The sequence below is a fragment of the Drosophila rhopaloa genome, unplaced genomic scaffold (genome assembly GCF_018152115.1).
Source record: "Drosophila rhopaloa isolate 14029-0021.01 unplaced genomic scaffold, ASM1815211v1 contig_2, whole genome shotgun sequence".
NCBI classification, from domain to species: Eukaryota; Metazoa; Arthropoda; class Insecta; order Diptera; family Drosophilidae; genus Drosophila; species Drosophila rhopaloa.
This window is the reverse complement of record NW_025335083.1, coordinates 24,075,226-24,147,314: the sequence shown is the minus strand read 5'-3', so window position 1 is coordinate 24,147,314 and position 72,089 is coordinate 24,075,226. Positions and strand designations below refer to the sequence as shown.

Here is a 72,089-nt window from a genome sequence, read left to right as displayed (position 1 = left end):
CAAAAGCCACTGTCAGACCGCAATCTCATTCATACGACCCCATACACCCATTCCATCCGACAATCCATCAAAATAGTCTACCCTATCGAAGACATCCCTAATGGCAGCAATTTCTAGTCGCAGACGTACGAGCAAACATTGTTTGCAAAATATCCAATTACATTTGCATTTTATTATGGTTTAAAGGGAGACAGAAGCCAGAAATAAGAATAGAGTAGGATATTTATCAATTTGATATATTCAACTAATAAATAAAATGTGGAATGCGATATCTACGATATGAGAGTATTTAACATTCTTTTTTTGTTACATAAATTAAACATAATCCTAAAAGCTTTTCGTATAATTCTTGAATATATTAAAATCGTTTCAGTAATAGTAAGATTCTGTAAATTTTAAATGGACCAAAAAAGGTGTTGTTTATTTTTATTTGTGTAGCTTTTCAATCGTTTTCATTTAGTGACTTTTGAACTTTACTTACATAAATATACAGAATAGCTTGAATCTTTCAGCCTGTTTGAATAACAAAGCCTTAATATTTAAATTAAAATAAACAATACATAAATATGTAATCAAGAAAAACTATTTACTATGAGAATATTTAAGTTGTATAGCCATTCACCCAAAAATAAAGACTGTTTATCTCCTGACTATCCCCGAATTGCTCAGTCATTTTCGCACTCTCTGGTAATGTTTATCCTGCGATTCCCCCTTAAAAGAGTTCATTAGAAAATACGTATTCCATGCATCCCTGCACGTTGGCAGCAGTGCCTTAATCTAGTCGGGAATATAAATTTAAAATTACATTACGTCTAGGCAGCGGGAATGGGTATTTGCTGGGCGTTTGGATGGGAATGGTGGCGATGCCATGACAGCACGACAAGCCGGCATCCTCCGCTGGAAATCAACGCCAAATGTGAGTTGCTTTTACAAGCGCCGCGGGTGTCCTGACAAGGAGTGGGTCCTCCATGCCCCCACATCCTCCCCAAATGGGAATCCGAAGCCCGCAACCCATACTCGGTGTGGCTGCTCGGGCGCCAAGTGCATTGGAATGTGTGGCAGCTGCAATTGTGCGGCAATAAATTATTGTGCAACACGCAGACATCACAAGAGGGGCCGAACACAACTCCGACCCCAGCCATCTGAACTGGGTGTGAGTGGCAGGCGGCGGCATGGTAATGAATGCTACGAAAATTTTTTAACAATTTTTTAACTTAAAAATTACGACAGCGCTGACAATTGCCATAAAAAGCGACGGCAAGCTGAGGACTGCAGAATGGCGGTGGAGTCTATCTGAATTTTGTGCTGACTCGACTGTGACTCTGAGTGCGGGAGTACGAGGCGAAAGTGTCTTCTTCATCTCCTCAAAAAAGGAACTCTTGAAATGGAAACACAGAATCGAGATGGGTGCGTGAGGAGCGTAAAAAGATTTATTTAACTGAGTTTCAGTAAGTTTCAACTTTGCAGCCCAGAAATGTATTACAAAGTGTATTTTTACATTTCACATTTTTTAAACAAACAAAGTCATTTAAAGCCATCCTTCTATATATCGAAAAAAATCGTATATAAAATGGAATTTATGGTTTTAAGGCCACACCATTTAATATCTAAAATTATTGAAAAAAAAATTTTATGAATTATTATCCGAATATAGCTTTATGAAAAAGGGTATTTAAACACCTAATATAGTGGCAAGAAATAAAAGCTACATATAAACATGAACATATTAATTTTATTCAAAATGTGTTTCGAAAATATATCTTTTTAAAGAAGGAAAATTACAAAATATAGAATATGTTTTTATTTATTTCTACATATTTATTATTTTTTTTCTACCCAAAAATCCCATTTTTTTCCATCTCCAGGACTGTGGACTCCTGATGTCTGACTGCTCCGTTGGCATTTTTGCTTTTGTAACACCCATTTGATGTACCTTGAAAATGCACGAGTGTGCTTGTGTGTGTGTGTCCCTGCGATAGTGTATGTGCCTGCGAGTGTGTGTGTGCTGCAATATTTTACTTTGCCAAATGGGGAGGTTAAGGCTCATTTGTCAAACGTCACGACTTGATGATGCAATTGTTGTTTGCGCCACGCATGTTGTCATTTAGTTTGCATGCAGATTTATGCCCCCGCCAAGTTATTTAAATATTCCTTTATTTTAAATTCGTTGTTCTTGTTGCCGCCCGTTAATGTTGTTGATCAGTCCATTTATGGCTTATTTATGCAAGCTTTAAAAACAAAAACTCTGTCGACTGTCAGTTGGCATTTTGATTGACAAAAGCTTTTTACCTGTTTCGGGCAACCGTATTCTGTTCTTAAGTAAACATATCGTATTACGACCCCAGCTCAAGATGCCTTCAATAGGGGTTAGTTTCCATAGAATAGCACTTAAAGATGTGGGTGGTAGTGGGTCGGGAAACCACCCCCGACAACCAATGACAATTTATGCGTTTTTAAAGAGTCCCATCCCTGTTTTCCTCCCCCTTTTCGTAACTTCCCTTACCAATTCTTGTTTATCTTGGCGTTTTTTCCAGTTAACGCTCGCTTGCATTTCGTGGGTGGACCTAAGAAAATATTATTCTTTAATTTCTGCGCTATTGCATTTTTCCTACCTTTGCTGTTTTTTGTCTCCCTTTTTCGATGCAGCCGACTCGCTGGCAGCCAAAAGGCATAAATTCACAATGGTAGACGAGCGGTCGAGGAGACGGATTTACCTTCTGAAAACTTCTGCCTCATCTTTCTGCTGAAAAACTTTGCAATTGGTTTCTACTCTTTTGCATCTCGTTGCTTTTCTCCCTCTCAATTTTTGCGGATCGCTTACAGAAATCGCTGCACAAGTTTGGGGCGCCACACAACTAACTTTGATGCATAAACTTCTGCTTTGCCAGCCGTGGAATGAATGGAATATTTTCGTTTCTTACTTCTTTGGCTTTTTCTGGCATCTCAAGCTGTTTAATTGTCAGGCAAATTTCGCTCGGTTCATTGAATTCAAAGTAAACTTTGTATGCGACTGTGGTGGCTGAAAAAAAGTGAAGAAGAAAACTTATCTAACTGAAAGAGATATTGCTAGAAACCCTTAAAACAACTTCCTTTGCGAGTGAAATAAAGCATAAGATTTCTTTTATGCATTAAAAAGTGTAACTTTATGAGAAATTCAAAGATCTATTAATATTGTTCATATTCGTTGCTATTAAAACAAATTTTAAACAGTAAACTATTTTTGTTTTTATGTATTTTCATTGCCTTCTTTAAGTTCATAAATATTCCTTTCACTAACAACAATGTTTTCTTGTTAAACCCTTCTTAAATAAGGCAATGCCCTCCTTAAAATGCATTATAATTACGCAGCCTTTTCTTAAAATCCTGTTGAAAATGCATTTCAGGACTACTTTGAAGATTGTCAGGACTAAGCCGCACTAAGCTCGATGCTGAAAGGGAACCCTCCCCAAGAATCCTTGTAGATGCGCGAATACGTGTAAATATTTTGCCAAGTCTGTTCGGATGGGGCATTAATCATATTAAACAGGAGGCAGGCGTCAGACGGCGGCGGGATTTTCTTTTGTTCCGCTTTGTGTGTGTGGATGTGTACTCGTCATACAGTGCGTATGATTATTACCACTATTATTAATATTATCATGTGCCCGGGCATGGGCTTGACTTGGCGCCTGGAGGTTGTTTTTGCGGAATACGAGCGAAAGCCTTGGGTTTGGGGCATCGTCATTGCAATTATTTACAAAATCAGAGCACGTTCTGGCTCTGCTTTTATGCGATTACGTGTATGTGTATGCGAGTGTTGTGTGTGCACTAAAATGCCTCGAGCCGAATCGCTTATTACGCCACAGAAAGAGATAGCAGCAGGAAGAAAGAGAGAGACGGGAAGAGACACAGTTGTTGACAGCCTCCTTTTCATACAGAAGGTAGGAAAAGCTCTTTGCGATCAGCTTGCAACATTTTTATATTTTTCTTAACTTAGTTTTTGGCATAAAAATACATTTTTATTTGTCTTGGGACTTTTATCGGTTAAAATAATCTTGCAATTTGTTAGATAACTTTATTGAAGTTGTACATGGTTTTGTAAAAAAAGGAAAGGTAGGAAAAATTTAATAAATGTAATTAAGTAATTAAGCTATAAGGCTTGACTTGAAATACCAATCAAAATTAATTGATACGGTGTAAATTAGGTATGTTGGTATGACCCATTAAAAGATATAACCCCACTTGCCAAAAAAAACTTTTTTTATTAAAGGCACACTTGACATTACGATTCATAAATGAAGTACAATAAAAAGTACCTACTTTATTACCGAGAATTTTGTTAAAATGTATTGTCACCCACAGGAAAACCTTTCAATTACTCAATGTAACTTTTTGGAAACAATTACGTCAAGTGTTGGAAATTTTCACCCAACAGACGAATGTACGTAATAAGCCACTTTCCTTAATGACAAGACATTTTCAGATCCTTAGCCGACAACTTTTTAATTTCCCAGTTTGCCCATCCGGCCACCATTAGCATATAGATATAGACAGTGGATCCGAGGCCCGGAGAGAGTGCAGTCATAAAGAAAAGTTTTGATGCCCCTTCCAGCGGCCTTTATTGCTAAGCCACGCATGCCCTTGTGCAATATCCATTTGTGCCCCAAACTCTTTTATGGGGTAAGGTATGGTATGGGATGGTCTGGTATGGGATGGGGGTGCTGTCTATAGGTCTCCATCTGGTCCCGTAACTTTTGCGGCAGTGGTTTTAATTTAAATTGACAACATCAAGCAGTTAAGTACTTGCAGCGACATTTTAATAGCTTGTAAGCCCCACGAGTACCGAAAACTTCCCCCTTAACCGAACGAAAGCTGAGCAAACCAAACCAAACCAGACCAAACCAAACACCTTCCCCAACGAGCACCCTCCTTTGTCCGGATGCCACGTCAAGCTAAAGAAAATAAATACAACGGACGCTTATTTACATATTCCCAAACGTAAATACGCGCCATTTTTATTTGCTCCACGTTATTTTTATACCCTTGCAGAGGGTATTATAATTTCAGTCAAAAGTTTGCAACGCAGTGAAGGAGACATTTCCGACCCTATAAAGTATATATATTCTTGATCAGCATCACCAGCAGAGTCGATCTAGCCATGTCCGTCTGTCCGTCCGTCTGTCCGTCTGTCCGTCTGTCCGTCTGTCCGTCCGTTTCTACGCAAACTAGTCCCTCAGTTTTAAAGCTATCTGCTTGAAACTTTCCCAAAAGTTGTCTTTCTATTGCAGGTAGTATATAAGTCGGAACGAGCCGGATCGGGCCACTATATCATATAGCTGCCATATAACTGAACGATCGGAAAAGCCATAACTTTGGTGTTTTTAAAGTTAGGAAGTTGGGATTTTCTATGGGTTTTATTTTTGGCTAATCAATCCGACCTACCAAATTTCATAAGGATCGGACGACTATATCCTATAGCCGCCATATAACTGATTGATCGGAAATGCCATAGCTTTGGTGTTTGTAAAGTTAGGAAGTTGGGATTTTCTATGGGTTTTATTTTTGGCCAATCAATCCGACCTACCAAATTTCATAAGGATCGGCCGACTATATCTTAAAGCTGCCATATAACTGAACGATTGGAAATGACATAACTTTGGTGTTTTTAAAGTTAGGAAGTTGGGACATTTTATGAGTATTAAGAATACATCATATGAATAATTTTGGACAATATAATTTATAAAATATTCTGCAAGGGTATATCAACTTCGGCTCCGCCCGAAGTTAGCTTTCCTTTCTTGTTATTTTTGTTCTTCGTTTTTTTAATGCATATTCGGGCACTCAGCGAGTCTTTGCTCGGTTTTTTTAATATACCCAGTAATGCGTATGGCTAAAGGGTATCGGAAAATGTAACAAATAATCATTAACCAAAAAATATTGAAACCGTTTTTTTACCTCATTCATAAGTTTATTTTTTATAAATATAAAAATATGTTAAATTATGCTATTAAAAAAAATATTTGTGCCTTCAGATCACCATATTTTAAAGATACTTTTAACCCACAAATTTAGCTTTGGGTTTTTAAATTCCTTAGTGACCCTAAAATTTCTTTTAGCCAATTTTCAAACAGTTCTATATGTACTTTTGGTGGGAACTTAATTTAAGAAATTTCAGGACAGTCCCAAGTTTATGAATCGAAAATCCCTGCTTAACTGCTTTACCATTTTAGAGGATATCCTCGCGTCGATTGACCTTGACTTTCTCCTGGCTTTTCATTTGATTTCATTCTTTTTTCTGGTCGTTTTTAAGAAAGAATTTGCATAAAGTGAAAACAAGCATTTTAATTTCACTCGACGTAGCAAAAATGAAATGTGCGACAGCATGTACATGTGCGGAGCGGTAGTAAACGCTGCCATTTACCGCTGGCAAACGCCACTCCTGCCGTTCGGCTCCCCAAAAATCCCCAGAGCGTTAAAAAGTTTTGCAAGTGCGGCGAACCCAGTGGAAAAAACGCAATGGAAGGTAAGTAAAGGGGCGACAGTCGTAATTGTTGAGAGGACCACCAGCCAAAGGGAAATCTACAATGGATGGGAGTGGGAAAAAAGCGCAATGCCAGCAGACAAAAACAAACCAATTTAAATTAGACGACCTCCCGCTGGGTGGATCTTTGCCGTTTTCTTTTCGGTTTGGGGAATAAAGTGTTGAAAACTTTGGGTATCAACTTTTGACATTTGCAGTGCACTAAATAGAAATTCTGGTCAGGATTAGGCAAAGTGTCCGAAAGCGACTGGAAGCAATGATAAATGTCTCTTCTGGTCTTCCCACTTTATAGCTCTGAATACACTTTGAAAATATTTAAGAAAAAAGTGTCAATTTAAAATAAGAAAAATAATGATCAAATAATTTTAAATTGAATTGTTTAATCAAGAAGTCAAATTTAATTCTTATATTATTTTTTTGGAACTTTATAGTAATGCTTTTTGAAAGTCTTATTAAATCTACATTCACAGAATTGGGAATTCTTTATCTAAACAAAACTATTGTAGTTCTTACTTTCTTGTTCTGTTATTTTGTTTCCCTTAAAATTAAAATATTCTTAAAATTAAGATTCACAAGTCTACTATTTTTCACAGTGCTGAGGTAAACATTTTCTGGACTGTCCTTGGTGTGGTTTGTGCCATTCTCACTCTCGATTTGGAGTGGCCTTTTGAAATGGGACACATGCCACGCTGGCAGTTTAATATAATTTAAACCTAAACACATACCAGGGCAGACACACACTTATACTAAATATATCAAGAGGTATTTCCCCTCGGCCAGTGAGTTGGGGTTTGTCAAGTAGCCGCCGCGTCTGCCATTTGACGCTCGGTCCCATAAATTACCAGACACTTGGCAGGGAACGTATACCGAAGGCATCTTCACATTTCTGGTTAGTCATTTGCCTGCCCCCCATACATCTACACACAAAAACAAAACTATTAAGTGGGCATAAAACTGGCTACGGTCTATGGGTATTTCCCCCCAGAAAGCTCAAGGACCTCTTCTCGATTTTGCCATTGGGCGGGGACATCTAATGTTTGTTGTTACTGTCGGGCAACCCTCGGACTAATGGAATATGCAAAAACATTCCTGTAGATATAAAACAGGCGAAGAGGCTTAATAAATCCCATAGATCCTACATTTGTGGAATGTTTGTGCTCATGGCCATGGGCGGATCATAAAACTAAACATTTCAGAGCCTAAGCTTCAGAAATTGAGTGTGGGCTGCACTTTATTGGAGGATTTATGTGATTAAACAAAGGAATAAGAATATATATGCATACTAACATTAGTAAATCATTTTTAATTTATGGAAAATAATATAAATATTTATGAACCAGCCAATCTTTTAAAATTATCATCATAACAGCAGTAACTTAATTTAAAATTCTTGTTTACACATTAGAATTTAGAATCTCTATTAACCATCACATTAATACCCTTTTTTTGGGTAATTAAAATTCAGCTCAAGCTGCAGCTGCATACGTAAATGACTATTTATTGAGCATTTATTGGAAACTAATTTGGAATTGATTTCAATAAATTTGCATTTAATTGGTCGAACTCGTGTTTTTTGTGGCACAATTCATTGCGCTAATTGACAAAACCGAGCGAAAACAAATGAGAAAGCGTGCAGCGGACGGATATTGCATGTGCAATGAGCCAAGTTCCTAATTGGATGAACTGCTCTTCCCTCTAAATTGGAATTTGAAAAACTTTGCCACCTTTTTGGCCAACTGGTTTCGTCCTTCTTCACAAAAGGCCAGACATTGTCAAGTGCAAAGTTTATTTCTTAGGCTGGCTGGGGGGAAAAAGACATCTCCAGGGACCTTCGAGTGGAGTCGTCCTGTCTCTCCTTGGAATCCTTGGAACTCTGCGATTCGGGGGTTGTGCATTTAGCTGCTCAAGTACCTGGGGGTAGCTCAAATGTCAAGGATGCGCCTTGCACGGGGGTTGGCCGGGTCTAAAAAGTCAATCACAATTCCCAGTGCAATCACAGCACGCGTATTAATATTTAAAGAGGTCATCGGAATTGGTTTCTCTGTCTTTGAGCCACTTATTGCCCGGTGAGTGTGCGGAGTTTGAGATAAGACGTAGCAATTTCTGTGGCCTGCAATATTTTCCACTTATTTGGCGATTTGTTGCAGTTAAGTGGCAGCAACCAACCCCCAGATGTTCCTATCTTGATGTATTTTATGTCTAGCAATTTTTCCTGCTCCATCCTCCTCTTATTTTTTATGATTTGTCTCAGTGTGGATTTCGCTTTCATTGTGTTCACGTTGTTGCATTTTTAATGCCAAGTCTCGGATTGATTTCGCATTTGCATTCGCTCGGATGCTCCACCTTTTATTTATGATTTTGCGCCAAGGATATGCATCTTGTGGATACAGGATGACAGGCAGTGTCTGCTCGCCGTCTGGTAAAACTTGCGTTTTGACTCTGGGGAAAAGCAAAGTGAAAACTTTCCCTTTTTTGTCACTGTCTATTCAGATCCCTCCGTCGCCCTGCGTTGAACTCGGCGGTATTTCAATTACGTCTCCCTCGCAATCAATCACACTCAAAGTTGGAAAAGCTCTTTTCCACATCCTGGCAGCCAGAGAGCGGAAAAACATTTTGCATTTCCCTCTCTGAGTTATGCTAAGTGATTTGCCCATTGATCATTTGTCTGAAGTATTGGACATTTAGATTTACTTTTGATTTGATTGCAATGTCCTTAAATGGTGTCGGTGAAATATAAATAGTATTAAACTTTGCAATAAAAAATGTAACAATTACTAATACTTTTTTTTATTGTCTGACAGAAGGCCGATGGACAAATAAAAAAAATGTTTAAAGTAGGTGCCTTATTCTAATGTTTGAATTTAATCGAATAAATAGATATTATATTTTTCATTAAATAATTTAAAACATTTTCAGTTCACCTTATGAACCTTGATATACTTTTTTTTTTATAAAGCATAATAGGGCAAGAGTAAATTGTTGTGAAAATACTTTCAACTTAATTATATTGTTGTCAAGTCAATATTTTTGAAAGTTTCCAGCCCTAAAACTGTTAATAAGAATTAAGAGACTTACAAATTAAATCTTAAGTACTGACCTTTTGCCCACAGTTTCTTGCCATGTTTACCAAACACTTTTTTGGGCCAACATAAATAATTCCCCATGGATTCCAGCACTTACCTCGTACAATTTTCTTATAATTTGTTATGCCAGTTGCTGGCCAAACTTTTAATTCAACAGCAAAACCCGAATGAATAAAATTATGCCAAGGCAAATGAATTAACACTTTTGGCTGTGCTATACATTCTTTGGCACCGATCCCCCCCCCAGCATCCGTTTGCCGCCCCTGTCACCGCTCAACTTTCTGATATAATTCCTGGCTGAAAAGTTTTCTGGCCAAGAGAAAAAGGGGAGAGGGAAAAGGGGAAAGAAGGAAGGACCCCGGCTCAACCGGAACTTCCGTGCACTGCTCAAGTTCTGGGCCGTCGCTTCGCCTTGCTTGAAAAGAATCTCTTCCGCCGCCCCCTTTGTGGGTGCTGGGGGCGTGGCGGAAAAATAAATTTGTATTGTTTTGTCTGGGGGCGAGAGGCGAGGCCAAAGAGCAAACAATGCGAGCTGTGAGAGCTCAAAAACCGCAGCCACTAAATGCATTACGTGAAGGGTTGGGGGTGGGAAAAGCGAGGGAAAAATCGGGGGAATAGCGGGGGAAAAAGCGGGTGAAAAGCTGGCTGCCTTCTCCCTTTGCGGCTACACTGTAGCGGCTTTTGTTTGCGGGAGAGTGCTGGCTTTGGCATTGTTTTCCTGCACGGATATCCTTAATGAGTGAAACTGGGCTACCGCTTCTTCTCCTGTCGAGCAACAGCAGCAGCTGCCACCCACATCATAATTACCCCGCCCAGTTGCCACCACCCACTGGACCAAGACACCCCCCTCCACCCAGCTGACAAACACACTCGAGGTCCCCAACACTCAAGAAACCGAAAACTGGGGGAATTGGACGAATTCCTGGCGGGGGGTTTTCGCTGCTTTTTCGTATCTCTGACCACATGAGCACATAAATCTTCGGGGACGCGGAAAACCACAGTGACTGGAGAGGTGTCGAGAAATGCGGAAACTGCTCCAAACTTTCCATGAAATATGGGTTGACAGCGGTATATCTGCTTATAAATGCATTTTAAATTAAACAAATGCGTGCTTAAGTGCTGTCATAAATCAGAAGTTTGAGAAGTATAGTTTTTAGACCCATTTTATTTCATTTAATTTTTGTAGAAGAAATAAAAATGAGACTGTTCATTAATTTTCAGACATAGGTAATATTTATTTAAAATTTTATAGTTCACAAAAACCAATACAAAATGAATAGTGTTTAAGAACTTTACTACTTTACTACTAAATTTATTTATTGTACAATGCAACTTTTTTGTAAATGAAAACAAATTAAACTTCTTTTAATAATTTATTAAGAAAACCAATTAATTTCGTACCACTTTATTATTAAAAATTAGTTTTTTTATAATTACAATCATTTTATTACATATATTTTGCTTTTCCCCTGTGTTTTCGCCCCACTGTATATCAGCCCCATCGTTATAGCCGTGTAATTATCACGATGATCACTTTTCAACATTACCCAAGCGAGGAAACTTTTATATTAAAAGTAAACTTATGACAAACGAGCAAAAGAAGGGCAGCTGTGGGGAAAAAAAATGGAATCCTGGACAGGACTCAGACAAACATCCGCACACACACGTCAGATGGGTGTGGGTGTGTGGGGGTGCCCATTGTCAAGTGTAATTTATCATTCAGTCAACGTCCTTCGATTGCAGTTTATCTTCGGAACTTACTTTACTGGGTCGTCAGTGTAATTTCTCAGTCCTCCCATTTCTTTTTCCCACCCATCAAGTTGCCTCTCTTTCGGTTTTCCTTTCAGACTGGCCACGATTCCCCCCAGTTTTCACCCTGCTTTCCCACGAGTAAAAGCAAAAGGAAAGTATATTAGGGGAACAACAAGGATATTCCCTCGGAGTTGTTATTGTCCTGGCTGTAGAATGAATGGCAAATCAGGAAAATCTGACCCCCAGGTTGTTAGTTTTCTTGCAAGGATTTTTAAAGCCAATGGGAGCAAAATAGCAATTAACATGGATTTTCAAACATCCACCTCATGTACCCCCTCTCCCCCCGTTCACCACAGTTCTCCTGGTAATAATCGGAAATAATTGAAGAAACGAAGGAAAGCAGGAGGAGCAGCAAAAACAGGATACTTATCGGAGGTCCAGGGGTAGGGATGACATCGCTTTGAAGGATGTTTGTATGTGCAATTTGTAGCGTTTTAATTGTTGTTTATCCGATCTAGAACAGATGGGGTACAAGATGGGGTTTCCCAGGGAGCAAACTGCACCACCGCAAGCCACTGAGCTAATTTTGATTGCGGTGCATCGGCAGGTGAACGACGATGTCGGTTCCTAATTAACTATGCCACTGATGTTTGGTTCGATTCAGCAAATTGGCCTCAAATGCGGGTTAGCAGGAAGTTTAAATGCTTAATGCCTTCGGGGAATACAAAGCCCAAGGCAGAAGTCATTAAAATCAAGTCAAAGGAGTGATAGTAAGGTAAAAGGCTGTTAAAGCCACTCTATTGACTTAAAATAGTAAGAAAATGTATTTAATTATAATATTTAATTTAATAGAAAGATAATAATAATAGCTTAATAAAGTGGAAATAATTAGGATAAGTTTAAAATATATAAAAAGGGTAACTTTAATTAAAAAGGGTAAAAATAAAAAGTGTCTAAATAATGTTTGAGTTTAATCATTTCTAAGCAGATGAAAACAATAAGATATTAGTTTTGTTTATTCAAAAGAAAAATATTACATAGGATTTGTTAAAATGAATGGCTAAAGTATAATATGAAATACCCACAAGTGCAATGGCATCCAACGGTTATTTATTTAAATTCAAAATTTACTCGTTACTTTCCCTGACTCCCATTTTCTCTCTATAAATATGTTCACCTTCCTCTCATATTTTTTGTAAGCAGTCAGAGAGCAAAGGAATTCCGGTTGTAACTCCGAAATATTTGTTTATTTGCCTAATGCGCAGACTCACCACTTTTGCCGGCAGGATTCAGCAACAAATGTTTATGCTCAGGTCTGATGATAAACAAACTTGACTGGGACCAGAAAATATAAGATTAGAAGACTGAACTTACCTAAAATAAGTCACCAAACAAATTATTATTAAATGAATTAGTTGTAAGGTTTTTAAAAATTTGTATTCATGATAAGAAATACAATTTGTTTAAAAACCAAAGGAAACTTATCTAAAATGAGCATTGAATTATTGAAAACATTTTTTATAATATTTATAAAATATATTAATAAAATATTATATTATTTTTCCAGCTTTACAATGTTAAGTAAATGCAAACTGATTATCCTTTTGATAATAAATTCTTATCACTAGCCCCGGCCAAGTTCCCTTACATCCTTTTACTGCCGCTCTTTCCTCGACTTTTCCCCGCGCTGAAACAGCTGATTTCCCTGCAGGAATTTACTCCGAAAAGTCCGCTTCGATTTCCCCATGCGAAGTACGAAAAACCCGAGCCGCAACGAAGTGCGGAACTCACCACCCAGCGAACATTGCTGTGGACTGTTCCCGGTCTCCGGTTTTAAGGAACCCTCATATCTACTTTGGCATCGCACGCCGTTCAGTTGAGTTTTGGTTACTGCCGCCAACGGTTTGCAAGAAGAAAGTGAGCGCGTGTCGAGATTCTTGTGGCGTTTTTTGGTGGGGCCAACTTCGTGGGCGATTGGCAGCAAACATAAACAAACGAAGTGCGACTTTCCTCGGAACCAGCTAATTGATATCACGGACATGGGCCGGCTAGACTTTGGCCACTTTTGGCCTGGCCCAAAGCAAGCGGAAGCATTCAAGCCGCAAAAAACATTGTGAGAACTCCAGGGGAAATGTAACGAATTGTGTGCGAAAAGAATTGTACAAGGAAGTAGAGCAAAAATCAAGCAACACGAATATATATATATATCTATATCCCAGTGGGAGTCGTGTGTGTGTGTCTGTGCCAGTGTGTGTGTTAGTCTGGGGCAGGGCAAATAAATGCTCGTGCTACGCTTTTTTAGCCAGTTTATCTTAAGGCGAAATACTGTAAAAAATTGTAAAATGGATTTACGTTTCGTATTCATCGTTTTCCTGCTCAAGTGGACCCATGCACAAGGTAAGCTCGACGGAAAAAAAATGAAATAAAACTCAAACTGAATAAAAAACCCATCCTGGTCATGGATTTCCTTCCTTCCTTTCTGGGTGTTTGCCTGGCATTCTCTGTTTGTGCAGCTGCCACAACCTCCGGGTTAAGTGGGCCACAACGGGGTGTAGTCGGGGGTGCAACTCAAGTGCAATTCAGCCGGCCTGCAATTGCAAATATTCCATAGAAAATTGCTCAACAGAGAGGAGTGCTCGCTCGTGAATGTATGACATTTGTATGGATGTGCGATCCCGTAATGAGTTGCATTTAACTCATCCAACTCACTTGGCCGAGATGTTTTGGGAGCCCGGCATATTTATGATGATTGCCGGCAGGTGTTGAATGGGTATAAAGCATCGAGCTGGCCCAAAGGAATCCCTGCGATGTCAGGCTCGAGTGCATCTGAATGCAGGTTTATCGATACGCCGGTTTGTCTGGAAATCTGCATTCTACAGACAGTCTCGTTCCAGATAGATAAGTAAATGGAGTTATTAGATTGGTTGTCTGTGACAAGTCAAGAATAAAGTACACTTAGCAAGGATAAGCCCACATGATTTACACAAAGAACTTCGAAATGTATTTTAGTTCAAAGAACATTAAAATTGTTTTGCAAAATAAAACAATCAAACATAGAATTTGTGATTCGACAATCTTGTTTCCCAATCACAATCAATTTGAAAGTATAAAACCGCTAGAAGAAAAGTTATAGATTCAGTTATAATTTTATTATTCATTATTTTTTCGTGTGATTTAAAAATATGTTCTTGCAAATTTTTGTGGTATTAATATTTTTGTACCCAGTTATATTTTATTTGTTGAAAAATATGTTATAGATAGAAGTAAACGATTCATACATACATTTTTAAATTGTTTTACCTCTGTCGATTTTTATTTTATTTGTTAATTAATGAGTGCTTGATTAATATATGACATTATTAATAAATAAAGTGGCTAAAATAAAAAAAATTTATTTCCAAAATGAAATGATTAAGATATACAAATGGTATACTTCATAGCTTCATTTCACATTCTGAAATATTTTCCCTGCTCATCCATCCTAAACGTAACTAAACTTTATTTGCCAGATTAGCGTATTTCCTGATTTGCATTTATTTGCCAAACTGCCTGATAACTTTTGAGGCACTTCCAGAATCGTTTCATCCGGCAAAACATACTTGTACGCAATGCATTGATTACTTCCTCCCCAAAAACTTTCGCCAACTATAATTCATAACTCTTGCTTATCTCACCATTAAGTTGTAGCCATCAAATGGGAATTCGTATGTGGAAAACTTTTATGCCAGACGCAAAACAATTTCCGCAGCTTCCACACCCAAAAGCAAATTAGTGGAAAATGTTTTTGGCAAGAAAAGGGAAAGGGAACGAGAACGGGGATTTCCCTCGGGCTGGCTAACTAACCGAAATGAGTACGAATTCGAGGCGTGGGCCTGAATTCAAGTGAGTACTCAGGGCCATGACTCAAGCGGACTGCTTTTGTTGCATAAAATATGCGCATTTAATAAGGGGCTTCCCACACTCCAACATGAACGGAATGAATATGTAAATGTTGGCCCACAAAAAAAGCAGTTCGGCACAGGCCACAAATGATACAAAAGATATTTCATATTTTCCGTAGGTATATGTGTGTACATTCCCATTTTGTTGCTGTTCAATTTGCGTTCTTTATGCTTGGCTCTCCTTTTTTGGTTAAGGGCATTTTTATTATGTAGTTCATGCATGTAAACGAATTCAATTGAATAATATCCTGTCATTTTGTTGTTACATCCTCTTCGGGCTACCCATTATCCCCCCACCCCCACCCCTCAATCACCCCACCAAACGACCGCGAAAACTCCCTCGTTTGGCATGTCAAAATTTTTATCAGCGCACAAAATCCGCCAATGCAGGATGAAGGATATGGAGGAGTAAATAAATAAATCCCGGCAACACGCGTGTTGCTGCTCCCGTGTATCTCTATCCCGCTCTGACAGGATCCTCCTTCCCGCTCCCTCCTTTTCATCGTCCCGAGCTCTGAAAAGTATGCAATAAATTTCAAGCAAAAAATATATTGGCATTTTAGTGGGTTGGGGTTGGCTGCTCCTCTGCGTGTGTGCGGTGTATCCAATAAAAGAAAATTAAATACTTTTGGGTAAAGATTTTTCTTTGACTAAATAAAATCGTACCTCTGTTGTCTGCAGGGGTTCCAGGTTTTTTTAAAGTACTCTTTTAGTAGCAAAAAGTATTAAAACTATACTACTTTCAGTGGTTTTAATAAGACGTCAATATAAAAAGTATAGCTAAGCAAATTTGAACATAAAAACTATATTAAGTGCAGGTTGCTTTTTCTAACTAAATTCTAAATTCACTTTAATTTTAATTAATAGGGTGAATCTTGAATTTAAATTACCAAAACTATATTATTGTTCTATTTATAGACTCTATAAATTCTAGGAATATTTTATCTTTACAAACTTTTTGCCATATCTGTTACATCCTTTAGCCCAATTTGTATGCCATTTCGCATAGCGGCTCCCAGTTGTTTTTCATACTTTCCGTTTCTCAACTTTCTTCAACTTTGCTTAATTTATAAATTATGCATTTTGTAGACTACGTTACCAGGCAATTATCATTTTCCTGGGAAATTGTTGGGCCGCTTGTTTTGGTCTCTCGCTCATTTTTGGACGGCCCCAAAGAAAGTAGGCTACGCAAAATTAATTTCTTCTGTATGTTTTTGCCTGTGTGTGTGTGTGTGTGTGTGCCGGCATGTGCGTGTGCTTATTTATTTGGCTGGGCTGGGATTCAAGAAAGGACTCAACTCGGTTGTCTTATATTCCTGGGCCTCGTGCCTGGCGGCGGCCAAAAGCAAAGGGCATAAATTTATTTGGCAAAAACACAGGAGCAGCCAGCCATGGGAGGAGTAGGAAAAAAGTTTTGCAGACCGGAATATTAATGAGTATTTAACCTAAATTGTTGCTGCCTTTGATAAGTGCCATGAAATATTCCCCATGTAGCAGCCGAATCTATTTCTGCCCTTTAACCCTGCGGCATCAATGGCAGACAGGAAAACTTGCCATTTCTCTGCGGAATGTGTGGGCCTTCCCTTGTTGCTCAGGCATTAAATTACTTTAGAAGTGTGGGGAAAAAAGGGTTAAATTATTTTAGATGCCAGAACGAACCCAAGCGGTTGCCTTTAAGACTTTTCTCCCAAATAACTCAAAGGACCTGCTACGAATTTTGCTCTTTTCCGACTTCGTTGTCGGCGCCAGGAGAATAGGTATTATTTGACCAGACTCGAGTTAATTGAAAAGGCGAAGGTATTTATTCCTAAAGGGAAAAGGACCAGGCCAGCAAGTAATAAAGTAATATGGAATTAATTTGGAGTCTATTAAATATAGAAATATTTTAGAAATTGACAGCCAGCTGGAAAATAGAAAATATTTACTTGGGAGCTTATGAAACACAGTGGTAATTGACTTGCAAAAATATGCGAGAGAAAAAAGAAATAAGGGTTTATAATAAAAGAGACAAGTATATTTAAAGGACAAAATCTACTTTTATTTCTAGCTTTATTTTAAATGGACTTATTATTATATTGAATACTTACACATTGTTTAAATTTTTTTTATTTGCTGATTAGAAATAATTGTAGAACTGAAACAAAACATTTCAAAAATATTTGGCTTAGCTTAAAGCCGCTAACTAATTGTCTGTTTATTTTAGTCAATTTCTACTGCTTTTACACACACAAATTCCAGGCAAAGCAATTACCAGTTTTCAGTTGTATTCACAACGCTGGTCCTGGCAAATTGTAATTTATCTTAGCCTTGGGCCAAAGGACAATTCAGGCAGATAGTCCTACAACAGACACACAGACACACGAGGGAAAATTTTAATTAATTTCTGCATCAATTGAACGGCTGTCATAATACAAATAAAAGAGATGCGCACCAAAACACACACGGATACTTGTTTATTTGTTTGCTGGGGCAAACGCACTAGGCAAACAATGGCCACAAAAGGACATGCAGGACATGCCATTCAAAGCAAACTGAGCACCACACTCATAATCGCCATATTTTGATTAAGTTAATTAAGCGATTTCTCGTCGATGTTTTGTGTATTTGGACCAATGCTAATCCTCTTCCACACACTAAATATCCCCATCCCAGCGATTACCCGCTGAGCTTCAAGTGTTTGCCATGTGAAAACATAATTCACTTCATTATTATCCGAACAGGGCCAACAACAATGGAACAGCGGGTAGCAAAAACTGCAACAACAGCCATGAAAATAACAACAGCTCGGAGCGGGGCAATTGAGCCTAATGAATTGCCATAGTAAACGTGGCTGAAACAGCTGCCAAGGCGCTACGAGGCCATCAAAACTTTAAAGTGCTCGAGCTAGCCATTAAAAATGGAAGAAGCGAAAAAATTAACACTGGCAAAAATACGGAAACAAAAACATCAACAAAAGGCAGGAGTGTTTTTCCATAATGAACCGAGGCGAAACTTTTACGCTCTCGGTGGAAAATGCAAAAGTTTGAAAAGCGTGTTGGGAAATTTGTTATTATACTGAGGCCACGAACATTATACCATCATTTGTTTGGTTTTTGAAACTACTGCATAGGTGTTGTATTCTTTTGAATACTGATATGCCATTCCAATAAACTTATATATAATATGAAAATTTAACATTTAATTTAAGCTATTTGATCCTTTTCCAACAAGATTCGATATTTTAAGCATTCACTAATTTTTTATAAGGCAAAGAACTTCCTTAACCCTTGTCAAAAGCCATGATATTCCACTGTATCCCTTTAAAAGTAGAGTGCCCGAGTATGACGACGTAAACAAGTGTTGAGCATATTTTTTACGACAAGTTTGATAATTTCCAGGACCTCTTTTCCCACCAATCTGCCAGTCTGCGGCGCCGTCGAGCAATCATAAAGCAAAAAAAAAGTGGGGAAAAATAAGAATGCCATGCGGTCAGTGATGATGTCCTGGTGGTCCTCCCACCGCCAACTCCTCGCTCGCATTTCTCGCGCATTTTTCAAATACTTACCCTTTGCCGGGGCAGTCGGAAAAAAAAGGGTCCGCGGACCTGCGGAGCAAGTGTCATTGACATTTTAATGTGCTAATGAAGATGACGACCCCAAAATGCGGAAGAAAAATGCTTAAGTTCATAATATAATCAAATTGTTATAAAAATAGTCGACAGGCTCCGTCGCCTCACTGTCGCAGCTTTATATTGTAATTTTCCCTTCTGCCCTCTTCACTTCGCTTCATTATCGTCATTGCATTGCTGGGTTTTTAGTTGATTTTTATTTTTTGTTTGCTTGTATATAAGCCAGCTGCTCAAGGACCTGCGGTGTTTATGGGTTGTTGCAATTTTATTTTTTTATTTTGTGGCTTTTTTCCTCAGCGCATTGTAGGTCCTTTAGTGCACTGGCAGTCAATTATGTCAAAGTTGTCAATTCATGAACGAAAATTGCAGGGCGTTAGCGTAAGCTGCTTTTGTAATTTTTTTTATTTATCAAAGTGCAGAAAATGTTAAATGTAGGTTATAATTTTAAGTGCAGCGAATGGAAGGGCGGAAAGGAAAAAAGATTGAGTGGTTGAGGCTGACAAACTGAAATTGAAGGGGGCGCAAAAGTTTTTGCCTTTAGTGCATTTAGTTTGGCTAAATAAACGGAACTGGAGTAATCAAGAATGAAATTTATAATTGAAGAACTCCATTTCCGCATAAGTTCATGAGTAATGGGATGAGTATTTAAAGAAATTAAAGGATAAATTTCACATAAAGTGCAAATAAATTAAGTACTTGTTAAAGTCCGGTTTATATATTTTATGGAATGGTAGGGTATTTAACTTAACTAACTGTTATAATTTCAGTTTATTTTATATTGGTCAAGTGCACTTTGGAGTACTTTCCTAAAAAACAAAAATTTGCACAGGTAATATAAGCCTTTATTTTTTAGTAGCAATAAAAATAACTCAAATATTTTTTATGTTTACTAAAAATTTGAGTTTTAAGCCTTTAAAAAGTATTATAACCTGGACATTAACAGCTTTTAAAGACACAGCTGCCACTTTCATCTGATTAAATATTCTCCCCCATTTTTACAACCCACTTCGAAATCTAGAGCTCCATTAAACTTTAACTTGAAAACTCTTATCAACCGTAATCCTTAAGCGGCTTCATCTTCGGGGCACTTAAATTTTAAATGCCATTCGTTAACCCTTTTTGCCGCCTTTTTATGACTTATAATTTTTGCCAACTCATTGCCTTTGCCTGGTTCGAGGAAAATCGCAGCCTGACTTTTTCGACTTCACCATTTGTTGCTCCGGAAATATCCGAGAAGTCTGCATAATTTATCAATGTCAAAGCTGGACCGATGATGAACGCTCGAAAATTGCCAGGACAGCAGATTGTAGCCAAGCCCATTTCATTGTCCTTTCTCGGCGAATCGATAAACTTACTTGTTGCCCAAGAAGAAGTCGCAGGGAGAGGCCATAAAATTTGAGCTTTTTAACAAGCAAATCGAATGAAAGGCCGACGACAGGGATATTGTTGATATGAGTGAACAAAAAATAAGCAAAGAAAAGAAAGAAATGAAATGAAAAGGACAAGCCTGCTGACCCGAGTCCAAGCTGCTTATCAATGGCCTAAGCTAAGCATTCCATTCCAGTCCCATCTTTTGTTGACTTACCTTTTGTATGGCCAGTCAGGACATTTTATATTTATTAAAAAAACAAGAAAGGAAAGCTAACTTCGGGCGGAGCCGAAGTTGAAATACCCTTGCAGAATATTCTGCAAATTATATTCTCCAAAATCATTCATAATGCATTCTTAATACTCATAAAAAATCCCAACTTCCTAACTTTAAAAACACCAAAGTTATATCATTTCCAATCGTTCAGTTATATGGCAGATATAGAATATAGTCGGCCGATCCTTATGAAATTTGATATGTCGGATTGATTAGGCAAAAATAAAACCCATAGAAAATCCCAACTTCCTAACTTAACAAACACCAAAGTTATGGCATTTCCGATCAATCAGTTATATGGCAGCTATAAGATATAGTCGGCCGATCCTTATGAAATTTGGTAGGTCGGATTAATTGGCCAAATATAAATCCCATAGAAAATCCCAACTTCCTAACTTTACAAACACCAAAGTTATGGCATTTCCGATCAATCAGTTATATGGCAGCTATAAGATATAGTCGGCCGATCCTTATGAAATTTGGTACGTCGGATTGATTGGCCAAATATAAAACCCATAGAAAGTCCCAACTTCCTAACTTAACAAACAGCAGAGTTATGGTATTTCCGATCAATCAGTTATATGGCAGCTATAGGATATAGTCGGCCGATCCCGGCCGTTCCGACTTATATACTGCGTGCAAAGGAAAGAAGGGTGTGTGCAAAGTTTCAATTCGATATCTTTAAAACTGAGAGACTAGTTCGCGTAGAAACAGACAGACGGACAGACAGACGGACAGACGGACAGACGGACAGACGGACAGACGGACAGACGGACATGGCTATATCAACTCAGGAGGTGATCCTGATCAAGAATATATATACTTTATAGGGTCGGAGATGTCTCCTTCACTGCGTTGCACACTTTTGACCAAAATTATAATACCCTCTGCAAGGGTATAATGAGGATGAAGCAGCAACAACAACTTTCGCTTCGTTTCTTGGGTTTTTTGGGTAATAGGCATCCGGTCATAAAAACATGAATTGTGGCTCTTAGCAGCAAATCCAATTGGGCATAAATCGGCTTTGTCGCCAGCACATGAGATGGATCCTTCCTGGTTTTGGTCCTGGTCCTCGTCTTCGTCCTCGTCCTGTCTCTGAAAATCCCATTCCACTCTTCCTTTTAGGTTCTCAGGTTCTGCTCGTTTTATGGCTTTGCTCGGCTCTCCATTGTAGGCTTTATTTTATGTGCATTTAAGCACAATGCGCTTATTGACTTAATGACAAATGTAGTTAGGCAACACAATGACTGACAATGCACTGCGAAAAATGGGAGCCTTAAAAGCTCAGTTGGCAAAGGTTATTTAAATGTAGGCATATCATACTTATATATATGCAATATACAAATAAAAATCTATCTAAAATCTATGCTTAATATTAGATATAATTATATGAATTCTAAAACAATAACCAGACAAGGTTTTAAAATTATATAAACAATTGTACTGATTGAAATACTAATTATTACCCATTCAGAAATTGATATTAATGTTTATTGAATTCCTTTTTTTTATATCATTTGTTATAAATAAATATATATATATATTACAAATTCTGACAGTGTTAAATCCCATTCCCAGTTCCTGTTTCCGATTCCCATTCCCGTTTCCCGCTGCCGTTAACGTTTCTCCTGCTGTTTGTGAGCCAAAGTGCTTGAGTTTCCTATTATAAGAGACTTAACTGAAATTGCATTGTGGCCTGCATCCTGCACTTGTCACCGCCAGCCCCGAGCTATTTTCCTCTTCATTCTCTGCTGCTTTTCTCAAGGATGTTGACAAATTTACAAACGCGAAAGTGAATTTTCTTTCAATTTTGTTGCAACGACAGGAGCCCAGAGCTGCTTATTCGGATCGCCCCTTCTCTGTCGCACTCTAAACTCCCTATTTTCCTTTTATCGCCTGCTTTTCCTGACAGGCAGGATGCGCGCCTAAGTAGTTTTTGTATAATTGCACTCGTCATTGTCGCCGTCGACATCCTTGTTGGGGATCCCTTTACCCCTGACTCTGTCTCTGTTCCTATCCTTCGCCCCCTCTCTTTCTCACCTGTCTTCCCCTCTCTTTCAGTGCTTGTCTTCCCCTCTCTTTCACCCCTTAGAAAAAGGTTACCCCGCGGCAGTGACAACAACAGCAATTAAGGAATGTTAACAAGCGCACTTTTCAACTTTGGCTCGGGGCTCTCTGTTGCACTTCAAAGGTGTGCCGCTCTCCGTCGGTGTGTGTTTTTGCTGGGTGTGTGTTTGTGGTTGTGTGCCACGCCCTTCAGCCTCTTTTTGCGGCGTTTTCGGGCCAAAGACTTTATCTGTGGTGTGTGTGTTTCGTTTTTGCGGCTGATTAATGGGGAATTCATTTAGTTTTGCACTTTAAAATATTTAAGATTTGATATAACTCAAATCTTTCAATTAAGACATAAAAATATTCAATAACTAACTTATTAAAGCAAAAAGTATTGAATGCTTTAATGAAATAATATTTACCCATAAAAGTACAATCTTAAAAGGGTTTTCAACAAATATATTTAGCAATTGTAAAAGGACATCTGCTTAAATATGGACAGCGAACTCCCAGAAATCGTTAAAAAACCCAATTCAAGGCATTCAACCTTGTCTTCTGAATTATTCATAAAGCCATACACTGTAACCCAGTTGCATTCTCAATCAGACAATGATTGACACATTGCCTTTGAGCACTTAGAAAACCCCCGCCAATTAAAAATCAATTTCAACAGGACATTCCTCTGCAAACAGCCTTTGGCCGTAATTTAACAAATCTGGAAATAATTGAAAGTTAGCAGCATAAATCCCCTAAAAACAACTAGCTGTCTGAAGCGAAACTATGGCATAGTTTTAAAAATTCCCCTGTTGACAATTAAGTTAAGCAGAAAACACAACAAGGACCCAAAGAACCCGAAACAAAGCCAGTCGCAGACACAACAGAAGCAAAACAAAAGCCAACTGAAATGCGTCAAAGGCACGCAACCCTAAAAACTGAAAAAGGATAAGGGAGTGGGTGGTTGGAGGTGGGTGGGTGTGGGTGGGTGACAGATATATCCACCCACCCATGAGAAAGGAGGAAAACTGGTTTCGGTTTCGGTTTCTGCTGGTTAGCAACCCTAATTTACTTTTAATAACTTCATAGGCAGAGCTCAAAACACAAGAAGGGTGCGAGGGGGGCGGAGGGAGCATTAAAAGTGTCCTTTTTCACATGGCCAGGACGAGGACGAATGCGTCGGCGTTAATTTCGATTTTGCTTAACGAGGGTTAAATGCCCGCCCCGCTCCAAACAGTTTAACGCAACTTGTCAGAGTTTGTCAGCAGCAACGGCAGCCAACTGGGCGTATGAGCGATATCGATAACGATAATTACACATGCAGACAAGCCCCTCCACCTTCCACTTTTTCTCTTTCCCAACGCATTCAGGTGAAAAATTCAATTTGCAACGTGCAGATAGGCCCGCCAGGCCGAACATGTCTAAGTGTGCGATTGGGTTTCGCATGGACTGGTATTTTCAGCCTTTTTTCTTCGTTTTTTTTTTATGGGTAAGAAACTTTATAGGGGAGGCATTCGGTTTTTGGAGGCTGGTGGCCTGGGGCGCATCAAGTGTGCGGCTGCATGACTGAGTGACTTTGCTGTCAGAACATGGATTTGTGATGCAAGAGATGTCCAAAAAGAAGAAATGGGAGTCAAGGCAATCGCAACCAAGAAGTAGACATATGACAAGCTAAAGTGTGTCCCCAATAATGATGACATCGTGTCACGATGAGTTCTTATTCAAATGTAATTTTTGTTTTAATTATGATATATACTTGAATGATTTAAAGAATAACAAGAAAGGAAAGCTAACTTCGGGCGGAGCCGAAGTTGATATACCCTTGCAGAATACTCTGTAAATTATATTCTCCAAAATTATTCATATGATGCATTCTTAATACTCATAAAAAATCCGAACTTCCTAACTTTACAAACACCAAAGTTATGGCATTTCCGATCAATCAGTTATATGGCAGCTATAGGATATAGTCGGCCGATCCTTATGAAATTTGGTAGGTCGGATTGATTGGCCAAATATAAAACCCATAGAAAATCCCAACTTCCTAACTTTACAAACACGAAAGTTATGGCATTTCCGATCAATCAGTTATATGGCAGCTATAGGATATAGTCGGCCGATCCCGGCCGTTCCGACTTATATACTGCGTGCAAAGGAAAGAAGGGTGTGTGCAAAGTTTCAATCCGATAGCTTTAAAACTGAGAGACTAGTTTGCGTAGAAACAGGCAGACGGACATGGCTATATCAACTCAGGAGGTGATCCTGATCAAGAATATATATACTTTATAGGGTCGGAGATGTCTCCTTCACTGCGTTGCACACTTTTGACCAAAATTATAATACCCTCTGCAAGGGTATAAAAACAGTGTATAATTATTATAAGTTCAACAAGAAAGGAAAGCTAACTTCGGGCGGAACCGAAGTTGAAATACCCTTGCAGAATATTCTGCAAATTATATTCTCCAAAATTATTCATATGATGCATTCTTAATACTCATAAAAAATCCCAACTTCCTAACTTTAAAAACACCAAAGTTATGGCATTTCCAATCGTCCAGTTATGTATATGGCAGCTATAGAATATAGTCGGCCGATCCTTATGAAATTTGGTAGGTCGGATTAATTGGCCAAATATAATACCCATAGAGAGTCCCAACTTCCTAACTTAACAAACAGCAGAGTTATGGCATTTCCGATCAATCAGTTATATGGCAGCTATAGGATATAGTCGGCCGATCCCGGCCGTTCCGACTTATATACTGCGTGCAAAGGAAAGAAGGGTGTGTGCAAAGTTTCAATTCGATATCTTTAAAACTGAGAGACTAGTTCGCGTAGAAACAGACAGACGGACAGACAGACGGACAGACAGACGGACAGACAGACGGACAGACGGACAGACGGACATGGCTATATCAACTCAGGAGGTGATCCTGATCAAGAATATATATACTTTATAGGGTCGGAGATGTCTCCTTCACTGCGTTGCACACTTTTGACCAAAATTATAATACCCTCTGCAAGGGTATAAAAAGTATGTGGAAGTTTTAAGTCTTGCAGGAGTAAGCTTAAATTTAAGGCAAAGGCTTTGTATTAAAGTTTTAAGTTTCCCCCAATATTAGTTTTCCAAATTATGCTAAATTATAAATAATTCTTCAATTTAGGATTGTTAAGCATATTGTTTCTACAATCTCTTCTCCAAAGCCCCAATACAAATGGCTTAATCCAATCAATTTCATCTCTATCCCTAAAATAACTCATTTAGTTTTGATTTTTTCTGCAACCTGTGTTAATTTAACTCTTTAAATCTTAAGCTTCAAGAGTACTACTCTAGTTTTCCTGTTTTATCTGAAAGAAAGGTGATGGTAATCGATTTAAGCACTCCCAATTCCCATCTCTAATCGCATTCACAGCTGCAGATTGTAAAAGAGAAGACGACCGAGAAATCGAAAAGACACGGCCCAAAATCGAAGGGGGAACGCAGAAGTTGAGTGACTGAAGCGGAACTGTGAACGCCAGAATCTGTGATTTGATGCCATGTTCTGGTGGTGGTGGTTGCGATGACGCCTTTGCCGGTTTTCCAGCTTCAGATTCTGTTTTAGCTCCATCTGTAGCTCCCAGTTCCATGTTCCCAGTTCCCAGCTCCTTTCCATTTCCATTTCCATCTTCATGGACCAGTCTAATGCCATTGCCATTGCCATTTCCATTGCCTGCTTTTGACAGTCGTTTTGCAAACATGTCGAAGCCATTAAGACAATCATGCGTTCTGCCAGCCCATCCCACCCAAATCCCCACATACTACATCAAGTGTTTTTTCGGAATGCTCCTTCTGCTCACACTTCCCATTCCAATTTTTCTGCAGATTTTTCCCTCCTCTTCCATACATTTTTTTTTGTGTGTGCTGGATCGTTTTGTGATGCATGTTTTGTTTTTGAAAAATGGCTGTCGCGTCACTTCTATTGTGTTTTTGAGTGTTTGTCCTTCATTCTCCTCATCTGCCTCTCGCTTTCGTCTGTTTGTCACAAAGATTTATGCGTTGCAATTTACACAGGAACAAAAAAAGAAAAGCGGAGAAAAAATATAGAAGTGCGGCAAAAATGTTTGCCCAACGCTTAGATTGAGTGGAAGTCCTTTTTGTGGGCACTGTGTAGGTGTTGAAACGGATTCCAATACTGAAGAAGCTTTTCTCCCCTCTCTCTCGCTCTTTTTTAGCTGTCTCTTTCAAGGACTTTACAAGTCTAGTGGGTGTGTTTTTTACCAAATCATTTTTTACGGGCTTGTACTTGTTCAGTATTTATTCATCAGGGTGTTAAATTACTAAAGTGGTTGGAAAATTCATTAAATTGCTCTGATCTTGATAAATTGATTTAAGAAAATAATATTTAAGGTTTGTCTTATTTCATTTAATATTATTAAATCCTGTCAAACAATCCTACACTTCAATAAGCAATACTAACTAAATAATACTAAATCAACTGCCATTTTTTAAATTTTAAATTAAAGATATTAAAATATGACCGTGACCCACAATTATGTTTCTTTCTTTTATTTATTAATATGGTTTCCTACCGCTATTAAGCCCGAAAATAATGTTGCCATGAATTTAATCAACTTTTGCAACCCACCGAAACCAATTCAAAATAATATTCCGGCGGCCTGAAAAACTTAATGACTTATGAGTGGGCATAAAACGGGACCGAAACTAAATTATGCCATATTTCACAGAGGACCATGTCCCACCCACGAATCACCCCCAAAAAGCAGACACCTAACCGAAAAACGAAAGCCCCCTTTTGAAAAATAAAACGCATTGCAGCATAAAAAGTTTGAGAGACCATAAAAAGCCGGGGACAAACTAATGAAAGGAGCCGAAAAAGGGGGTGGCCATCTCCCCAATCGTTATCACAACAAAAAACAAGGATAACGGAGGACAGGACGGGACAACGACTATAACGACAGATTGAACCCTTCGCTTTTAATGCAATTAAGTTTAATTGAAAATTTTCACTCCGAAATTATGAGGCGAACGTGTTGGAGGAAGGCAGAGAGCCCCGGCAATCAGGCAGATAGAAATTAACATGAACACACTGTTATGGTGGAGTGCTATGTCCTGGGTGCTTGGCACGTACTCGTCTTCGTCCTTTCGTCCTTTCGTCCTCTCGTCCTGACTGAAAGCAATCAAGCGTTCAAATCACTAGCCCCAAAAAGCCCAAGTTTTCTTTGATGCTGCGTGGAAATGATGAAAAGGGGGCGGTGGCTGGGGGGGGGCGTGGTTACCCGGCAGGACTTTATTACAAAACAAACAACCGAACAAAGTGAGACAGGAATATAGCCAAGCCCTGCCCCCTTCGGCATTTAACTTATCTTTTATCCTGATTGCTGTTGACGATGACAGGGATAATGATGATGATGGCGCCTGGCCATGGTGTCCTGTCCGTCCGCCGATTTCAGTTTCACCTGTCCTGCTTTCTCCGGATAGGATTTGTGTTTGAACAAGCGAATGGCGCTTGATTTTAATTAGCATTTGACACAGCAGCTTGACAGCTGGCAGATCCTTGACTCCTGCTCCTTTTTCCGCTGCCGTTGCTCCTGCTTAATGAGCCATCAGCCAACTGGAATCGCAAATGTCCCCGTGCGCAAATAAAACTATATGCTTGTGGCTCCCCTGGACCAAACAAAAAAGTAGCGATTTCCCCTCGTAACATTTTACGCTCAACAAAGTTTTTCGGGAGACGAAAAAAAGTAAGTTGCTGCAACAATTTTAACTTAAGCTAGGGTAAAGTTGAAAATACCCTAGCTGGTTGTGTTCGGAAAACACTTTGGGGAGTTGTAAACTTGTAAAGAATGAACAACTTTAATAAACAGAATTCTACATGCTTTCATTTAACATAATAGATTTAAAATTTAAAGTGTGTCTTTTTGTAATATTATAAATAAATTAATTTACCTGATTGAGTTAATTTCAGGAGTTTAATAAATCTGTTGCCCAAAGCTTATTGAGATCGCTTAACCTTCTTTTTTGGCTTAAAAGATATTCAGCACTTTCCCAAATCTCCCAACTGCATTTCAGCTTCAACTGAAGCTTGACAGTAAAGCCCGCACACTTTTACCAGATAGATCTAACTGGGAATTGTAACTGGGATAACTGACACTTTCATCCATCCACCCACACACACACACCCACACTCACAGGACATGGGAGCCCATCCAAGGATTTGTCACCGGATGCGCTGCGCCGGAAAATTCAATGTGAAAACTTTGCATTTGCCATGTGCGATGTACGATGTAGGATGTAGGATGTTCGAAAGTGTTTGAGTGGGAGTGGGAGTGTGTCTGCCTTTGCAGGTGCCATGGTGTCAGGTATGGCTGGCTGGAGACTAAGCTGCCGTTAAGGCTCCAACTGGAGCCAAAACCCGAGCCAAGTGCAGTTCCATCTACATGGATTCATACATATGTATGCCCGATATTGGACACATGCTTTTTCCAAAGGGAATCGGGGATTGGGGCCTACCGAAATGTGGAGCAATAGTTGGCAATGATTCTCTGTAGTCAAACTAACCCACATGTGGGAGCAGCAATAGATATGCAAACGGCACGGGATAAACATGGAAAAAAATTTTAAAATTTAGAATGCCGTGTTTTAAAACCATTTTCATTTCATAAAAAACATATTGCTTCTTAATTTTATGTTAGAATTTTCAGTCAGACAAACTCTTACATGATATTGAAAGGCAATGCTGAAACAATTGCTTTTCTTACCTTTCATGTTAACTTTCATTGACAGAGTAAAACTTGAAACCTTAACATGGGACTCTGAGTTTTTTCCCAGTGCATGTGTACATACCACAAGTATTTGCACAATTTTTGTGAGTCCCTCCGCTCTTTCCCCGTCAGCATTGTAATGCATTTACCAAGGGGCACCAAACTTTCTGCTCGGCTCTCAATGCAAATGTGTGAGCTCTCCCGTGTGCCCTGAATTATTTATACTCCTTGCACTCTATATGCACAAGTCGAAGTTGTCTAAGCATAAATAAAGTTGGAAATATACAAAACGGAAGAAAAAATACAAGTTATCCTGGGATGTCGAATGCATCATGACTCTTGAACATTTCACTGGTCAAATTCGGCAATGGGGGTGGTACGAACAATTAGAAGAAGTGTCACTTCACCACTCCCCCATCGAAATGTAGAAAAACAAACAATGGAAAAACAAAATAAAAAGAAGTGAGTCATGGCCAACAAACACCCTTGTCTGCGATGGAGAAGAGTAAAATGGTACAATTTATGGTTTGTTTCGGGTTGTTATAGCGCTGGGTGTGCGTCGTTATGATTCATAACTAAACAAGAACAACCAAAGAACTTCTCGACAACATCCCCGGAAACAATTTGCGGCACACGAACACGAGGCGTTTACAAAAGTTTAATTTTACTCACTTTTTTGTGGACGGTGGTTTTTTTGTTGGCAAAAGGGAAATGTTCGGAAAAAACTTGAACACTTTTTGTTGATTCATTGGAAATTTACATGTAAAATGTATGGTCAAAATGTTGAATTTTCAGAGCTAAAATGCAGTCATTATGTTGTGGAATATTCACTTTGGTTTTATTGAGTTGTGCAAATACAATTTAGGTTGTTGGAAATAGGTGACAAAATTTTTAACAATTTAAAAAATTATCAGGAAAAATTTATGTTATTTTAAAGATCAGGACTATTGTTTCTTATTTTAAGATAAGTCTTGCAGAGATTTTAAATTAAGTCCGAAGAACAATACTTTGCTACAAAAAAGTCTTACTTATATATAATGCTTTTCTGAGAAAATATTACGCATACAGAATGTTTATTCAGGAATGACACACAAAATTAAGGATGATGATGTCTTCCCATATTAAATATACATATATTCAGTCCAATTTGGAGAGCTCCTCCATCACTAAATGCCCCACTGACACCCATCCATTATTGTTGCTTTTGCTGCCTACAAGACACATTTTCTCAAGCAGCTGTTGCTGCGTCTACTGCTTTTCACGTAAATTATAGCAAAAATTTAATTATTGCATTGGCCGTTCTACTTTACTTTGGCTTCGAGGACGAAGGATGTGCTGGGGCAGAGCCCAACTAACATAGTTCCTTAGCCGGAGGCAGCAACAAAAACGATTACAACAAAAGTTGTATGTCGAAAAGTACGCTACTAAAACAATTAGCAAGTCTCAGAGCGGGGCTATAATTAAAACAACAATGGAAAGTTTTGGAGGGAGAGGGGGGACAGGGGGGATAAGGGAGTCGGGGGACTTCCTTCTTATATGGGGCTGCCTTTGATTGATGATGCAAAAGCAGCTAAAGCCACGGCTGCCCCTTGAAGTATGCAACACATAAGCAACTTGCAAAGGCGTTGAAGGAACCCGCACTTTTGGTGGGCAGCAGGGGGTGAGGTGGGGGTGTGTTGCAGGTCCTGAGGGCCTTTGTTTTGTTTTTGACCCGCCAGCGACGGCAACAAACTATGCAGTGCCACAAACAACAACAAAAGGAATCGGTGGCACAACTTGAGAAAGCAAAGAGAAGTTGCAATACTCTTAACTATAGCAATGAAACTATATATTTTAAGCTATTTAAATTGCCAGAAAAAAACCTTTTCGTTATTGATTCCGAGTTTTGATAAATAGAAGAACAAAAACATAATATTTAACATAAATAATGTACCAATTTAGTTATTGTATACTCAAGAAAATATAAAAAAATTCAAAATAAAGCTTCCACTTAAAAATTGTACAAGAACACTAATAGTTTTTCTTAACAGAAAATTTTCGTATTATAACGTATTCCTAAAAAAATGGTTTTAATAAAAATAAATATTTGTAAATATAATATTCCTTATGTTCTATTATTTTAAATTTAAAGTATGCTTGCTAATAGGTTACAGTTAATACATAAACTGATACAAGTCCCTGTTGTTAAAAGAATTCTACGCTTCAAATTGGGACCTAAAAATATATGATCTTAATTTTTTTTTGATCTCCCATAGTTTTCTGTAATATGAAAAATTACCCAAAATTTGCTATTACTCAGATCCTCCATTAAATGGCATTACCCATTTCAGTTGTAGATGCCCGAGAGGTAGCCAAGCAAATGTGTGTTATTATATACATACACATGCCGCAAGAACCCAACTCTATATTCCTCTGTCTGCTAAAAGGAAAAGAAAATGTTTAAGGAAATTGCAGCAAATATTTTGCTTGTTAAGTGAAACCCAGTTTGGCGAAACGTTTTCCCAGCAATTTCTTCAGGCATTTCGACAACGTCTTGGCTCTTGGTCCTTGGTCCTTGGAGCCCCCGGACTGGATTTTAGTTGCTTACTCCAGAAAACCATCGCCCTTTTCCACCAGCCAGCACTATTTGATGCATTTTGCATAAGCGCTGGGCAAATGCCTTTGCTGCTTTTATGCAAATTTCTTGCATTTTCCATGTCGTTACATTCTTCGTCGTGTTTTAGTTTCGCCCGTAAATGCATGTATGCACATATATGTTTATATGCGAGTGCAACTTTCCTTGGCATGCAATTAAAACTAAATTAGTAGGCCTCTGGGCCATCTGGTCGGTTGCAATCGCTGCTGTTGGCAAATTTGCTCTGTTTACTAATTGAATTATTCAGCTGCAAGTTGCCAAAGTTCGTTGCCTTTTTTTTTTTTTGGTTTTTTGGTTGGGTGAGGATGTTCTGAAACAAACTGGAAAATGAAGCGTAATCAAAACAAAGGTCCCCATCCTCCATCCTCTCGTTCGAACCCTTTTTTTAGGTGTTGAACATCACCGCAGGGCACAAACCGCACAAGCCAACTTTGGTCCTGTTCGTGGTCCTTTCGCCTGGTCAGCAAAGATATGCACAAACAGGAGTAGCACCGGCCAAAAAAAAAAATTATGTCCACGGTTGAGCAACTTTCCGTTGTGAACACGCCCTCTTTTTTTATTTCGGGCAAACCCACATGCGACATTTAACCCTCGAATTGTGCTCAGCGGACACATTGAATGCTTACACTTGGTCACGAGTTGGGCTCCCTTTGCTTTGGGATTTGTTGTAGAAAATATGCAATAAAAAAGCGGTTTGCTAGGTGGTTTAGTAATATTAATAAATTTCGTCAGCAAAATGGGGTAAAGGATTTGGGAAACTAAGACTTATGTTACTATGTTATGTTACAGAAAAGGCAATAAAATGTTGTCTCCCTTAATAAATGAATCTCGTTCTGACTTTGCTTTAATGTTTATAATTTATATCTTATTATATTCTCCATTCATAATTCTATATTAAATCATGGGGACAAATTGCTAAGAAGTATTTAAAAATCAAGGGGTATCAAAAAGGCATTATTTCCATCAACTTTCTTTCGAAAATGTCTTCCCCTTTCATTTAGGTTTTCTTTTTTTTTTTTTTTGTACTCCCCCACTTTTTGGTATTCGGTTTTTTGTTATCGTTGCATGTTGATTTTTCGACTGCCATAACTCCCATTCACATTCACATTCCCCTTCCAAGTCCACTCTGGAGTTTTATTTTCATTTTCGTTGTTGAAATAACATTGACATGCCGTCTTGCTGGTTGACCCCTGGCAACCCCCTCCAATTTCGCCACCCATGCGGGGGTGGAAAGTTCTCCGGGCAGGACATGCAACACGTCTGCGCCATCCCCCTCGAATATTTCCTCTGAACTCCGATCCGAAATTCGATTTCCAGCTTGCGACTTTGGTGCAACGTCTGTTCGTTTTGTTGTTTTTCGCTCTGGATGACATGCAACTTTTGCACCGAGCTGTTTGTTGCTGTCGTTGTCGTGTTGCAATCGACAACAAACTGGAAGAGCAACAAATGTTGCCTTCGCTGGCTTTTATTAAATAACGTTTCAATATTCCAGCATTTTCTGACATATCAATTTTCACGCGGCGTGGCCTGCATAGATATATAAAGTCATGCACTGAGGGAAAATCAGTAAGAGAAGTTAACCAAACAACTGCAATATAAGCAAGGCAATACTATTATTTTTAAATTTAGCATATTTAGCATACATATACCCATTTAATAGGATTGAACTTGGTTTACTTCTTTTTATTTCATAAATAAATTTATATCCTCTTTGCAAAATAATAGTTTATTATATTCTCAGTGCAAGGCAAATATATTTATAGATTTCAGCAGCGATATGAATAAAGTTTTGCATCTTGTGCCGTTTGCCTTCGCCCCCTCTCTCTGATGGCGTGTGTTTGTGGGTGACAGCAAATTGTTTAGATATGGCATGAAAATTGAAATTTATGTCTTTGCTATTGACAGATTGCTAGCAGCAAATACTCGAGAGTTTTTCTGCGGTTAGCAAATAAAGATTGTGCGATAGCGCAAGTGTTCCTGAATGCTCGATTGGTCGATGGGGTGTTAAGCATTGAAAACAAGTGGGAAATGGATTTTCGGTCGATTGTGGAAGGGTGGAAATGTCGTACGGAAAGAACCGATCAATTTGTAAAATTTAGATTGGAAAATGGCGTGGAAATAGTATTTTATTTGTGGATTAACTTAGATTTGAAAATGGGAGAGATAAAATCGTAGCAAAAGTCATGCACTAGCTGCTTTAGCAACTTAAACACTTTATTTATATTCTTTTTCTTTGGAATTTAAATTTTCAAATAAAGTTCTTAGCTGAAAGGCAAGGGAATAACAAAAGACTATGCTAATCCCTGGCTTATCTAACCTATGAACCCAACCCTTTTCTACCTTTTCCACCCAGTTAATTTCCCAACGTTTGCATTATGCAAAACAAAACAAAAAGGGTAGAAATGCACAGAGAAAAAAACTACTTAGCTGCTAAGCTGCCCGGGTCCTTTGCCGCATATGCAAATCTAAACAAATTAATTCCAAACTGAGTCCTTTGAGCGGGCAGCACTCCGCCCCCCAATTTTTCCCCCCATTTGCTGCAGTTCCTGCTGCAACTTCATTTGCAACGTCAACGGCAATGCGCATTAACATTGTTTTCATTTGCCAGCGAGCGTTTTTCTTTTTTAATTTTTTCGTTTCTTTTCGCATTTGAGCAAACCGCTGACGATGATGACGCAGCGGAAAACGGAAGGCCCCGCATCCACAGTTCTCCATTTCCCCCATCCCAATCTCATGCAATTTTTTTATATATTCCACAATTCTTTTTAACGCCATATCTCCCGTTTGCCCAACTCTTTGCCAGGTTCCCATCCGCCGCGAATAGTGGAGCATCCCATAGATACGACAGTGCCACGACACGAGCCAGCCACGCTTAATTGCAAAGCCGAGGGCAGTCCCACGCCCACCATCCAGTGGTACAAGGACGGGGTGCCCCTGAAGATCCTGCCGGGCTCCCATCGCATCACCCTGCCGGCTGGCGGATTGTTTTTCCTCAAGGTAAGCCAGGGAAGATGGAAAATTGAAAAGGTTAAGTAGAGCCGGGGGAAAGTGGAAATAGGGATACGCTCTTAATAATACGACTTTATTTTTTACAAATTTAAAAAAAATTATACATTTATAATACATTAACAAATTCAAGAATTTTATAAAAAATTGTTTAGTGCTTTCCCTATTTAAAAATGTTGCAATCATTGATATGTTTATTAATTAATTTTTATAAAATAAATTAAGAATGTTTCAAGGTTTCTTACAATAAATTAAGGATAGATTACCTTGAAAAATTAAGAATATTGCATATGTATAATAGTAGTTCAAGAAATATAAATTCTATGAAATTTAATCTAATCTATAAATTCTTATTTCTTAAAGACAATATTTATTTAGCTGTTCATATTAAGTAATTAATTTTAAAATCATTTAACCAATTAGCTGCAACTAGCTGCCGTATACAATTTTAGATTCGTTAAGTTAGTTTTGTCTTTAACATACTACTTCCCTTTAAAGCAATGTATCCCTTCCTAGCCAAATGGCCTGCGGTGTATTGGCATTATATTCCCCAACTTGCATTATCTCCAGCAGTTCGCCCTGTTGTTTTATTTGCATGCATAATTATTATTTCAGTTCCATGCTTTCATTCATTATGAAAGAGACAATGCGAGCGGAGTAAAAGGAGAAATGCTGAAAGTTGCTTAAAAAATATTCATTTTGCCACGCCATCTGTTGAGTGATGAACAAACTAATTGCTTTTATTTTCTTTTAAGTCTCCTTTTGCCCGCTCTGCTTTTTCAGTTCGTATCATTTGGGGGCGAGTTGCAAAAATATTTTTGCAGAAAAAATGTTCGGTGGGCAACAACTTCATTAACGCAAGGTAAACAAACATTAAGCGGGGGAAAGTGCGGAAAAAGTGGGAGAGATTGGGAGAAAGGCGGGAACGTGAAGAGAAAGCGGCAGACAGACAAATAAAGACGTAACGGAAGCCGGCAGAAACGAAGCCAGCAAAAGTCAGCTGCAGCCTGATGAGCTCTGATTGTTTCGGGGGAAGGGAGGGGGGAACACTGAAAGAAATACATTACATTAATTTATATTTTAATTAATTAATTTTATTGTTGTACACATTTTTGTTTATTATTCTACTTTGAATTTTAAGGTTAAAATATATATTTTTAGAAGTAAAAATAAATAAATGAACAAAATATTTTTAAAAACCATTAAAAATAGAATACAAATATTTAAGATTTTAGCTAACGAAATTACATTTCATTGATTCCAAAACTGTGCATTCTAAGAATATTATTTTATTAATTTTGTTCTTTAAGGGTGATGTAATTTTTAAAGATTTTTCTCTCAGTGCAGCAAGTATGAGTGAGTGCTATGAGTGACTCCATTGGACTCTTCGCTGAGCTGAGCAGAGCACTCAGCAAATTTACGACGCAAAAAGCCAACGGGAGCCGCGTTGATTATGCTGATGATGCAGTTGGAATCGCAGTCTCAATTGCGTGGGGTGGGGATTTGGTCTGGGTGGGGGATGCAGGATTCAGGATTCAGGACTCGGAATTCAGGATTCAGAATTCAGGATCAGGAGACCGGGGACTCGGGGGCACTCTGAGCTTGCCACTTTTCACACTCGATCTGGCTGGGTGTCTGGTCGCTTATGGCACTGTATTTGTACTTGCCGCATGCCACTGTATTTGTTTATCACTTAAGTGCAAAAAGGGATTTGAGCATTTTCCTTCTGCCGTTGCCACTGGCATTTCCAGACTCCAGCTTCCGCTGATGCCTGCGAAATGTCTCTATGCCATCTTTTTTGTGGCGCTCTTCTAACGACTTTTAAATTAATTAATTCCACGGGTGTCCTGGCCCCACATCCTGCCATCTAATGTGTCCTTTGCCTTCGCTACTCTGGGTTTTATGGCGTTAGTGGTAGATGCACATTTCTGGGGGATTTCTTTGGATTTTATTTAATGCCAAGGGTAAGCACAAAGGGACGGAAGCTCTTTTAAATTATTTAGTCATTTTTATTTATGGGTGTTAAGTTTTTATTTAAAAGATAGTTAAAGTTTCGGTATCGTAAATTACAAATAATGAAAAACTCATTGATATAATTTTTATTATTTTAGTTTTAAATAAAAATGTAAAAATGTAAAGCCTATTTTAAATTTCAACCTCCTAAGGCCTGTTTCCCGACAAAATTTAATAACTTTATGGCCGGCCCCTGACCTATCTTTTTTTATGTTATTTACAACTGTTCCCGCATGAAAAACTCTGGGAAAAGTTCCGCCAACTCAACGCACAAATATATTTCACATCATTTCATTGCTCCCCAGAGGCATAATTTAAATTCTAATTCCGGCAGCTTTTCCCACTCCGCCAAAGAGGACAATCCATCTTACTTATAAGTGCCAGACCACTTCGAAGGCAACTTCAACCAGACATTATTGCTATAAGGACGAGTCCAGTATGCAACACTATCAAATGTGCCGACCAAACATGGAGAGAGATGAAAACCAAATCCCTCTTTAATTTCGGGGGAGAAAATAAAGTTTTCCTTGGCTTTTTTTCGGGGGCCTTTAAGTGCTGAAGGGGAAACAGAGTGGAGAAAAACGTACAAGCGAATAGGGAATATGTAATAAAATACAAAAGCATGTACAATGTGTATATTTGTGAGTGTAGGAGTTTTGGGCCAAAAAAAAAAAGGGAGCGCCAATCTAGAAGCGAAGTGAAAAGTGACAAGGAGGAGCGAGCGATGGGAAGACAGACAATAATTTACGTAACTGCACGACAGGAAAATAAGAGGAAAAACTGAATCGAAGGCAAGTAGACGTAGGGCAACGCACACTCTTGCATTCGAAACAAATGTCTGCGTGTGTGTCCAAGTGGGTGTGTAGATGTGAGCAGCACTTTCCACACATCATCTGCTGGAAAGGTCCTTAAAGCTGAGTTCGCAATGAAGTCACTCTTTCGGTCACGAATACCGCAAAAGGAGTTTATAGAAAAACATACAACTTATAATCAATTGTTTTTTTGTTTACTATTAATACCTCACAGTATCAGTTTTCAAGGTATCCATAAATATATATTATTTTCTTCATGGATATAAGGCTGTAATTTGTAAATAAGTCCTTTTGTGCAAAGCTAACAAGCTAAACTAATGATCCTGATCAATTTTCTTCTGATTTTGAAAAAAAATAAATTAGTTACATTTTTTCATTTTTTTAAGGGGTTAGGTCAGGTTTTTTTCCGAAATATGACTAAAAATAAAAAAATTTTTTCGTGGAATGCACATTTATTGGGAATTTTATTACGAGTTCAGCGCGGTATGACATTCCGAATTTGCACTATTATTTACATAACTATGGCCAAAATACTGCGTTTTTTAAGGCAAAAATCAAGATAAAGATATTTTGGTTAAGAAACCATTTTGTAGATGTTTTTTTATTAACTTGGCGAAATGGCGTCCAAGAAATATAATTTAATTTAAATGATATCTAACATAACCCATATTTTCCATGCACCAAAATAAATTCAAATTCCTTTTAGGGCAAACCATCTCCAATGCCGTTATGTGCAGAGACATCCTTCTTTTCCACGTCCTTGACTAAAGTTTCTCGAGCTTTGTATTTGCTCTGTCTGACTCTCAAGTGCTTGCATGCAAGTCTCTGCTTATATACATCCATCTCCTTGTTTGCCACACCATTTCCAAAGCTCTGGTCCACCCCCAACGTTTATTTAAATGTCTGCCACATTTGGCCATAGTTTCGACCCCCTTTCCCCAGCTTTGAAATACTTATCCTTCGCCAGCAGGAACTTTAAAAAGGCAATCAACTGGCGGAGGGCGGACAAATAAATCAAAGCGCGACTTTGGATCCAGGCTGATTGCATTTTCGAGGTGTGCGGCCCGAGAACGTCTTAATTAAAAAGCAGTCGGGGCTCAAAAGTTAACGCCTGTTTTCCCTTCGTCCTTTTGGCTGAAAATAACTTTATGCACTTCGCTGTACAGTGAGCACATTTTAATGAGTTTACAAACGCTCGACACATTCGCGGCCCCATAAAAAAACTCTCTCTATATATGCACATAAATAAATAAATACAGGGCTTAAGCCGGGTTGAGTGGAGACTTGGGAGTGAGTGGTGCTGGGACCAACACTGCGTATGAGTTATGTTTTTATGAACGGGGCGACGATTTTCCCATCAAGTTTTTTTTCCATGGGCCTCAGGGCTGTTTATTAACTAGAGGTGTGAGTGAAAAATGCTTTTGAGCCTCGTTTAATGAATGAGCGGAAGAAGGTGGCGGGGGAAAAGGGGAAATCAGGGCTTAAGAAATCCCCCTGGATGATTGAATTAGTAAAAGGAGCAGAGCAGAGGTTAAAATGAGAGGAAGAAGACGGATTTTTAATGAGGAGATTAACAGGAAAGTGGGGGTTAAGCTTGCATGCTGCAAGACTTATTAAAAGGAATAAACAAGAAGAGTACTTTTTTGTCTATGATTTTTTAATGGAGTTTTGGTTGTTTAAAATAAGGAATGAGAAGATATGAATATTGTACCCAAATATTCCAATTTATTTTTACTTCTTGGGAAAAGTTTTAAAAATACGTTATGTTATTTTGATAATAGATGGGAATTTATTTTTACTTAACTCACATATCGTTACATTTTTAATAAAATATAAAAAGGATCACAGCCTGTTGCTTTTACACCTGTTCCACTTTCAATGATGAAAGGGAAAGTGTTCTAACCAAAACTCTGCCCATTTAAACCGGCCTGCAGATTTGCCTAATTCCATTTCGTTTCAGACTCGTTTTCAGGCTCAATTAAAACCATTTACACGTCGCATTTTACACGAGCTTTAAAATTTAAACCAAATTATAAAACACTCAAGAGTTAGAGGGGGAAAAGCACGCACAAAAAAGCGAGAATCAGAGGGTGCGGGTGAGACGGGGACAGACAGGCCATCTCCCTCTGGCACACGCAGCAGACAATTACGAAATGTTACAACATGAAAACGGGAATGGCTCCCAAATGAAATGTTTGAAAATTTATGGGTATTTTAAATTAAAACGGAAGCGTGTTTTCAGCGCGCTCCTTTAGCAGACTCGCATACCAACACAGAGACACCGTGGCAGTCACACAGATACAGCCAATATATTTTATAGCTTCCCCCTTGTCACCTCGGAAAAGCGATTCCCCACCATAAAGTTGCACGTAGCACACGGCAAATATTTTCCCCAGCTGCTTTTCCTGCTGCTGCTGTATTTTTTGCTCTTTGGTGTCAAATCAGTTTCAATGTTTGCACGCACAACAAAAACAACTGCAGAACGGGGGAAATAATAACAACAATAAAAATAAGCTACCAATTCGCAGCGAATCGCCTGGCTCAAGTCATTAAAGATATAAATAAATTTATGTGACTTTTGGCAATGTTTTCTCCGTTTTCCTCCGTTGTATTCCAAATGTTTTTGCTCATTTTTTGGCTCAGAAAGGCAGTTACCTGCTAAATCCAAATTAAATTTTCAGACACGAAAAGGTGCAGTAAAGGAGTACAGTGCGTTTCAAAAGTGATAGGCAAGTGGCAAATGATTGAAAGATTGAAGATTACTGAAGGCTTATATATTCTTGAAACTAAAATTCTTAACAATATTAAACAAATTTTAATTAGAAAACCTTATTCAACCTTAACTTTCTGAAACGCAGCTTATATTTTTCTTATTCTTCAGATTCATTGTGTGCTCAACGGTTGCCATTGCACTATGGGGTTTTTGACCTGTTTTTGTGGCATTAATTAATAACTCGGTCAGTTTTGGAGATATCGACATGAAACTTTACCAATCGTCATTATTTGTCCCTAGGCACATATAGTGTGAAAATCGTTTGGATCAGGAAACAATATCCTATAGCTCCCATAGGAACGATCGGTTAAAACTAAAAAAAAATTAATGAAATTTAAAGAGCTGAAATTTGTTGGTCCATGCCTATAAAAGATGATGATAATAAGTGCAACAAAAGCAAAAAGAAAAATTTCGTCAAACTCAAAACTCATCGGCAGCCACGGTACATATCGACTAACAATTCGCCAGTTTGTAGGCAAAATGATTCGAATTTGTCCAAATTGACGGGCAACTGACAGGACAAACATTTAAAAATGATCCTCATATTATAAATAATTTGTTCATCAAACATTGTATAGCCTTTTCTTGCTCAAGCCGGCCTTCCCGCTATTCCAAACAGCAACCAAGTCGGCGTTGGAGAAAGTGAGGTTATCTAAGAAAAATTCAAATTGCACCAATAGTGCGGAAAAGTGCACAATAAGACTAACATATTTTTGCTCAGAATTGACAAGGCTACAACATACACTTGGACGCATTGAAAACTAATGCAAACTTCTATTTCAAAACTCTTCCCAAAGTTGAAATTTGTTCCTCAAAATTCAGCTGAAGGTGCATTTATAAAGTGACAAAATATTAGTATAAACACGCATAATTTAAACAATTAATACATTTAACATATAGTACAAGCCTGTGAGATCAGTTTACATTTGTTTTTTCTTTTCAAATGGTGTTTTACACGAATAAATTAATTTCAAAGAACGCCTTGAAAAAATTGCAAACTTAGCGCTGGTACTTTCGCATGCAACAGCTGACTTTACAGCTGTTATGCTAACATATGCTGTTAAGTATTAACATTTTGAGTATGAGGCATAACAGTTTGATGTTCTGTTAATGCATTCCCATTTTTTTTTTTTTAATTAGAGCACTTTTAAAAAATGACTAAATGCCACATAAAGTGGTCAAAAACCCCATAGTGCATTGCAACGAATTTTGCTTTAATTTTATTTGATACTGCTGCCCCAACTCCCTCGAAAGGATAGTGAGCTCGGCTCTTGGGATGAAGCCTTAGGTCCTCTTCCTTCCTTGCAATTCATTTCAATTTTTAATAGGAATCCGCCCTGTGCCTGGCTAATGAGCTTAGCTTCGGCTTACCTTTCCCGGGACCACGTTGCGTATGCTGAATATTCAGCTCGCCAGTTGATGATAGAGCAAAATGGATGGAAATGGGTCAGTGGTAATGGTTAGATTGAGTTGGTTAAGTTTCCACAGACGGCTTATCAAAGTTGACAAAGCCGGGTAAAAGTAAAAGTTCAGGCGGAAAGTATGGTTTGACTTTAATCTGACCTGATTTGAAAGCGAAGAGATGAAAAAAAACTGTTGCCTAGTTTTCAGGTGAAGTTGGCCATTTTTAAATTTATAGAGGAGAAGCGAAAAAACTTAGCCATCGCACTGTTAAACATAATTTCATGTTAATTTACTTTATTATAAAGCTTTAAGAACTACTTATAACTTAAATTATTTATTTTACATAAGTATTTTTTGTTTTTGGAAAACTGACAATGATTAAAATTAATATCTTGACAACAAATCAGCAACACAAAACTCAAATGTATATTTCTGTATCTGAAAAGCACATGCTGTTATCACTTAAAGATAAAAACAACTGTTTTTTGTTTTTCAAATAAATTTGTTTATTTATTTCAAAGGGGAATAGGGATTCCTGGGATTTTATATCATAACTTCAAGACCTAATAATAACTTAAGCAATGATAAATTATATTTTCTTTTGCTAAGCTGACAAGACTTTAACACAGTTTCTGCATGATAAATCAGCAACTCAAAGGATATCATATTAAATGTATCTAGTCGTGTATCTGTGCAATACATGTTGCTGTTACTTTGTGCTACGTAATCTTGTAGCCTTTGAGCAGTTCTATCTGTTGTTTTTGTTTTTCTCCACTCGGTCGTTGTTCTGTTCGCCTTTCCCCAGTAACCCGCACATATGAAGTATGACAATCGAGAAGCCTGAGGCGCCTACACTTATTTGTCCTGTAAAGCGCACCCGCGGCTCAGGACTCACGACATGTGTGTATACAGCTGGCGAGGGAAGATTAAATGAAAGAATAATACAGCTGAAGAACCCTTTTGTCATCTTCACTTAGCGCAACACTTAATTTCACTTGGATGAGGCACAAGTTGTGTAAATTGTGCGAACTTTGTTGTTCTCATTTTCTCCTGCTGCAAGGAGCAGATAAATATGGCACACACACACACACACTAAGTTTGACATTTAATTTTAAGCGCATGTTGGGGAATTCTTTTGTGCTCCGAAAAACAAATAAACAAACAGTGTAGACAACAAACACAAAAGGGGAGGGGCCCCCCACATGTAGTAACTATAAAGTTGCTCGAGAGACATTTTATGATTTGAGCACTTGAAGGCAGCAGACGCGCAACAGACAACAGATTGCCGTCTGTTTTATGGCCTCCAAGAGCCAAGGGGTTCGAGGAAGCCCTTCCTTTAAAGAAGCGAAGAAGCAGGTCCTGAAGAGCCAGCAAATCATCGTCTTAGGGAGCTCTGGCTTCTGTATTTTCCAGCTCTTTCCCAGTTGCCATTTGTGAAATTACAAATGGGGATGGATTTCCCAAGAAAAGCGAATAGGAAATACCCTTTTATAAGAAAGATATAAAATACTAAACGGCATTGCTGATTTAATCTCATACCCTGGGCGATAGACCATTCAATCAATTGTGGTTATTATATAAACATATTTTTCAAGCTTGCAAATAAGAAGTTTCGGGCTAGATTTCTTTAAAAGAAGTTCAAAATAAGTTACAGAAAAAAAGTTCAACTTTAATATGTTAATTTATTCAAGTAAAGCGATTACTATAATCAATGTATTCCCATTCATACCCGAGATAAAATCGTTTCCATTTACTAATAAAACTTGCTCATTTCAATTAAAATTACTCACAGTTTGCCCCCGGCTCTCGTTCACTTCTCAAGACCCCAACCAAACAATATTCCCCCATCTTGTCTTCAGTACTTAACTCATTCTTATGCCACCATGCTTTTTTTCCTTACATCTTTTTGCAGGTTGTCAATTCACGTCGCGAAACAGATGCCGGCATCTATTGGTGTGAGGCGAAGAACGAACTGGGCGTGGCAAGGAGTCGAAATGCCACGTTGCAAGTGGCGGGTAAGTCAACTTCAATTCAGAGTCCCCCAATGTCCTTACACTGAAAGAAACAGAAGCGACTTGACTGACCCAATATTTAAAGCCAAAGTTAATACAGCAATAACAATTTTAAAGGACATAAATGTATATCATTTTATAGATAATTTTTAAGAGTCAATCACAGATCTTATATAATTTGAATATAGAGTTTCTTTTTTTTTTGTCACCAGTTTATTTAGAAATAAAAAATCTCAGCTGAATACTGAATTTAATTCCTGTGTATCCCTCCCATGAAGCGTGTGGTGTGCGTTTTTAATATTCTAAATTGATGTTGATTTTTGCTGCTGTTGGTGATGTTCTTGTTGTTGTTGGTTTGTGGGTGGGAGGGGTGAGGAAACGGGCGTACTAGCTTTGCCCTTTTTCCAGCCAGCAGTCCAAAACACCCGCCCACTTAACTAACTAGCTGTGGAGCTGCTGCGTTTACAAGTTTTACGCTCGAACGCACCCACTTGTCTTGCCAGAGGTCTCTTGCCATCTCTCTTCTTCCCTCTGTTGCCGTCTCTTTCGACACGCTCTATTGCTGCCTCCATTAACCCGTTTTCATATCAGCTTTTCCTTTTTTTTTGGCCATTTTTTTGCCAGCTATTTTTTGGTTTTTGAAGCCTTTTTAGCCACGTCTGATGGCCTAAAATGTCGAAAAGGGTAAAAATATTTGTGTGTGTGCTGGATTTATTGGGCCATATGCCTAAAAAAAACAGTGGTTAGCAGTTTTCGAGTTGGGACAGGTCTCAAATGAGTTTTGATGGCCTATGTCATGGGTTTATGCGTGGCCAAACAGAGGGTGGATTTAATTTAAGACAGGCTTAAACATTGTAACTTTAAAACTTATTTTTAAGTCGAAATTAATATTCGTAAAATATTCAAAAATTCTTCTTCAACTAGAAGAATTTATATGAAAAGGAACTAAAAATAAATCAAGCATACGACGTGTTGTACAAACATTTACTCAATTTAAAATTCGAAACGATGTTTAAAACTTTCACTCTCAGATTTTAAATACCTCCAAAAAGTTAAAAATATTTTTTATGTAGAGCTCCCCAACAGATGCTATTAAATATGGAATTCGAGGAGCAGGGGTCCAAGTAGATCTTATCCCGATGCCACCCATATTCCGAGACCGCCACTTTGTCTTTTGTTGGCTAATATTTCTTTTATTTGCCTCTGCCTTTTCATTCCTGTATGTCTGTCTGTTTGTCCGCCCGGCTGTCATGTCCTGGATCTCCTCCCACATGAAAATCGATATTGCTCAGTGTGGAGTTTATTTTGCCTTCATGTTAGATTTCTTTTTTTTGTTGTACATATTCCGTTCTGCTCCTTTTCGAGTCTTGTTTAGGGCCTCAGCCCGAGTTGGGTTTGCTTTTTGCGGTATATCCTTGGGGAATATTTTTCAATATTTGCATGTAAATCACGAAAAGCACGTCAAATTTGTTTGCTTGGTTAAAACGTCGTTATTGCGGCTTGCGGTGTGGGTGAAACGCGGGGGAACTTGGCGAAGGCAAAAGGCGTTCACATTGATTGGGTTAGGCAATAAAAGAGCGAACTGCCAAAGGAAAAGGGAGCAGGAACAGGACCTCGAATCGTAGGCGGGCCCACTTGTTCACGTGCTTTTTCTCCGCTTTTTCCTGTGGTCGGGAGTTTGTCAATAGTAAACATAAGTTGCACATTGTGGGCATATAAGTACATACATTTGATGTTGTCAGCGCAATTTCGCTTTGAGCGCTATCAACACACACGAATCCTTTGACCTTATATTAAAGGACTCCCTTTTCTTGCGAGGGGATGATAGGTGGGCGGTGGATAGGAGCCACATGCTAAAAGGCAGGAATTAGAAAATTGTAGGGAAATTATTTCCGCCATTTTCGCAATCATATCTATAATTTGGGATAGGCCTTACTTTGTTGGATTATGGTTATTACAAGCTGACAAAGCGGCAAATAATTGAAGGTCCTCGATATTTTCCTCCAGTTATATAATTATAAAAGTGGCTTTAACGTTTAGCAAAAATATGTGAAGACAAATTGTCCTTCTTGGATTGAATTGATATCTAATTTTAAGTATAGGGTTATTCCAGTTCGAAAATCATAAGATTAATATTTAATAAGATCATTTTAAGACTTGTGTTCCATTGAAAAACAATTAATTCAAATTAAAGACCGATAAAGCCTTAAATTACAGTATTAAATTTAGCGATGGCCAATTACGTAATTAAAAGTAATCACCGCACAACTTCCCCTTAGTGTTTCTCAATTATGCCAGAACAGTCTGTTCATTAGCTTAAATTGATCACGTCGCTGGCTTGAAGTAGTTCCCATTTCTGGCATCCTATCATAAATCTCGCCATAAACACGAAAACACACATAATACGGGCATGATAAATATAGATAAACGGTCATTTATTAACTCATTATCAGCAGCTGTCCGAATCCAGCCGCTGAAAGCGATTTGCACCTTCGGAGCGGAGACTTTTCCGCCTTTCCGCTCCGGCGAATCCGTGACCCTTGACCCCACAGGAGGAATAACGCAGCCCACAAGGACGAGGCCTACACAACTTTTGCCCAATGGCACTGAACCTGACACTGATTATGACTTTGATTAATTTATTGATGGTTGGCGTGTTTCCTGCTGTTTGTGCCTGGCTTTTCCTTTTTTTTTGTGCTGGATCGAGTTTGGCACAGGGTTCTATTAAAAGTTTGCCACGACTTTAATGGGGTTGAAGTTGGTTTGCCTTCACGGAATCCTCTGATTCACGCTGATTTATTACGCTTCAACTTTAAATTTAATAAAAGTCATGGTTTTAGCACATTTTTGCATAACCAAGACAGCAAAACTAAACCAAAGCAAAAACGAAATCTCAACCGAAAAAAAAGCTCCCTCAAAAAGTAAAAAAATTCGCTTATTCACTTTGTAGATTAAAAAAAAAAGGAAAGCGAAATTTAATTTACGTAAAAGCTGCTTTCGCTATGGATTTATTCGTTGAATATCCATGCTCACATATATATATATACTATATACTATATTTTTTCGTTGCACAAAAGGTAGCTTTTGAGGGCAAACGAGAAGGGCCGAAAAAAGTGGAGAAATTTACTTGGGTACGCTTTTCAAGCGCTTGAAAGTTGCTTGATTTATTACACCAGCGTTGAGCTGCCTTCCACTGCCATTTCTCCCCAGAACTTCTTTCTGTGATATGCACACAGGACAAATAGAGCTCTGAGGTGTGTGCAAATTACAGCATTCCCCTCTGACCATGCCCACAAAGGACGACAAGAGGCAGAACCAGCTGAATTATCCTGCTGCCCTACGCTTTTGTCGCTCCAAATCTGCGACTGCAAAAGCAAAATGTTGATAATACTCTGATTTACAATGCAAAAGGCGGATGATAAAATAGAGGGCTTTGGAATTGCGTTTTCAGAATAAATGCAGCCGGGCAGATTGGTGCAGAAAAAATGTCGAAAGTATGAGCAACAAAAACTGAAAGAGATTTTATAGTAAGAAATATTCTTTCAAGGCGCACTTTTACTACTCCTAAAGTGATTACTTTGGCATCTATGATGATGTTTAATGTAGACACATTGTTAGACATTCAACGTTCATAGTTGGTTATTGGATTTTTATAACTTAGATTAAAAGTAAGTACTTATTATTCTGATAATGTGATAAATACGAATTTATTATAAATTCAAATATTTTAATAATACATCTAATGACCTCAAATCCGATAAAGTTCTACAAGCGTATTTTCTGTGGATATAAATATGCAACAATGAGATTTTGAGCAGCTTTTTGGAGCGTGACAGGTGACTTAATAAATCAAATAAATTCAAAAATATTTGTTAGTATCCAATCAATATCGAACATAATTGAATTAGCCTGAAAGCTGCGTAGAAATCGTTGAACCTGATGGAATTTTTTACAAATTAGGAGGCCATCTTTCTCCTTTTCTCTGTGGCGTATAAAAATCACATTTATGCCATTTACCAAGAATTTATCTTTGCTGTCAGGCCGCAAACATTCGCTCACACGTGGAGAAAGTGGAATGGCCACAGGTCAGGACAAAGGAAAAAAGACAGAGACGTGGGGCATTTATCATGCAAGAACCCCCAGATAATTTATAACCACCAACAAATGGACAGGGGCCAGTCAGGCCACACACAAAACCCACACACAGACACACACTCTCCGTAATAATCATTTGCTCATCTTTCAACCGACTTTCTCCCCACTTTCCCCACTTTCTCCCATCTCCGCTTGCAGTTCTCCGCGATGAGTTTCGCCTAGAGCCGCAGAACACACGGATCGCCCAGGGCGATACCGCCCTCCTCGAGTGCGCCGCACCTCGGGGAATCCCCGAGCCCACAGTCACCTGGAAGAAGGGCGGACAGAAATTGGATTTGGAGGGCTCGAAGCGAGTACGCATCGTTGACGGCGGCAATTTGGCCATCCAGGATGCCCGGCAGACTGACGAGGGTCAATACCAGTGCATAGCCAAGAATCCCGTCGGGGTGCGCGAGTCCTCGCTGGCCACTCTCAAAGTGCACGGTAAGCTCTTAACCCATTCCAGGGCAGTGTGCTGTATTTGCCCCTTTTTAAAAAGTTAAAAATAAATATAGTTTTAATAGGAGCATTCAAAAATTGTTTCTCCCTTTAAATATTAAGATTGTATGTTAATGTATTTAAGAGTTGATCTATTTCTTAAATTTAAAATTGCCAATCATTTAGGCATGACATTCTGATGAAATATAAGTGTTTTTTAACTACTCAAACTAAAAGATAGGTTAACAAAAATTTTAAAAAAATGTTATGTATAAATTTTAGAATTTTCCCAATAAAGATAAAACAAAAATAATATATTTTCGTTAGCTGAAATTCAGTTTTCAATATTTAAATTAGTTACCAATTTATTATTCCCCTTTTTAAGAAACCCCATGCCCTTTCTAGGGTTAATGGTTAGAAAAAGGCCCTTAGCCGCCACCCAATCCAAGCCCCTCCAATCAATGTGTCATGTCCAATTTGCCGGAATGTGACTAGGGTTGGGTCTGAGTTAGGAGGTCTTATTGGTTTGAGGTTTTTTGATTAAATTGCCGCTTATCATTTCCCATGTTGGCTATTTCCATTGCAGTCAAGCCGTACATCATCCGTGGGCCACACGATCAAACGGTTTTGGAGGGAGCCTCGGTGACCTTTCCCTGTCGAGTGGGTGGTGACCCCATGCCGGACGTGCTGTGGCTGCGAACTGCCTCTGGTGGTAATATGCCATTGGGTAAGTTAAGACAATACCTTCCCCTTAAAATAATACAAAAATAAGAAACAGCAATTATAATTTATATAATTAAATGTTATATATTTTCCTTTAAAGATCGCGTGAGTGTCCTGGAAGATCGAAGCCTAAGACTAGAAAGGGTCACCATTGCCGATGAGGGTGAATACAGTTGTGAGGCGGACAATATTGTGGGTGCTATTACGGCCATGGGCACTCTAACTGTTTACGGTAAGTCTGGTTGGGAAAACCCAATAACCTGATTATAGAAAACCGCTAGTTGGGCACTTTTAGCTAATTAGTCTACCCATACTCCTACTCCCCGCACTCACACTGTAGCCCCCCCGAAATTCATCCAACGTCCTGCGAGCAAATCCGTGGAACTGGGCGCCGATACATCGTTCGAATGTCGAGCTACTGGCAACCCGAAGCCAACCATCTTTTGGACCATCAAGAACAACAGCACCCTGATATTTCCTGGAGCCCCGCCCTTGGATCGATTTCATAGTTTAAACACCGAAGAAGGTCACTCGATACTTACATTAACCAGATTCCAAAGAACGGACAAGGATCTGGTGATACTGTGCAATGCCATGAACGAAGTGGCCAGCATTACGTCGAGGGTGCAACTGAGTTTGGACTCGCAAGAGGACCGTCCACCACCCATAATAATCTCGGGTCCTGTGAACCAAACACTGCCCATTAAATCACTGGCAACACTCCAGTGCAAGGCAATAGGTCTGCCAAGTCCAACGATATCGTGGTATCGCGATGGCATACCAGTGCAACCCAGTTCCAAGTTGAACATAACAACATCCGGGGATTTGATAATATCAGACCTGGATCGTCAACAGGATCAGGGTTTGTACACATGTGTGGCCAGTTCACGGGCTGGAAAGTCCACTTGGAGTGGCTTCCTCAGGATAGAGCTGCCCACCAATCCGAATATAAAATTCTACAGAGCCCCGGAGCAGAATAAATGCCCCACGGCACCGGGACAACCGAAAGTTCTGAATGCCACTGTTTCGGCCTTGACAATTGTTTGGCCCACAAGTGACAAAGCGGGAGCCTCATCGTTTCTGGGTTATAGTGTGGAAATGTACTGTACGAATCAGAGCAAAACTTGGATACCCATTGCATCGCGATTAAGTGAACCAATCTTTACCGTCGAGAGTTTAACCCAGGGAGCAGCCTATATGTTCATAGTTCGTGCGGAAAACTCCCTGGGTTTTTCACCACCCTCTCCCATTTCGGAACCCATAACGGCGGGAAAACTTGTGGGCGCTCGGGATGGTAGTGAAAACTCTGGAACCTCACAGCTACTTCTCAGCGATGTGGAAACCCTACTCCAGGCCAACGATGTCGTGGAATTACTGGAGGTGAATGCCAGTGACTCCACAACCGCCCGACTTTCTTGGGACATAGACAGCGGCCAGTACATCGAGGGTTTCTACCTGTATGCCCGCGAACTTCACTCCACCGAATACAAAATGGTGACCCTACTGAACAAGGGTCAAGGACTCAGCTCCTGTACGGTGCCTGGATTGGCAAAAGCCTCTACATACGAGTTTTTTCTTGTGCCATTTTACAAGAGCATCGTAGGCAAGCCCTCGAATTCGCGACGCGTGAGAACCTTGGAAGATGGTAAGGGTCTAGTTCTACCATCCTCTTCTAATCATTTAGTTATATTTCTTTAAATATATTACTTTTTGGTTTATTGTAGATTATTTTCTTAGCTTATAGGTAATAATTTGGCTTTAATTTCGTTCACAGTTCCAGAGGCGCCACCTTATGGCATGGAGGCCATCCAATTCAATCGCACCTCGGTCTTTTTGAAATGGTTACCACCGCAACCCAACCGGACTCGAAATGGTAAATACATTTTAATTTGTCGATTGAAAACTTTTTACAATACATTGATGAAAAGTTTATTAGTTAGTAAGAATACTGTTGGTTATAATACAATATACACTACAATCTATTTTTGTGACTATGAAAGGGTACAGAGTTTAAATTCATTGAGTGTTTTAAAAAACATGTTTTCATGATTAAATATTTTAAAATATAAATTTTTATTTACAAAGAATATCTTTCTGAAAGTGATAAGTACTTTGTTAAAGCCCTTCCTATTTTGATAGTCACTGAAAAAATCATTTAGATAGTCTGTGATAGACCCACTGCTGATTCCCCAGAGATTGCCGATTCCCTCATAATTTAACCCTCTGTCAGTGCCTTTGTGCAAATACCTCAACTAGAGCAGCTCGATGCGGATGAATTCCCAGCTCTTTTGTTTACATTTAATTTCATTTTCTCTCTGTCCAACCGCCCGAAAATCTCCACCGAACAGGCATCCTCACCAGCTACAATGTGGTCGTCAAAGGCCTGGACGTGCACAATACGACGCGGATATTCAAAAATATGACCATAGATGCGGCCACGCCCACTCTGCTCCTGGCCAACCTCACCACAGGAGTCACCTACTATATCGCAGTGGCGGCTGCCACGAGGGTGGGAGTCGGACCCTTCAGCAAGCCCGCCGTCCTCCGCATCGATGCACGCACCCAGTCCCTGGACACCGGCTACACGAGGTGAGTGGAATGCACTGGGAGAAAAAATATGCACATCCGACTCTTGGAAAATTTATTTAAATTTTAAAAACCTATTTTTACATATTTTGTAAATACGATTTATATACATATTTACTTATAAAATTTAAGCCATCTATAAAACTTTCTTTGATTATTGGTCTCTTGATCTTGAAAAAAAGTTAAATTAAATATTTTCCCTTTTAACGTAAGTCCTAATGCTCCCAAGTGTTTCATTTCAAATTTTTGTTTCATAAATTGTAAAAATAGTTAAACTTGAATTAATATTCAAAAATGTCTGTTTTGTTTATTATGTGGTATTATTTTGAAAATTAATAGAATATTATTTAAAGCCCAACATTTTGCAAAGTGTAACTCCCTTTTGTGTGGGCGTTGGTGTCGGGCATTGTGGAGCTGCTCATTTGACTGCCAAGTGTCGCATCGAGGTCCACATCAATCCATTAACGGCCAACGACAATGGCCAACGACTTTTGCGACCATTAAACTAAGCCTCCACCCGGGCACGTAGCTAGCTCCATCCTCCGATGGCCGTTCTCATCCGGGCTCTTTATTGTGTTGTCTATTGCAGATATCCCATCAGTCGTGATATTGCCGATGACTTTTTAACACAGACCTGGTTTATCGTCCTGCTGGGCTCCATCATTGCCATAATTGTGTTTCTATTGGGCGCATTGGTTCTATTCAAGCGCTATCAATTTATCAAGCAGACCTCGCTGGGCAGTTTACATGGTGAGTGAACTTTAATTTAAATTTATTCTTATTCTCCTCTTTGTGCAGTTCTTTTTCGGGGGAAGCCCGGTAATTGCTTGTTCTTTTTTGTGTAAGGATTTATGGGTAAATTGAGGTTCAGCAATGGGGGATAATGCTAATAACATTTAAGGTTTAAGAAGCTTAAATACTGGGTAGAATAAGCAGAGATTGAAAGTCAGGAAATGAATGTGTAAATTTAAAATGGTATTAAATTCATATAACTTAAAAGGGTAAATAGCACAATCTCCCGAATTTATTTTCCTGCATTTTACCACTCTGCCACTCCATGTGGAAGTACTCCCCACTTTTATAGAACAATCTCCATTCCAGTCCGGGACATGCAAGCATTTTGCTCCAGCTCCTCCTCTCCGTAATCTATGATTTATGACTTGAGCATTTATGGCCGGTCTCAATTAGGTTGCCATTTTGTAAGCCACAATAACTGCAGACATCGAGACACGCACTCATAACATTGTAAAGACTCGAGGAACCAAAAACCGAGGGTAATAATCTTTGGCAGTAAGCCACAGCGCCAAGGTTAAACCGACTATAAAAAGATAAACAAGCCACGATAACTAGAGCAGAAGTGGGGGTCTCTTTGGGGTAGGAAAAACACAGTGGAGTGGGGGCTATGTATAGTATATAAAAACGACAAATGCTCACGTGAAAATCACATCAATTGTCTGGCTGGAGAACTCTATACTGATATACTGATATAATGAAAAGACTTGAGGATAAACAAACAATTAAGGGACTAATAGACTTAAGGGAAACAATTCAGTCACACTTATAGAGTGGACAGTATTTACGGACAGTTTTAACGGACAGTTTTAAAGGACAAACTCTCGAAAAAGACTAACGGACAAAGTACAACACATACGGATAGCAGAATCGTGTTATAGACAGACTAAACATACCCATCAACTTTAACAACTAGAGGGCATTTACAATCCGGTTGGAAAAGGGCGTGCAAAAGCTTTTGCCAATTGAATATAAAAAGTAATTTCCGTCTTTTATTATTTGCACGTTACTCCGGTGGCTGAGCGAGAAAACCCCGGGCAGTTGGAGTTCTCCGTTTTAGTTTTAACGAGCCGTAATCATTGCCAGCCCACACATTGAAGCCATTTCGATATATTCAGTCTCCCGTATACATTTTTTATTTCAGGCAATCACGCAATCGGAACCGTGCGAAAGTTTCCAACATTGCCGCTAAATGGAGGCGGAGCCGTCGGTGCCGTTGGCTCAAATTCGACAGCCGCCAACGGTCCCAATGGCCTGTGGATCGATCCCACCGGCGGGGTTTGGCGACAGGGAGCGGGTTCGGGAAATGGGAACCCAGGTGGAGCAGGGCCGAATGGCACATGTACGACAAAGGAGCAACTTCCGGGATACGCACAGGCCACCGCCCAACAGGGACCACAGCCCACCCTGCTGCCCGATTACGAGAGGTGAGTCTCCCCGGGTTGTTTATCTGCTCAGGAAGTTGCCTTAATATCCTGTCCACGCCTCGCTGACTGTTTAATTACAATAAAAAATTGGCAAGCAGTGGAGTTGCATTGGTGCAGGGAAAGGGGGTATGGATTGGAGGTGTACGTAGATAGACAACTACACTTAGGGAAAGCACTTACAAATGTTTGAAATATAAGGAAATGTTGGTTTGAAATCATCCATATATACAACCATATATTTTGAATCAGTACGATTCATAAAAATCCCAGTATTCACTTTCTTTTTTTGCAGTCGATTTTATAATTTATTTTGTAAATTGATGAGATTATATTAACATCTAAATTTTTTCTTTTAAACAGTCAGATTTATGAGTGGCATTAGTTTTGGTACGATTTTATGCGACATGCTAAAAACACATCTCAGATTTTTTGATTTTACAAACAACAAAAATGGCATTTAAGATATTTCACAATCAGATCAGATTTTATAAATCAAAAACTTATAAACTTAGAAATCAGATTATGTAAAATAGGCCCTATATTATATATTAAGAAAACTAGCAGAAAAAAAATGACATCCAATTTATAATCTTAAACTTGAATTCATAAATTTAGTACATGCATTTTTAGTACATTCTTTTAATGTACATTTTCTCCCGGTGTAACAACAAAAGGAGTTCTTTGCTGTAAGTAAAAGATCCATTCCACTATTTACGAGCCCGGGTCGTAAAAAATATTTTGTGGAGCTGCAACCGCTGCCTCCATAAAGATTCCCCAGCCAAAAAACCGAGTCACCCTCGAATGGAAAACCCTCTTCCCCATCGAAAGAAAAGCACCGCAGCAACAACAAACGCCATTAAATTGTTACACTCGAACGGGTTTTACTTTGGGCCATGGTAACTTACCACGACCTCGAACTGTTTACTTTGGCAGGAGGTTTTTCACTGCAGCCGTTATTTAATTTCCATATACGCAATTCATTCATATTTCCTCGGGCTGTTTATCTTTTGGCTGCTGTTTTATTTTTGTTTGGGGGTTTCCTTTAAAGGCTAATGAATTTTCCTGCGCGAGAAATGCATTTCAGTCGGACGCATTTGTTAATCTTTCTTAATGTGTGTTAAATGAAAGGAAATTATTGTTACAGTTCAATAAATATAGTTTTTATTTAGGTTTGTATAGCTATAAAATAATTTGTTAAATATCTTTCGTATTTTAACACTCATTTTACCTTTTCACAACTTTTAAGAACACTTTGAAAAGCTGGCTTATGTACCTAAGCTCTTTGTCATCGTAAAATCAATAATGACCTGTTTAATACGGAAATATGGCCCCAAATTTGTCAACCTCTAACAATGTCCAAGTGGATTAATCTGACAGTGGATTCTCCGAAACTCTGAAACTTTTCAATCCCAATATCAAATTGTGACTTTCAGCTAAATAAATCTTTCTCAGTTTGTCAAATGATTCTTGGAACTGCTGAAGAAAGTTTTCTCAAGCTAAAAAAAACTCTCTTTTAATCGCTTTAATTCCATTGAGCCTAATCCCAGGACCATGTACTTTCCATTCCTTCTCCACTTTTCTTTTCACTTCTTACTTTGGAATTTATATGGAAAAACAAATTTTCTTTTGTGCTTTTCTTACTTTTCCTTAAAGCTTAATGTACCGTTGCGGCAAACAATAATAAAACAAAAGCAGTAATGCAAAAAATAAAACAAAAATCCAAACAAGAGGCAATAAAAAAGTGGCAACTGCTGGCGACATATTGCTGTCCTTTTCTTTTTACACCTGTCTCACTCTTTTAAGCCGGAAAAACTTTTGCGTATTTATTTGCGGCATTTTACGCATTTATTTGTTTAGACTTCCCTTCTGCGTTCCTCGAATACAATATACGCCCACCTTTAACCCCCACCCACTCGCTTTCCACTTCACTTACAATTTGGAACATTTCCTACCACCCTCGCATAGCTTTCCACCACTCCCCCCCTGAAAATACCGTTGCCACTTCCGTTACGCGATTTTCATTATTTCCGTTTCAATTTTTCCGTTGTATTCCTTCGAACCGAACTTTTCCTTTTGCTGCTCACTTTTAACAACATTGTAAAGTCGTAAAAAGTATAATGTAAGCGCTGGAATAACCAAAACAGGATCTTCTTTTATTTCCCTTGTTTACATAAACACCCCCACTCCATTTTCTCCTGTTGAAACACGTGCGAGCTGCGTCATTACCTAAAATTTCCAATTAAAATATTTAATTTCTTTCGCGGCTTGTTGTCTGATTCGAGGAGTTCTTAACAACCAACCCCAAAGGAAAAACGCAATTTTCACCGCTAAATTAACAATTAAAAATTGATAGTCCTCGGGGAAGGAACGCAAACTCTTCAGATCTGCATATTTTCATATTCCCCGAGTGTCCTTAAGGCCACAGCTTAATAGCTGGAAAAATTCAAATTACTTGACATATTCTCAGGCGTCTTTCGGAATGTGTTTTATAATTGGGTCAACGGTATTGGTTTAAGTTTGATAAGGCTTTCAAATTTTTGGAAAGCTAAGAGCAATTGTAATTAACAAAAAGATTAAAATCGATTGAGAAGTCAGAAGATTTTTTTCTAACATTAAAATTATATTATATGATTATTATTAGATTACTTTTAATAAAAATCAAAAAACTCTGTTTCTCTTGAGAAAAAAAAGTTGGCTTTAAAAATAAAATCTCTACATCCTCGTTAGTTTCTTAACTATCCAAACCACCATGAAATTGCCAAAACTATTCGCATTTTCTGCACCCACCACCTCCATTTCAGTACATTTTTACGAGAACTCATTGGGAAAAAGCAAAGCGATAGATAAGCATTATCTCATTAGCTAATTAGTGTGCAAAAATTTGAGCAATAAAAAAGTTTTGCTCGCTTTCAGACGGGAACGTTAATTTTTTGTGTTGCCAGCAACTCGCATGGATAAAAGTTTGATTTGAATGGGAGTCCGGTATTTTCCAGCTCCCCCCGTTTGCTTCCTTTTCGTCCTTTCTGTACTCCTCCATTTCCGGCTTTGCCCCATTTGAATTCCTGTACCTCCTGCAGTACTCACTCTAATTACAAAGTTGAAATGCTAATGGGGAGAATTTTTGTATTGTATTTGCCATATTTAACCAAATTGCAATTGCTACGGTTGAGGAATTGGTGGGGCATTCACAGGGAAATTGCAACAACATTTTTAATGAGTAGGTGTGAGTGGGGAACAATTTCCGGAGCTGCATTCACTGCCTAACAAAAGCAATTTCCTCCCATCAACAACAACATCATCGAATGATTTATGAAATCGTTGATGTGAGCCCCAGACAAGCATAAATTTGCAGAAAATTATTTACACTTAAACCAAATTTTGAATTTATCTTTAAGAGTTTAAAAATAAATATAAATAGGTGAATAATATTTTTAAAATCCTTCACTTAATTTAGTTTTATTGCTTTAGAATTTATAAAAATAAATAATGTGTCACAAGATAAAATGGCAAGTGGTTATTGGTAAATGCACAGTCATAAACACACTTTGATTTTAACTCATATCATTCAAATTGAATAGCTTAATTTGATATCTTAAAATAAGTCAACAATTATTGTAATAATAATATAATAATTAAAATCCAAAAATAATTGTACAGGGGTGGTAAAAGAAAATAGAGAAGCATTAGGCTTACAATGTAAATCTTAATGATAATCTTAATGACTTAACAATTAAAATAATTAAGTCTACTTTTAAAAATGTATGTTAAACTTTATCCGAAGTGCATTGAATACTCTATTAATACGCTCACTCTCATTTCCGATCGCAATCAATTTTTAACTGTTGTTTTTCCTCCTCCTCCACTCCAATTCCAGACTGTCGCCGCTGAATATGCCGGATTACGCGGAGGTCGCCTGCTCCACATTCAAGAGTCCCACCCACGGAGCACCCGCGATGGGAGTGGGTGGTGGTGTGGGTGGTGGCCAGTCGGCATCGCTGTATGACAGCTGCGGGGCCTATGCCACCACCAATGTGGTGGCCAATGTCAAGCTCTACCAGAATCGATATGCGACAAAGCCCGGCCAAAACGGCAGCAGCAATAACAACAATCACCAGAGCAATGACTACCAATCGACGGGGATGTATTCGGCACCGCCAAGTGCCCATTATGGATGCCTGGAACAGAAGCAGCAGCAACAGCAACCCAATCTGATGACAACTTCAACGGCCAGTACGGCCATTCTGACGGCCTCTCCTGCAAAAGCGAAAAAGATCAACATAACCGAGAACAAGATGGATCAATTGGAGGGCAAGTCGGAGCGGACGAATCCGTTCAACCAGCAGCAGCAGCTGCTCCTGGCCAGCAATGCCCTGAAACAGGGACTGGGTGCGTATGCCAACACCACTCTGGCGGCCCAAATGGCCAGTGGCGGTGGAGCGGGAACCCTGAGGCGCCAACGTCAGCCCAAGACGCTCTACAAAAGCGAGAATAATATACTGGGAAAATCCGGTCTGAGGCAGGGAAACATGAATGCGAATGCTAATGGTTGCAGCAACGGGACCATGGACTTTCTAACCGGAGGACCGCCCTCGGAAAATGGGGACTTCTCTGGACTGGGTCTGTGCAACTCCACCAATCAACTGCTTAATGATTGGGCCTCCAGTGCCTCGATCGCCGCTCCCGGGGACTATCATTTTGGCAGCAAGCAGCCCAGCAAACAGCATCTGTATGTGAAGGCCAAGGATGGGACTTGGTCGGCGGTCAGCTCGGATGCCTACCAATCCTTCAAGCACCAACAGCAACATCATCCATTCCTGGCCGGATCAGGTGACAACAATAAGTCCTTAGCTAGTGTAAACAGCTTAGCTGGCGATAGCAAATTCCTGAGTAGTTTTGGCACTAGCGCCAATGTCTAGGCCATGGCTTAGAAATCAACTTTGAAGCTTGGGTCAATAGAAAGTTGCTCAATAAGTTAGAGGATGGTATTATGGAGATAAGTTGTAGGCATATATCAGTTGGCAGGAGGAAGTTGGGTTGTGGAATGTTGTGAGGGTTAATGGGAGGGGTTTCTTATTCATTCCTTTAAATATAATATATATTCCCCTTATCAATTGATAAAAAAATCTATAGAACAAGCTCTGTAATTGAGTGGTAATGACAATTTCAAAAATATTCAGTACTCTAGATTCCTATAGATCAACGTTTATTAATTCTAGAACTCCTTCTCTTCTCACCTTTAAAAACCTACCCATAGCTCTCGTAGACTTCCACCAAGTTTATCTGTAAGTTGACCCTGTGAAAACCAGAAGATAATCCCCCAAACCAAAAACAACAACGAAATGTATGTAAAGAAATACAGAAAACCCCGGAAAGATTGGCTTGTAAATATAATTGCCCTTACTTTACCCTATATATAAAGACCTTAACCCCTAAAGCATTTAGAATATTGCATTTGGAAGAAGCAAAATATAATATTTATTGACACCAGAAACCAGAAACCGACTCAAAATAGCACAGAAGTAGTTAAAGTAAGTACAGCAAGTAAAATCTTCAAGAGTTTGTAGCAAAACACCAAGAACTTTTGCAGAAAGTGTTCCCACAGAAAAGAAAAACCAATGTTAAAGCCAAACGAGAATACCCAACCCTAACGAGAATATATTACTTAGAGTTACAAAAAACAAAGCACGATGTAATTAGTTGTGTGTTGGAAAAATAATGAAAACTCACCTCCCGCAAAAAAAGCTAAACAAATGCTAATAATAAGGCTGTTAAATGTAAAATATCATAAATGATTCAAGAATGAATGACTAAATCTACATTTAAACCATGTAATTAAAGCATTAAAATGTAATTTACTGACACTAGATTTAGTTTGAATAGCTAAAAAAAAGAAAACTGAAAAGAGAGAGAAAGCGAAAGTGGAGGGATTACAGCAAATAAGAGGATTTAGCTGAAAAAGAGAAAATAAATTAAACTAATCAATTAATTGATAAATTATGCAATGAGAAAACCTAAAAATAAAGAGAAAAAATATGAAAAGCAAACTATACCAGACCAAATGCAGTGCGTTTCGTAATATTAAGGTATATTTTTTAATTATTACGAAGCGCACTGTATATATGCTATACATTTTTTAAGCAGGCTATAAAAGAGGGTTTGTAATATTTTTCTAGTTTATTGTTTTAATTATATTGATTTTAATAATTTTTTTATAAGTTGCTTATACCACATTTTGTTACATATTTTATCCACTTTAAATATAGAGCTGTTTATTCACATAGTCTTAGCTAGATAAAAGCTTCTAGTTTAAACGAACCTCAAAATCCCAAACTCAAGCTTTTCCTAACATCCAAATTATAGTTATGAATTGTACCTTTTTAAGCCACACTGCTGAATTTTTGTGGGAAAATCCCGCTCTAATGTGTGCGCCAATTTTCCATTTCAGCAAGGACCATTTGGCGTCGACACAGTTGTGCCTACATGGTTTTGGACAATTCGATGGATTTTGTGATTTGAATTCATTTGCTGTGCGTGGGTGGAAAATGCAGGTAAACCCAACTATTCTGCGGCCTGCCCACAAAACTTTCGACTGATTCCCGGGGAGCGGCAGAAATTCCATCGCGAGCAGCTAATTAATTATGCACTTTGTCCGGTTGTCCCGAAACACAATTTGTCCTACAAAATCATTAATGTAGGGATCCCTAATGAGACATTGTCTTTTTCCACTGGAACCACTGCAATTCCCATTCGTTAACTATAAAACGTTCGCATTTGCAAATTCATGATAAACAAAATTATTTCAGTTTCCTGACCATTTTTGTTTATCATTGATTTTTTGTTGCTCGTTTTTGAATTACAAGCATTGTTGCAAATTGTTATTGACAGTTTATTTATGTCTGTTTTTGCCATCCATATTCAAGCTCTTTGAAATTACATCCAGAGGATGCATGAAAATAATATAATACACAAATGTTTGCATGGAGAGAAGTCAAATGAAATGAAAATCAATTTGATTAAATGAAGCGTAATAACATTGAACGTTTTTTTTTTGAATTTTATTTTTGGTTTTTGGTTTGATAAGATGGCTGGATTTATTTTGTAATAAATGCATTTTAAATAGTAATAAGAAGGATGCTATTAGATAAAGCTGTCGATTGGCATTAAAAATAACTACAATTTTAATAGCGGTGGTGAACACTGTTGTTTTTTTAGGACATTGGTTTGATTAAAAGTAAAAAATTGCAAAGAGGCTTTATTATATGTCAGGATTTCTATTATGTTTTTGCATTTCTGTTTAAGTATTTGGTTTTTTATTTATGTAATGTGTTATATCTTTTAATTTATTGTGGTGTAGGATATGAAATTCAACCCAATTCACACATTTAAAACCTCCCATTGGCTTCCTATTTTCATAACAAATTCGGGGCTTTAACTGCACTGCCAGCTTATTATCCTTGGTTGAACTTTAAGCTTTTGCCGCTCGAGCAACACCAGCTGCAGTGAATGCCCAGGCTAATGTATCAGTGACCAGACCACCCACACCATTAGCTTCGACACCCCCGAATGGATGCCCCCGATTCCCCAACTGACTAGCCAAGCCGAAACTACAAATAGCCTTAGTGTCCGAAACACTCGCTACCGATTGCCACTGGCCGGGCCGATAAATAAGCCCAAATTTATCATGAACATGGAGCACACAGGGAGGGAGTCCAGTCCCTGGACTGTCCCATATATCGTGGGACTATAATAGCAATGGCTGCCTCATAATTTTTGGCACCAAATTGCCCGATAGGCGTTGAAGCGTTCAATTGAATGTCGTCTAGCCGAAGACCTTTCCTTCGACCATGTCCATCCACGCCCACTTCCAACGGCACTCCCACCAACTATTGTATAATCAAAACTAATGGTCTATAAAGAATCAATTCTCAATTTGTTTAGCCAGCTGCTGCCCGAATCGAGCCGAGGACCAAACAGGACAATCACACAGGATAATGCTGCAAAACGCTCTTTCCCATTTTGCCAACTAAAAAGTTTTCCTTTCCCCCGGAAGCATTTTCCCCCCCTCCCCAAGCTCTTTGTGCGTGTAACACATGTGACAAATAAAATTTAAATGCATTCTGTAAATAATTTTATATTGGAATTTGTTATTGTTTGGGCGGGAGCAATACGAGGGCTTACAGTAAGTATAATAACTTTGGGAAGGATGTGAATACGGAATTTAAATAAAGGGGAAATATTATTTGAAGGTTATTTAAACCATACTTTAAAGCTGCTCTATAAACATTTGAACTGTAAAGTGTTACGTCTCTAAAACAATATATATTTAACAAGCAAGAACTGTAGTCCGAACAGCGTCAATGGGAACTAATGATTTATTAATTTTCAAACAATAATTTCAAATACTATCCATTAGCCTACCCAACTTTAGCAGGCTTTAAGTCTAATTTCCGCATTGAAAAATTATGAAACCCACTGGGAATGCATATAAATAGCCACCTTATTAGGGATATTTGCACAAAATTAGTTTTCCCCAGTTTGATGCATCGTAAAAACATTGCAGCTGTGATGTGGGGATCGGAATTTTTGATTTGATTGTATTTAGGCAGTGGAGTGTGTGAGCTGTTTGGGGGAGTGGCAGGACGATTGGGGCGGTGAAGCACTGATTCAGCAAATTTGCCATAAAGTTTAATCAGCAGCTTTTGGCAGCAACGCAAAAAAGCTCGTAAAAGACCAGAGATATACTCACATGCGGGGGACCAAGTTTTATGCGCATTTGAGTGACCATAAAAATGCTCCACGGACTTCAGTAAAGTGTCCTTCTAGTGCTGCGAAAAAGCAGGATAACACACAGCATAAATAAGGAAAAACTCAGTGGCTTGGACCAGACATTTTTTCGATGTCTATCGATAAGAAAATTACGCTGGGGCAATTTGGTAAGATTAGCCAAGAAAGTTTCGTGGCACAAAAAATTATACATCCCGAAAAGGAAGAAAATGTAAGACATTTCTACAGAGCATAATTTATCTATGTATCATCATAAGGTTATCTTTCCTATTTTTGGATAGGAGAACCAATTTAGCAAAATAAAATCCACTATCAAATTTAAATGTTTCGTTCATTGGTGTCTAAAAATCAAAGCTCTAAAACGAACACCAGACAAGTCACGTTTAAATGGTTAGCATGGTTTTTGTTACCTATTTTCTCCTTTCTATAAAATAAGTGACCTTTGCCATTGTTTTTTGGACCCACCTCCTTTTTAGCACACAGCATGCAAAGCAAAGATATTTAGGAAATTGCCTTTCGGTGCCTGTGCAAAACCAATTTCATTTAGACTCGCCAGCGAAAAACAACAGCAAAAATTTAAGTGCTGCAGACAGAGAATCGGAATAGGAAAAATTGCCAGGAATGTTGAAAAGAGGAAAAATAGAGCCAAATCTAGGGGGGAATTTTCGTATATTGTAAGGCAGAGCAAACATTTTAATTTGTCCATTATGTTATTTTTGATTTTTCGGCTTTTTCTCTGGCATTTCTGCCCGTACACAGACACAGCTTAATTGAAAATGGTCTGTTCGGCTTGGATTGGGGGACCCTCAAGGGTTGATTACACATTTCTCTTTCACTTTCTCCCCAGAAGTTGAGTCCTGGCACATACACACACTAATTAAATGCCCCCAACAGAAACTTTTGGCTACTAAATGAAATGCTGGCCGTGGTTTCGTCTTTAAATGGCTAAACTTACATGTCGAGTTAGTCAAAAAGTTTAATTTGCCCTTACTTGTACGTCTTGTTCTTGTGTAGTTCTTCCCAGGCTTTTGCCTTGGTGAGTAATTAGTAAAATGCATTAAAATAAATGAGCTTGAGGAGTGGACCGGACAAATGGAAGTCACTCGGAGTAAAGTTACCTGTTTTGAGTGACTGCTCTGGGACTTGGAAGTTGCAAATATTAAATTAAATTCTAATGCATTTTGTTAGAGCAAACTTGTGAGGGTTTTTAATTATTAAAGGGAAGATGTGTTGTTAAAGTTTAAACTCAGCAACCTAATGCGGTCAGAATGAAAAAGCCAAGAAAGCTTCTTTCATTTAGTGAATTGGTAGTCGTATTAATATATACATATACATAAACATATTTTTGATCAGCATCACTACGCCAGTTCCCATTTTCTACACAAACTAGTATATTTTGTAATTTTTGTTCGGCTTTGCAGAAAAGTGTCCAGAAACTGCACTTCAAAGCCCATAACTTTTCTTGCAGACATCCGATTTCAAAAAGTCTTACTTCTAAATGATTATGGTTTAATTCTCTTAAAAACTGTATACTCAGTTTGGTTTGTAATTTTGGGTCGCTATTTCGTCATTTTATAATGCTAACCCCTTTCCAAATTTTCGTAAAAAGGGCTTTCCAGAAAAGTGTCAAAAAACTGCACTTCTCAGCCCATAACTTTTGTTACAGACATCCTATTTTAAAGTGGCATACTTCTAAATGATTGTGGTTAAATTCTCTAAAAAACTGTATACTCAGTTTGGTTTGTAATTTTGGGTCGATATTTCGTCATTTTTTAATGCTAACCCCTTTCCAAATTTTCGAAAAATGGCTTTGCAGAAAAGTGTCCAGAAACTGCACTTCAAAGCCCATAACTTTTCTTGCAGACATCCGATTTTAAAGTGGCATACTTCTAAATGATAGTGGTTAAATTCTCTAAAAAACTGTATACTCAGTTTGGTTTGTAATTTTGGGTCAATATTTCGTCATTTTTTAATGCTAACCCCTTTCCAAATTTCGAAAAATGGCTTTTCAGAAAAGTGTCAAGAAACTGCACTTCTCAGCCCATAACTTTTGTTACAGACATCCGATTTTAAAGTGGCATACTTCTAAATGATTGTGATCAAATTCTCTAAAATTCTGCGTTTAAATCTTTCTTTAAAATTTTTGGTCGATTCTTCGTCGTTTAACTTCGCCTAGAATAAAGGATGAAAAATATATCCTCCTCGAGGCCAAAAGTACATGACAACCTGGACATTTTTAGGGGGGATGTTTGAGGAAGAATAAAGTGGAGACAAAGCGCGAGACATTTCAACAGGCCATAAAATACATTTTGGACGCCTTTTGTGAGTCCTTTGCCGCGGGCCTTTGGCGTTGTAATTTCTTGAATGTGTCAGTTGTCGCCGTCGACGTTGTCATCCTCCTTCGCTTTTGCTTCCCACTCCGCGTCTATTCTAATTGCAAAATATGGCGACAATTTCAAAGAAGTTAAGGACATTGACGCCCCTTAGACTCGCTGCCAGAGGATAATACAATTTCGAATGACTTTTTCGGAGCAGCGTAGTAATAAATATCCAGAGAGGCGGTGAATAGCGAGGGGTCGGGGTCAACACCCCACTTGAACTGAACAGATCCCGACTCGTTATGTAATGGATACTTAGTGGCCGTAAAGTAGAAGAGCTCCCAGCACAAAAATGCAAACAAAACTATTAAACGAGCATAAAAAAAAGAAGGAAAGATATAGTAGATGTCATTCGACTATAAGATACCTAGTAGTCACATTCCATTGACTATTTGAAATCTTGAAACTTAGTTTTAAAGTTATTTACGGAATATATTTGTAAATATTTTTTAAACATTTTTATTTATTTTCCGTAACTTTATATATTTTAATGAATTTGGGAGAGAGTAGATCGGTGATCCACATATTTATAATAGTATTTACTCTAAGGAAAGTGTTTACTTTTCTGTCACCAAAAATTCATTTAAGATACCCATGTATTCTTCGTATTTAAATATACAAAAGGAAGCGAGGAAAAGCGAAGAAAAACAAACTTTACCTAAAAATGTAACCCAAGCCAAATGTGAGAAACCCTGCTTGGATTACCCTTCTCCCCTTTGTTTTCCCCCAGTGTATGGCCCCACTTTATGAAACGTTTTATTATACTAATTTGTAGGATGGCAATGGTCGAAATGGTAGCCAGTTTCGGTTACATCGAATGGCCAACTAAAAATGGCAATTTGCCATTGCATGAAATGAGCGTGGCTCACACAGACTGCACTGCCAACTAAGGGGTGGTTGGGGGATGGGTATGGTGATGGGGATCCTTCGCTCACAGGACACTTCAGTCAAGTCTCTATTAGCAGACAATGCTCTTGAGGGTCGCACTGGATGGAAGGGGCAGCTGGAACCAAACTGGTTTCGGTTTGATTCTCAAACGTAGCCAACAAAACTGTCTCCTAATACATATGGAAAAGGTAGTTACGTGCATTAGTTACAGGGTAGCAAAGGGGTTAGTCGAATTGGTGAAGGCTAAATTAATTGTACTTATGATTAAAAGACCAACTCCAAATTGTGGCATCTACTTCTGGAAGTTTTAACAATTAAAAAAATTAAAATATATATAAAGATTATACAAACAATACGATAATATGTTTTTTAAATAAAAGTTATTAAAATCTTTTAACAATTGCTTAAAACAAATCGTTAAAATTATGTTTCCTGACAATTAATACCTAAATTATAGTACGTTAAATTCTATTCACATTTAATGGTTTAAAAACAAAATATTAAAGAAGCCATTTAAGATATATTTTCTTTTAATTAACATTTTTTTATAGATTTTTTTTGGTCATTGCAAAGATAGAAAATATGACAAATTTTCTTTCTAATTTTATACTTTTATACAATTTAAGGGATATCAGAAGAACCTTTTCTTTTTCCGAGCTCAATCGTTTTAAATGCGCTCACGAAAATTGTTTAAGTGTGTACGGGTGAGTGTGCCACAGTTAAGGGATTTTCGCCTGGGTTTTATTAAAATGCCATTGTACGGGTTGGTTTGCCGTCCAAGGCCCAAAGAGCGCCAAGTGGACAATGCGCTACGCATTGGGACTACACTTTCAGGACCCCCTTTGCAGGACCCCCTTTTCAGGACCCCCAAACACACACTCACACCGAGAGAAACGCTCGTTAGCATTGCATTTCAAATACCGGGAAGGTGGTGCAAGGGGCGAAAGTTGGGGATTGCCAAGTTTTAACGACTTTGTTTCCGTTACGTCTAATTTAATGAAATTCGTTTTGCTTTTTGGTCGCACTCCTTTTCCCTCGCTCCTTTTTGCCAAGTTTTGTGCATAACATTTTCAAAAAAGGAATTCTAATGACTTGGGCGTAGTTGCAAAAATCTTCGTTGTTGTTTTTGTTTTCGGTCTGGGTCCAGTCTGGTTTTTGGTTTTCTGTGTGTAGTTCGTTTTTCACTTTGGTCTATAATATTTTGTTTGGTTTCTGATTTAATGATGGCGGTGGGTATGCCCCACTTGTTGGTGGTGTCCTCATTGTTTTTTCAGCTGGCCAGGGAAACGAAGACATTGCTTATAATGATATGGTACTTGGTGCAGTGTGTGTACTCAAGGGGTATCAACTGGATGAAATGTTAATGTATGGGGCGTAACCCCGATTACTTTCGCCGATAAGCTAACGATTATGGCGCACTTAGCAATTAGCTTACTTTCGTTTAGTGGGTTGAGAATAATGGGTAGCATTTTAGTTTTTTTTCTTTCTAAAAACAACTCTTCATTTTTAATGTTTCTTTAAAGTTATAGGACTTTTGTTAAGCTTTTTATGGTGTTTTAACAAGTAGATTTTAAGCTGTTGTTAAATTAAAATATAGCTAAAGTGTTAGCCTTTTATATATATTTTTTTGGATTTTCTGTGCTCTGTTAACTAAACTTTTATGTATTTCTTTCACCCCCCCAATAACTTGTCGGAAAACCCGTGTATAAAAATTCAATTCCCGCCAAATCGTTTTCCCGGCCCCACCATAAAGCGAAACCAATCCGTTGCATCTTCAATTACGTGCAACCCATAACTAACCAGCGAATTTCAATTTAGTTGCATGTTGCACTTCTGACACGCCCCCTCGCAAAATAAAAAAAAAAGGGCAACTGCATAAAAAGTGTATAAGAAGTGGAATAAATTTATTCGGTGGGTCGCAAGTTGCAACGCCTCAAAAGTTATAACTATTTGTGGAAGATATATATGCGGGGTGAAGTAAACAAACTGATTTGCATTTATGGAAATGGCATTTTAGCACACATTTCGCCCCCTGCAACCCGCAGACAGCACGTAATGGCGTAAAAATGCAAAAGGCAAAGGGAAATGTCTGCAGGAAAGCGGGAAATCCCTTTCGACCGAACTCAAATAGAAATGTCCAGTGAACGAGTGTGTGTGTGTGTGTGAATGTGGCATAAGTAAATATTTATGTTTTATGTTAATGAGAATATGTCTGACTTTTTGCTATTTGAATATTGGCAAACGGTTGCGAACGGTTGTGTCCTGGCGCAGGACTTTCCTATTTGTTTGCCTTTGCACTGAGTGTGTGTTTGGATGTCCTGGCCCCCAAGAATGACAAATGCGTCGGGTTCTGGTTAAAGCTGCGGTTGCAGCTTGCATATTTTTCATTTAACCAACAAGCAAACAAATGCAGCCTCCTGTGGTTCTATGTGGGCGTTGCCGTGCCCAACTGGGCGTGGCATATCGGAGGTTGCCCTCGTTACTTTATGGGCATGGCATGACTTTCGCTGGTAGCCGCCGCCTAGTGGCTTGTTTGCCAATAATTGACAATTTAATTTGGCCAAAGTGTTTGGGTGGTGGCGATAAATAAGGGGGAAATGCAGGGGGAATGTGGGGAAAATAATATGCTAATTAGGTTGCGGAATTTCGAATACGCTTACTGCACAAATATTTGCTTTGTATTGTGAGGGTTTGGTTTTATGACTTTAAGGGAAAATTGCTTAAACTTTAGTAATAGAAGCTCCTAAGGTTTTCAATGTTTATTGCTTACAAAAATAAACAATTTTATTTATATTTCATTTACTCATGATGTTGATAGTGGCTATTAATAATTTATTAATAATTATGGAAGTTAATCAAGTCAAATCTACAAGTACTAACTGGCTTATCTTATTTATAACATAATAAAATATTAATGCTTATGAAATTTAATAAATTAAACAAACTTTGAATACTTGAAAATGCACACAAAAACAAACAATTTGCTCAATTATGCTTAAAGTGTTTACTTTAGTTTAAATTAAAACCTTTCATTAACCTTGTTTACTTGGAAAACTCGACAGCGTGCAGTTTATAAATAAATAAGTGAATATGAAAAGAACGCCAAAAAAAGTTTTGGGATCGATTAAATTCAGGCTTTAATATTGTTTGATTTATACAGAAATATTTTTTAATGACAGTGAAATGCGTTCATAAAATGTAGCCTATCTTTTCGGGCTATTTAATCAATCAGGCATTTATGTCTTGTTTTGTCTTTTTTGTTTTGTTGCCATAAAGAATACCAATTATTTTTTGCAGGGCATTTATTGTTCGATATTTTTATGTTCATATTTATAAACTCATTTTTTCCTCGCATATTTAATTAGTTTGTTGTTTATGGCCTCCATGAAAGTTGTTTGTTTTGTCTTTTTGTTCACCGGTTTGATTTTTTTGTAATATACGCATGGTTATATTGTTATTTGTGGTCGTTTGTTGTTGTTTATTTATTTAACCCTTTTTTCGTTGTTAATTTATTAATGCTGCACTGATATGCCGCTTAAGCTGACGTTTAATTAATTTTATTAATTTTTTCATCAGGCTAGAGTATCAAAATAAAAACTGCATTATTTTTGTGGCTTTTCGTGTTAATAAAAATTGTATTTGGAGTAAAAGAAAAATTGCGATTAAGTAGACTAATTCAATCAGAGCGAATAAATAATAATAAATTGATTAAAAATCTCATGAATAATTTTTAAGTTTAATGCATTAAGTTACCTTTGTCTTTAAGGTGGCTCTCAGAAAATTCTTACTATGACATATATGCATTTTATATTTTTGCGCATGTTAAAGGAACATTTTCCAATCCCATAACCTGCAGATTTTCCGCAATGGTCTATTATATTGCCGAAGGGGGGTTTTCCAATGCAACGCCATCTATTTGGAGTTAGTTCAATAAACTTTTATGCTGAAACCTTGCCATTCATTCCGAGTCTGAGGAAAAGACAACAAGGAAAAGCGGGCATAAATATGCTCGGGCATGTTTCCCGACTCCATAAGGGGAAGGGGGGTTTGTCGGGGGTGGACTTTGGGGGGTGGCTGGGTGGACTTGTGTGTGGACACACATTGAAACCGAGATTGTCAACAGGGGCCAAAGCGAAAGTGATACTGGGATTTTCCACAACGGCAACACGATGTGGCAGAAGGCCCAAAGTAGACAGCGGGAATCGCTCCCGTCACTCCTGCTGATGATGATGATGACACGATGCGGCGGCTGAGGAGCGGGTCTTATGTTTGACTTCGATGCTGAAATATGCATTATAGTTATGGTAATGGCCTGGCTGCTGGAAAACTACCCACACTCCCCGCCGCCACGTGGAAGCGGAAGCTGATGTCAAAATGATGACAGTCATATTTACGCTCGTTTCGGGTTTGCTTCGAATACCCTCACTAACAGCGGAATTCTCGGGATTTACTTAAGGGATTTGCGGAAGTCTTGAGAGTTACTGTTTACTTGCACTTTTTGAACTATATTTAAATATTATAGATTTTAAGACGTGTCTGGAAAAGGAATATAGAAAAGTAAACTACTATATATATTCCTAGCCACTAATTTTTATGGAACCGAATAGCAAATAAAAAAGGAAAAAAATCGATTTTGAAAAACTATATCTATTTTAAATATAAAACTTTGTCAAGCCTTTAAGTGTTTTGGATATATGGATAAATGCTTTAAATATTACTCATTAAGTTCATAGTTCATAGTTCAAAAGTTCCAAAAATATTTAAAATATTTAAATATACAAAAAAAGTTTTTCAATTTAAATATCTTAAAATTTTTAGTTGTTATAGGGAAATCCAAATTCGTTGACTTACTTTCTTTTTACCGTTTTGTCTTTTGCAGCTCACCGGCATTGTTTTTTTCATACGGCGTTGTTTGCTTGCTTGCCGCGTCTTCTTTGGTTTTATGGCTTTTCTTTTCATTTTCCACGCCGCTTTGCGCAAATTTACAGAGCCCGAGAGGAAGAGAGAGGCAAGACTGGGAGAGCGAGATAGGACGAGGGTGCAGATGACAGGCCGTGCAAGGTTAAAGTGACAAGTGCGATGATGTGGCGCCCAGCATAATGCCAAGGTAAGACGGCGGGGGGAGGAAAAGTTGGGGGTGGCAGGGTCCTTGTTATGGGCAACATATTTGCGTCGCGACAAAAACAAAATTACGTGCAACCATCAGCTAGCGAAAAAATAAAAGAGAGGGAAAACGAGCGGTAGTCGTATAAAAACTTTTGCAGACTGTGAAACGCGAATTGTTCTTGTTATACTTGGTACTAAAATGTGTTTGGGGGTATGTTGTATTTGGTAGTTTTAAGAGTGACTAAATACTATAAATAAATATATATTAATCAAAATATTTGTATAAAAAATGCATATTTATAATTTGTCCCAAGTCAAAAAAAAGAGTGCTATTTTACGATTTAAGTATAAGACGACATTTCAAGATGTTTAAGTGTCAATTTGAAAGGGTAATAAATTCCCTGACATTTTTGACAATCTCTTGAAATAAGAATTTAAATATGGTTGTTATAAAAATCTAAACTAGAAACTGAATAATTCAAAACATTATTTCAATCCAAATGATATTCAAATCCCTGGAAATGGAACCAGAGTTTCCTTACCTCAAACATATGAAATACCCCAACTAATAGGTATTTTGTGGTCGCAATACCTTTTAACCTGTTGATGTTGTTAGTGTTCTTCGTGTTGCTACTGTTGTAGTTGCACTTATATTTTCCTCGGTTGTTTTTGTTGTTCGGTGTTAGTTCGCTGTTTGACTGCGGCTTTTGCCTTTTGTTTTTATGCCACAGTAAAAACACTGAAATGCGATACCATTGTTGCAACAATTGTTGCTGCCCCGTGCTGTTGTTGCTGCTGCTGCTGCTGTTGTTGTAGTTACAGGCACATTAT

The 72,089-nt window shown here is 38.4% G+C and overlaps 1 protein-coding gene across 1 annotated transcript; it reads left to right on the top strand.

Annotated features, from left to right (window-relative positions):
- The first annotated feature begins 13,224 nt into the window (after nt 1-13,224).
- On the top strand, nt 13,225-60,192 carry LOC108038105 (roundabout homolog 2). Its single transcript, XM_044459989.1, has 12 exons — nt 13,225-13,749; nt 34,786-34,979; nt 43,903-44,005; nt 48,296-48,580; nt 49,161-49,301; nt 49,398-49,529; nt 49,638-50,942; nt 51,072-51,170; nt 51,646-51,886; nt 52,473-52,633; nt 53,820-54,102; nt 57,977-60,192. Exons 1-12 carry the CDS (start codon nt 13,632-13,634, stop codon nt 59,016-59,018), a joined length of 4,104 nt encoding a protein of 1,367 aa, XP_044315924.1. The 5' UTR covers nt 13,225-13,631; the 3' UTR covers nt 59,019-60,192.
- Nucleotides 60,193-72,089: the final 11,897 nt, after the last annotated feature.

Coding starts and splice junctions, on each gene's coding strand:
- LOC108038105 (XM_044459989.1), top strand. CDS start 13,632: ATGCTCGTGCTACGCTTTTTTAGCCAGTTTATCTTAAGGCGAAATACT. Junction 13,750..34,785: donor CAAGTGGACCCATGCACAAG/GTAAGCTCGACG, acceptor ACTCTTTGCCAG/GTTCCCATCCGCCGCGAATA. Junction 44,006..48,295: donor TGCCACGTTGCAAGTGGCGG/GTAAGTCAACTT, acceptor CTCCGCTTGCAG/TTCTCCGCGATGAGTTTCGC.